At 44.4% G+C, this 56156-nt stretch overlaps 3 protein-coding genes across 4 annotated transcripts in view; 2 read left to right on the top strand and 1 right to left on the bottom strand.

The window, feature by feature from the left end:
* sec24d (SEC24 homolog D, COPII coat complex component) overlaps nt 1-4193 on the bottom strand; it is a 29660-nt gene extending 25467 nt beyond the window's left edge. The window contains exons 1-4 of the mRNA XM_061251544.1: nt 4063-4193; nt 1731-1936; nt 1145-1238; nt 593-711 (exon numbers count right to left, since the gene is read on the bottom strand). Of these exons, the coding sequence (XP_061107528.1) occupies nt 593-711; nt 1145-1238; nt 1731-1881 (364 nt within the window). The 5' untranslated portion in view covers nt 1882-1936; nt 4063-4193. The remainder of the gene's footprint in view (nt 1-592; nt 712-1144; nt 1239-1730; nt 1937-4062) is intronic.
* A 9055-nt stretch (nt 4194-13248) lies between these two features.
* On the top strand, nt 13249-26242 carry LOC133135106 (synaptopodin-2). The gene is made up of 4 exons (XM_061251885.1): nt 13249-13392; nt 14124-14275; nt 17171-17886; nt 20500-26242. Exons 1-4 carry the CDS (start codon nt 13249-13251, stop codon nt 24060-24062), a joined length of 4575 nt encoding a protein of 1524 aa, XP_061107869.1. The 3' UTR covers nt 24063-26242.
* Nucleotides 26243-36403: 10161 nt separating this feature from the next.
* Nucleotides 36404-45317, top strand: LOC133135776 (myozenin-2-like). Of its 2 annotated transcripts, XM_061253051.1 has the most exons (6): nt 36404-36497; nt 37921-38017; nt 40895-41055; nt 42004-42130; nt 44260-44443; nt 45025-45317. In XM_061253051.1, the coding sequence occupies exons 2-6, from the start codon at nt 37936-37938 to the stop codon at nt 45254-45256; spliced, it is 786 nt and encodes a 261-aa protein (XP_061109035.1). In that variant the 5' UTR covers nt 36404-36497; nt 37921-37935; the 3' UTR covers nt 45257-45317. The 2 variants fall into 2 exon arrangements, with proteins under 2 accessions (XP_061109035.1, XP_061109034.1); XM_061253050.1 differs by lacking the exon at nt 36404-36497 and having other exon boundaries at nt 37747-38017.
* Nucleotides 45318-56156: the final 10839 nt, after the last annotated feature.

Raw genomic sequence — 56156 nt, 5'->3', positions numbered from 1 at the left:
TGAGCTGGTCGGCTCCTTGCATGGCAGCCAATCGCCGTTGGTGCGTGAGTGTGTGTATGAATGGGTGAATGAGAAGCATCAATTGTACAGGGCTTTGGATAAAGGTGCTATATAAATGCCAACTATTTTTTCTCGCTAGCTCTCACTTGCTTGCTCGCTCTCTCTCTCTCTCTCTCACCCAAAGTTTCCCAATCACTTCAAGCTCACACATGTTCAGGCAGTTACAGCGTTCAGCCCACTGAACACACCCTAACTTCCTCTTTAACACCCTTCTACACCTCCGTCTTACTTTCTGCTTCAGCTGGGGGGCATTACAGCACAGCGCCATCGGACCGCGCACGCAAAGACAGACTAGGATTCTTTGAGAGTAAAAAATGCAACGTTTCATGACTTATTGTGTGGTACGTGGTGTTAAATCTGTCCATTCCTTTTTTAATTGACCCAGTCTTCCAATGTTGATTCCCTATCAAAAACCTAATGGACACAGTGAAGCTTTGTTATTTAATTTAAATTTGAAAGCAGAATCAGTCTGGGAACACCATTGGGGCAGTTGGACGGTTGATGTAAATGTAACGTAGCGTTATGAGCGCACCGTATCCGCTGATTTGCATGGCACTCATTTGATTGCCGAGCAGCTGGGCTGGAGAAGCGGGGCTGTGGTAAGGAGACAGGGGGGGCCCCGGGGGACCGGAGACCGCTGGAGGGGGGAACCTAATAAACGTAACACAGAGAGAGAGATTTTGTGGGTGAGAGGGCTAACTACGTGGATTTTCCGTCCAGAATTACAGAGAAGGTAGCAATCAATGGCATAGTTTTCCAGAATTGTTATTTAAGCTATTTTGCTCACAAGCTGATTGAGTCTTTTTTTTTTTTTTTTTGGAACAATTCATTAGCTCTGACAAATATTCAGATGAAAATGCAAATGTAAAAATTAGTCTGGTCTGTGAAATACAGTATGATTTCAAATTAAATCTATCGCTTCTGTACTGCTTCTCCTCATGCATATTTATGCAGTAGGTTTCTTATATAATTGGCAAATAATCTGGCAGGCTAGGCTTCCCTGACAGACAACAATGTGGCCATATCTTTCTCCACTGACTTAATATTACATATTAAATATGTAAAACACATCTTAGTGTCTCACCTCTGGGAGTAGCCGTTTGGCTGGCTGCTTGGCGTAAACTGACCGGGCCCTGGTGGGGCAGGAGAGGGGGCAGACACAGGTGACTTCAGTGCACCTGAAAAGAAAAAAGCAAAAAAAAAGGGGGGGAAACTGAGTGAACAATTCCAGCTACGCCCCGTGCTAACTTCCGAGCACACAATGCCTGTTTTTCCCCCTCTGTCCTTCGAGACCTCAAATAACAACAGACAGTATGTAGCACAGCACTATCAATTTCACCAACAGTGGATTTTCATTTCAAAAGACATGCACTGTAAATGCTCACTGTAGTCATTTTTTCCCCAGACTTTACCAGCCGATAACAAGACCCCCCCAAATCACAGGAAAATCCTGATGCAAGGGTCAAGGTACCCTCAGAAAATGATTAAGTACTTGTGTCTAAGTATCAGTTGGAGTCACATACACTTAATTCTGCGTGCTACCACTATCCACTGATTAAGTAAATCCAATGATTCATGTTTTGAGTGAATCAATCCAATCCACATAATAACTGAGTGAAGAACAAAAAAATAAGACCAATGAACATCATAATCATATGCCCTGTGCTTACCGGGGGGTGGGGGTGGGAAGGATTGGGACGGGGCCCCGTAGTGCCCATAATGAGGCTGCAGGGGGACCCCCCCAATGCCGGCGGGGTACCCCCCCATCCCGGGCTGGGCCTGGGAATACGGAGGTGTGGCAACATAACCCTGATGACTCATTCTGCCTTCTCTTGGTCGGATCTTCTCATTCCAGTCTGGATGGGGTTCAAACAACCTGCAGACAGGGAGGAAGGTTAACGGTGTTCAATGTTAACATAACATACTATAACAAAACATAGCACATAACGTTGCATAGTACATGACATAACATATAACATAGCATAGCACATAACAACATAATAACACAACATAATAACATACACCACTGCACGTAACATAGCATATAACACTCAGTGAGCACTTCATTGGGTATTTATTACTTATTTTTAGACTTATTGGTCTTCTGCTGCTGTAGCCTATGCACTTGGAGGTTTGACACATTGTGTGTTCAGAGATGCTCTTCTGCATACCACTGTTGTAATGTGGTTATACAGCAGTCGGCATGTATTGTGGAGCACTGTCTTTTCATCAAACCTTGCTGACCCTGTGTCAACATGGCAAACACAGTCTATTTCCTTCTGGGGGTCTGTAGAGGCACACTTATGTAAAATTCCCTACACTAGTGCTCACTATTTACCTCCAAACTAGATCAATCCAGGTCTTGATGTTCCACTATGACAATGGCTAATATTGATTTCAGATTACTTCAGTATTCCCCCAAGAAAGGCCCACCCAAGCTCCTCTGTTACATACAGACGCTGGGGCCATCAAATCTGGCCTCAAATCCAAATCCCTTTTCAAACCAGTGTTGAAGAGAGCGGAGGCTACAACAGGGTGATACGAAGAGACCGATTCTTGTAGCCAATAGCTCAGCAGTCATGTTGTCATTGGCACGTCCTGTAGTAGTGACCTCAGCTTAGGTTGGGATGCCATCCACACTCACCAATTTCACCCATCAGTCACAATGAATTATATTACTGGGATTGTGTGAGCCAGCTGAGGCTTCGCACAGTGCAGTTAAGACTGGACGTGCATACAACACATGTAACGGCTATTAAATGTGACAGTGGGCCTTTAAAAATGTTTTTTACAGGGTCTTACACTTTTCTTTTCTTTTTGCAAGCAAATTAAATGTAGGCATAATATCCCCTTTCCTTATAGTTTAAAGAATAACGAGAATACACAAAGTGGAACCTGCACTTAAATCTTTAGCCTACTACATCTCTTGTGGCGTTTTAGTTACAATTAATACAAATTGTTGTTTGTCAGGTTATTACATTTACTGATGATTGGTGTGTCTGTGAGTCCCCTTTTTGTATTCCTGAGAGTTGTACAAATGTTCACCACTTCTGTGTGTCACACTACGACTGCTAAGTAATTGTAATGTAATGTGCAATGTAATACAATTTCTAACCCAGAGTAATCACCATAATAGTTATTATAGTGTGGTAAAATAAACATCCAGCATTTAAGACACATTTTTAGTCAGACAAAACTGTCTGAAAAGCAAAGAATCAAATCAGGGTGTTTATTTTCTAGTGCTATTCAGGATATGTTGTAGCCCTATGAGTTGTCTTAAGAATGAGTCATTCGTGATCGATAATCCATGCAGTCGATACGCAAGAGGTGAGCTTAAGGAAATATTGATAATAATGCATGTTATTGTTGCTTTCTAATGGTTTAGATTAGTGATCTTGATTCAACAGATATCCATTGACCTTAACCACTTCCTTTTCTGCAAGTTTGCCGTTAAGAAGTTTGCATCCAGATGTCTCCGCACGCCGCTGGTTTAATGACTTGCGATCAATTTGACGCGATATATCATTTAAAGAAGAACTGTTGTCCGAACCCAAAATTGGTAGAATATGTAAGCTAACCGACTGTACTGTATTATTAATTTGAGGGAAACACCCTCTTACTGAGCAACTGCTATGGTTAGCTAGCTTAGATTGCCCTTCCTTACTTGCCACGTCAAAGACCGTTATGATGGCTGCAAAACGAAGCATCACGAAGGACAATTATTCAGCAGTCCGAGGCATGTGTATTTCGACTACTGTGGAACATATGGATACACATAGAACCATGAACATGCATATCGGAAAGACTATTGCATTCTATTATTGTAATGTTAATACTATAACGTTACGCTAGCTGTTAGCAAGAACGGAAATCAACCCACGTTGAAAACAAAGTTTCATAGCAGACGTATTTATCATGACAAAACTATCCTTTCTGTTCAATGAGGTAGAAGACTAACGCATCATTTTGTTGTAAGCGTCCGATGTTAATTATGTTATTTACCTGTGTGGCTGGAAGAATCGTCTGAAAGCGTTTCTATGTGAATCTCACTTGCTCTAAATGCGCATCACTGCGAAGTGCCACGTCAAACTCCAGCACTAGCGGACCGGTTAACTACGTCTACCTTTCACTTCACCGCTGCTTCTGCGCACGCGCGAAATTGTGGGAATTCCTAACACGTCAGCGTGGCGAGGCCAGCATCACACAGCCCACCCCGTCAGCGCTACAGCGTGGGTGATGCTATGGTGATGCTTCGCTGTGAAAACGTCATCGCTGATGGAAATGAATACATTTCTCAGCAAATCGATGCAGTGCGTCTAGTTTAACAACGGAAACGTAGCTACAGCGCTGAAAGGCTTGTCTGCATATTACTTATATATATTAAAATATATAATATTTTGATGATTGGTAGCACACTGCGTTATGCACTTGTGCGAGATATTTTAGCAATTTTTCTATGGTAATATTTGCCTAATTGATGCTTCAAAATGTGAAACTAAAGTAAATACGCAATCCGCAATAGCCCGAGTAATTTTTAAATCTGAGTCACATTATGTAAGATATAAAGCGAATATTAAGAATATAGCCTACTCTAGCTCCATCTTTCATAATGAAAGCGTAACTTTTTCTGGAGTTTTTATCACGAGTTTATCACTGTAACGGGAATGCACCCCAATATTAAAAACCATAACAGTGGATGACACTAAGTCAGTAGGACTACTGTAATGTTGCAGGGCTTAGCCTACTTTACGTCATCAACACTTTTTCATAAACACATTTTTAAAATTCCAACGCTCCCAAATATTTAAAAACAAAAAAGGAATCGATAAACGTAATAGGACGATGGCAACAAACAGCCGTTCCGTAGCCTAGTTTGGAAATTTCTCATCCGGCGGGTGTTACTTTCTGCAATGACGTTTGAAAACGGGCTGGACTTCAGTTTGTTAGTGCGTGATGCCAATGGTGCTGTGCAACCAGTCCGAGCTCTGGTTCACGGCGCTACAGTTTTTAGCCGCTCCAACTAGTTTGATGGGAGAGTTCTTGGCGGAGGCCCGCGGATGAGGTCCGCCAGCATGGTAACGGCGGACTACATATGCATTACACTGCGCGGCGGAGCGCCGTGGGGATTCAGCCTCCAAACGGGTGGAGGGGACCGTCAGGAGCCTCTGCGTGTCTCCCGGGTAGGATTGCACGAATGATATAACTGCAAAAGAGCAAGCAAACTGTTATTTGTATTATTATTGTTGTGTCTATTATTTGTGGTACAGTGGCAGTTGTACTAGTGGAGGCAGAAGTAGACTGGCGTTCTATTAGTCATTAATTTATTCGAGATTTTTTTTTTTTACCACATGTTCATCTACAAATTAATACATTTTATGATTGTTAAAAATAGATACTAGTCATTATTCTGATTCCGGTATGAGACTGAACGTGGCTTTTGCTGTGTGGGTGATAATTTTGACAGGCATTATAGAACAGGTAGCGTCTTATTACGGTAAGGCGGTATTGTCACCAGTAACCTGTAAGGAAAAAAGCACGAGATACTTATAGGTGAGTACAACTGCGCAATAGTCTGGACTATTATTTCACTGAATTAGAGCAGGTGATGTGGACAACTACTTTAAACAGAAATTATTCCCTTGTCATCGGTTACGTTATTTGTCCTGCCCAAACAAAATACATAAACAATGGAATGTTCTCCCGAGACCAATCCAAACATTCTCTCTTTTTTTTTTATCGGATCAGCATATCAATTACTAATAGTCTGTGATTATGATCCAACAGTGGATGCTTGCCTGTTCTGCTTGGGAAATATATTTTCCCTGATGGAGAGCGCAGACCTTATATGGTAAGGGCAGCGTGAGCTTGCGGTGGAGCGGTTCTGTTGTGCGCCTGAAAGATCTGTTATCAATCACGCTAATTTCACGAAGAACATAAACACTTCCCTCGAGACGGGGCGGCGTTATTAATGGGCATTGCGTGTTCTTCGGTGTGCTTCGCTGGGCTTGCTGTTTGCTTTACGGGTATTTCCTGTATATAGCGCAGTGCAGGGTCACTAATTCTGATCTTCAAAAAACTGCAAGTTTGCACTAAATGTATGTGTCTGCATACAGTAAAATGTTCAGCATGAAGTAGCTTACAGTAACCTTTAACTGAGTGTATTTTACTATAGTAGTGTTCATAGTATCTGTATTGGACTTTCTGTGTATCTCCGGTGATGGATCACTGCTGTTTTGCAGCATAATTTGGAACCTCAACTGACAGTCAACAGCATAAGCTATGCCAGCACAGTGAAGTGTGTGTGGGCCGTCACTGGGCCCTCGGTTGCTGTCAGGTCGTTTACCTGTTAACCTGTCGCTTGTGAGTTGGGTTAATGAGGTCGCTTCTTAGTCTGCCCTCTTTAACTGCATCTCTCTGATTGACAGGTACAGTAGGTTGCCATTTTGGGAGATATCACTCCTAATTTGAGCCAGTGACATGCCATTTTGAGCTCCCCATTATCGCTCATACTGAAGCTGTGGTTTTTTCTGTGCTTTTCCCCATCATGCTATATGGTTGGGCAGATACATTTTCAGTCTCTAATTACAATACAACAGCTTTTGTACAGACTGATGGCCACCCTGTCACCAACGATTGAGCCAGCTCTTCTTCTTTCCTCTTTAATTTCCATACCGCTTTTGTTACCTGCTGGCCTCCTGTTGTGAAGTTTAAAATACGATCTACACTCTTACACTCTAATTATTTTAGTCCTATTAATTACATGAATGCACATTATACCAGTCTGTTGAAGGTATTATTGTGCATCTGTTTGGAAAAATAAATATTGATGCTGCTACATTGTGTTGTGTTTTTTGTTTTTTTTTCCGTCAAAGTAGGATTTATGGAGCTACTTCAAGCACAGTTCGCTCAGCTGAATCATATGTTTATTAAAGGATGGATAAGTAATTTTCTTAACTGTTTCCGTTAACTTCCATAAGTAACACACTTCATATGGCTATTAGCTGTTCCCGACATAAGACCTTCATAAAGGTCCTATGTAGTGTTTATTAAAGATTTGTGCACCTGTTATGAAGGGCCATTCCTAACCGTTCACCGTCACCATGTGCATGCTTTGCATGAGCAAGATTGTCCTTTGTCCCTGTACGGCCATTGCTACAAGTCTGGGGGGCGGGAGGCCTGGAGCCTGTCCCAGCATGCAATGGGTGAGAGGCAGGAATACACCCTGGACAGGCGGCTGCCAATCCATCGCAGGACACACACACCATTCACTCACACACTCTAGCCTACAGGCAATTTAGAGTCTCCAATTAACCTAACCTGCATGTCTTTGGACTGTGGGAGGAAACCGGAGTACCCAGAGGAAACCCCCACAGACACAGGGAGAAGATGCAAGGGATACGATCCCAGGTCCTTCAGATCAGAAACCGTTTCACAAGGGAGAGAGGGGTGCATTCTGGGATGGATTCTGCTATTGGCAGGGTTCCACTGCTCTGCCCTCCAGTTCACTGCACTTAGAACTCTCAATGCTACCTGCACCATACCACTGGTCTGGTTGTGTTATCCAGAGGTACATAACTTGAAAATATTTTCCCTTCTCTTAATGTTTGAAAAAAATGCCCTAAGCCCTTAATTGAATATATTTTGATGTTTCACTTACTGGAGGATTGATTCAGATCTTAGCCTGTGAAACCACAATTTCATAGCAGGACACCACATTTATAGATGCTGTAAACATCATGTATGATTTCAGTAAGGAGGCTATCATGAAATGAAGGGAATTGGCTGAAAATCTGATTAAATAATAGCCTGAGAAAGGTCTATTGTTTAAATACGTTTTTCAGCAAATTAGGTTTTAAATGGGTTCTCACATCGATTGCTGCGAATCCGTTTAATCGAGTCTCAGACATTCAATCATCCAAAGTGAATTAAAGTCTGAATTGAATTAGTGGGAGAAGTTACCCTTGTCTGCAGAACAGTAGTAGCCTATCTTAACTTTTTTATTGAATAAATCAATAACATGTTCAGAGTATGGCTTGTGCCACTGACTGTCGAGCTCAGAGTGAACTGGGCAGTGTGTGTGTGAAATGGCCGTACAGTGAGCGTGTTTTTCAGATGTTACAAATATTTGGCTTTCCTGTAAACTACAAGCTGCCGTTGATGAAAGTTCTTGACTAGAAAGATCTTTCAGATGATCAGACCTGGGTTAAATATGTAACTGTTTTGGATTCAAATACTTTTCCGTTCTCGGTTGATCTTGCCCGGTGCAACTGAGCCAACCAAGTGGACCAGAAGGTGAGGTTTCCCCCCCTTTGAGAGAATTTTTCATAGGTTCCAATACGCCAGACCAGCTCAGTAAAGCGTAGAATAGTATTTTAATCCAAAACGATTACATATTTGACCCAGATCTGGAGATAATGGAGCACTGTTTCTCGTCATCTGGAAGATATCCCGATCACACGGTTCATGAATTGGCATTAACAAATGGAGCTGTTAATATGAATTAATGATGGAAGAATGCATTAATTAAGCATGAAATTAACTGTTCATTAGTCAGTGCATTTGTTAACAACTAACTAACATATAAATATATGATATTTATACATTAGCAAAAAATAGGATGAGCTTATAATTAGTTAACCATTAACAAATACACTGACTTTTTCATTCCAATATTGGCAATAATGAATGTAGTTCTTAACATGATGAATTAAAGATGTACAGAGATCTACAGATGAACTTCTCAATAGTAGTTAGTTAATAACAACATTAGTTCATGCCAATTCATTGAACCTTATCGTGAAGTGTTACCGACATCCTTTTTACATGTCTCTGCAATGTTGAGAGAAATAAGGAAAGCTGACAGAAAAAAAACTGGAAAGAATGTGTGATATTTTCACTTTTGACAGTGGCTTGTCACTAACTTGCGTGGGTCAGCATTTCTTTTTCGAGAGAGACAGAGACAGAAAGAGAGAGAGAGAGAGAGAGAGAGAGAGAGAAAGAGAGAGAGAGAGAGACAGAGAGAGAGAGAGAGAGCGAGAGAGAGAGACAGAGAGAGAGAGAGAGAGAGAGAGAGCGAGAGAGAGACAGAGAGAGAGAGAGAGAGAGAGAGAGAGAGAGAGACAGAGAGATGTCATTGAAATCTGCTGGAAGTGTTTCTCCACACAGGAGGCCGATTCCCTTAAAAGGAAGGTTGTTTTTTTTATTATCACTTTTGGAAGGCTTGGGTATGAAGTGAAGATTTTGAACCCATGAGTCACTGCATTTTTTAAAGGGGAAGGATCCCATTTTTTGGCAGTTCATGAAAACACGCAGGTCTGTATCGAGGCTATTTTTATTTTTGTACTGTCATGTTAATCTTCAGTGGTGCAGATGTTTAAGCACTTAAAGTGGTCCTGCTGGTGAAGGAGAAAACACTTTTATATGATGAATGATATTTGAATCGATGATAGAATGTCCACCTTTGGCCCTCCTTTGTTGAAGTATGTGCACATACATGAACTATACATTTGCAGACACAACAATTATAATGTTTCTGTTTGATCTCAGAATCCATGTACACACACACATCCACATACACACATGCACGCACACATGCACACTCATCATCAATCTACAGCTCCCTATTCCCAGGAACAGCGGGAGAAAAAATAAACTGACATAGCATTTGGATTGAGTCATGTGGGGCTTTGAACTTTGTATAATTTGGGAACATTTGCAGTAAATGGAGCTGGTTGAGAACTTTTAAATTGTTTGTAAAAAAAAAAAACGGTACTGATGGTTTGCTGAACATTCACATGGTAACCTGTAGTGGTGTCTTTAGCTTTATAAAAGTTCTCATTTCCCCTCTCAGCTGCCTCTCTGTATGCTAGCACTCTTTAGAACGGCACCCACACAGTGACTGCAGTGATTTACAGGCCTCATAACCAAATGGATGTTTGGGCGAGTAGTGCTCTTAAGACTGTCTGCACTCAACAAAAAGGCTCAACTGTTTATTCTGATTCATTTTGTTAGCACAGAGCAAGTGACGGAAACAGGCCTCATCGGTGTGTGCGTTAGTTTCAGAAAGCACTTGCTTACAATTAAACACATGCCCTTCACTTCTGCCTGCTACGTCAGTGTACATAATTAGTACAATTGATGCAAAAATCATTATTTAAAAATTGACTATATGTGCAAGCGGGCTAAAAATTGGGCTACCTGACCCCCCCTCATCCTAACCAACCACTACACCAGCTGATTTCACTCATGAGTTCCCTCCTCTCTGGTTGAAGTTGAGTTAATTAGTGAAATCAGCAGGTGTAGTGGTTGGTTGGTTGGGATGAAAACCTGCATATTCTCAGCCCTCCATGGCACTCAATTTGGCACCCCTGCTCTTGAGAAACCTGCCCTAGCAGGGAAGCTGCCTTCAGTCCTCAGTCTCTCATGAATACAGTTGTGACAGACCCGAGCACACCTTCTAAAAGCAGTTTCACTTTAAAGCGATGGTGAAGTTATTTCATCCTGACTGGTGCAGTGAAAAATAAGTTTATTGGCTAAACTCGTTTTGGCTCCATATGCTGTGCTACCTGGTCAGCCATTTTCTAGTAATAACGTTTCATGGGTGCTTTTGAAAAGGGCTTTATATTGTCTGTTCTGCTGTTTACAGTGACCTGTGTTAAACTGTGATTGTTTGATATACAGATGTATGATATACAGTATCAGCTGATATACACATATGAAAGGTATGAATGTGAGAAATTGCTGCCTTTACTTATGAAATTGTTGAGGAATGGGCAGCTGTGAAGGTTTGGTTTGAGAACATAATTACTTGCAGGTGTTGGACAACGCAACACCTTTAGGATGTTATTAGTGGGCGAGTCATTATTTGTTATTTATGCACGATGCAAATGAAAAATCACACATTTTCTGTGTGTTATTGTGCATCGCTGTCAAAAATCCAGGGCTTGAAGGATAGATGTTTCAGCGGGCCTTTGAATCATTTCCACTTTTTGCCTCATTCCAGGCATCAGTGATTGGCGGATTATTTTAATTTTAATTTAATTACAATCATCTATGAACCATCTTAATTATCACTATGATGTGAAATGGCTTGATAAACTGGTGCATTTTTGCCCATGCTCTTAATACAATTACTTTGAAAGACCCCCCTTTTTGCAATGTACTGTTTGGTTATTGGCTATACATCGCCACCTAGTGAGAAAACTGAGAAACAGAGGCTTCAGAATGAGATGACATCCAGTTCCTATATTCAAAGTACAATAGGCTCAGTTAAATAATAGATTTATGACTTTAACTTATGGTTTAACTGTTTAACTGGTACAAAATGGTAGTGCTACAGTTTATACGACATACACATACATTGAAAAACATTTGTGTTTGTGTGTGTGTATGTGTGTGTGTGTTACATCATATATATATAATTGGACATCAGCATTTGTGTACATTCCTTCTGCATAGTTAAATTATTGGCTTACCTGTATATTATTTCTATGATCACAATTATTTGTTTACATCATACTCTTATGAGATAGTCATCTGCCTACTAAAACACACAGTACAAATTAAGTTAATAAAAATGCTTAATAAACAAGATTGAAAATGAATGGGTAAAAATGTAATATAAAAGTGTATTTGATTCCAGTCAATGAGGCAATTTGAAGTGTCTTTTTCAGTGCGCTCCAGACAGCTGAGCAATAAAACGGTTTCAAATACCACGCCCTGGCAGTCTTTAAAGGACTGATAGCCCTGAGGGCTCCTATCTGTAAGTGACAGTATATTAATGGCCAAATGCTTTGCTCAGAAGGACAATAATTAACGATCCAGGTAGCTTCACGTGATGAAATGCCAAATGGAATGGAGTGCGGTGTATTATGAAGACCGTTTATTGCTGATGCGAGGTGAAAGTAACGGTGGTACTGTGATGTTATTTTATTGCAATATAGTGACAGCTAGGGGGCGGAAACGAGCAGCAGGCAGATAAAAGACTCCTCCAACAGCACACACACACAAGGTCAACATAATTTGTAGCGAATCAGGATGCACAAGAATGCTAATTACCCCTCAGGGACAGGGATAATTTTATTTCATGGATAGTTTATTTCATAGCAATGTTTAGTTTATTCCAAACAGAAATGGCTGCTAAAGACCTTTTTGTCTGTCTTTTCTGTTTATAATGCAAATTATTTTTTGTCTGAGTGAATTTGCGCCACTTCTGATCAAGGTAATGTTATTCATATGCATGTGCATTTAAATGTTATGTCTATTTAATGCAAAAACAGGTGTCAGTTTCTTGGCAAATGCATCAACCCTGGTAAAAATTATTATTATTATTTTTTAAATAATAATTTAAAAAAGCAAAGTTTTCATTTTAATTTAATTTTTTTAACCAGTTTGACACTTGAATGGACCATAAATACCACAAACAAATGTACAGCACTCCCCCACTGTTGCCGACCTGTGGGTGGCCTGGCCCAACATGCAGGTCTGGAGACTGCCACCTGTTGCAGTGCGTTCCCTTCAAGGACCTGAGATAACCCAATCTCACTGAGCAGACCTCCTCCTGAGAGAGTGCCACCAACCTGTGACAATCCCTCATCTTTGTAAATAAACAAAGAAACTCTCAGAAGGTGTTTCTGGAGAGACTACTAGGTCCATGCCTGAATAACTTAACACATGCCTAGAGGCTATGGTGCCTGGAATGTTGGTGGTTGAAGGCCCAGTGTGACCACAATAAGATAAGTGCAACGTTTGGGCCCTTGAGCATGACCCCACATTGTTAGATCCCCAGAGGGTATTGTCCCCTGCTTAGTGAAATCACCTGTAAGTCGCTTTGGATAAAATTGTTAGCTAAATAATTGTTATGTAATGCAACATGAACATAAGCACCTTCTTGATTAATCTTCTCAATTAATTCAGGAATAAAAGATACCATTTACAGTTCAAACTGTGTTTAAAATAAATTATCCCTGCCTGTATCATTTCTAATTCAATGGTGATTGAGAGAGAGACACACACAGGCACAGAGAGACAGAGAGATGGAGAGAGATGGAGAGAGAGGCACACTGGTACAGAAAGAAAGAGGCTGAGAGACACAGCAAGAGACAGAGAGATGGAGAGAGATGGAAAGAGAGACACACAGGGACAGAAAGACAGCGGCTGAGAGACACAGAGAGATGGCGAGAGAAAGAGATGAAACAGCCCTGTCACATTGTGAGTACTGTGGACACCATCCACTCCTCTGTTGTTCTGGTGTTCTTGGAGACCAAACACTGCCTCCACGGCAGGCCCAAACACCGGGCTCATACCATTCCATATACAGTGTTACCGGGCCCGGTACGGACCCCGCTGAGGGAGGGGGGCTAATGAAACGGGTCCGTGCCCAAACAGACTCAGATATTTACATTTACATTTACATTTTTGTCATTTGGCAGACGCTTTTAATCCAAAGCGACTTACAAGTGCATAGGTTCTACCATAAGTCAGAGCATCACATCCAGAAACTAGCAAAATACACAGGAAATGCTGTTCTAAACATAGTTGTCATCAGAAGTTTTTTTTTTTTTTGTTTGTTTTTTTTTTGGGGGGGGGTTAGACAAGGATAGGGATATCAGAAAGGAGGGGTAGGGGAAGTCAGGAGGGAGGACTAAGGTAGAGTTTGAAAAGGTGGGTTTTGAGTCTGCGTCGAAATAGGGGGAGGGATTCTGCTGTTCTGACAGTGGTAGGCAGGTCATTCCACCACTGAGGAACCAGAACGGAAAACAGGCGTGAACGTGCAGCTCGACCGCCAGGTGCACGTAGAGAGGGAACCGTAAGGCGACCAGAGCTGGCAGACCGGAATGGTCTAGCTGGGGAGTAGGGAGTGATCAGGGATTGTATGTAAGGTGGGGCAGTCCCCTTACCAGCCTGAAATGCCAACACTAGGGCCTTGAAACGGATGCGTCAGACACTGTCCCGTCTCTGTGGTCCCACAGGTGGATGAGACCCACACTGAGGGAGGGGGGGCTAATGAAACGGGTCTGTGCCCAAACTGACTCAGACGCCGTCCCGTCTCTGTGGTCCCGCAGGTGGATGGGGGGGGCCACGCGGCCCTGGGGGGGCTCTGTGAGGGGGACGAGGTGGTGTCCCTGAACAGGACGCCCTGTGCGGACCTCACCCTCTCAGACGCCGTGGCACTGATGGAGTCCTCCGCGGACCGCCTCTGTCTGCTCGTCAAAAGGTAACGACCACCGCCGTCTGCACTCTCAGAAACAAAGGTACAAAAAGTACCTAAGAAGGTACAAATTCCTGTCACTGGGGTGGGACCCTGTAGCTACATAAATTGTACACTGAGCCCGCACTGTATAATTAATATGTCCATTTTTAAAATTAGAAAACATACTTATTTTTACCCAAATAAGTACTGTAATAAGTACATTACTGATCTTTCAGTGTACATTTGTGAAATTTGATCCTTGAAGAAAAGTCACTTTATTTCTGAGAGTGTATATACTGTATATGCAGCATGTGTGTATTACATTTTTGAAATTAATATTATTATTATTATTATTATTATTATTATTATTATTATTATTTGCATTTTAGAGTACAACCTTGGATCTCCACAGCAGTTAGTGCACAGTACATGACACACAGAGTTTGGCCGGGAGACCTTGTATAAGTATTGCATATGTGACTATGCAAATACATAGCCATATGCTAATTGGCTATTTGACTTTGTCCTCTAGTGAATGCAGAGGTCAGGGGTCAGGTGGTTGATTTTTTTTGCACTTCCACCCTGTTCCACCCCTTAGAAGGTGCTATATTAGACGTATTAGCCAAGTATGCGTGGTTTCAAATGACTGATAAATGTATTTGATTAAAATCGTGTTACACTATTTCTTATAATTATGTATAAAGAATATAATTTTCACAAACAAAGGAAAATTGGCTGTAAACACCATAGTTTAGCATATTGTTCATGCAATTTTACAGGGAAAAACATAAAACTAGAATGAGGCTTCTCCTAGAAGGCTCTGAACTCAGTCTTGTCGCACAGGGACTGTGGCCTGCAGTTAGATTTGCATTTAAATAACATGGTTTACGACCTGGTATTATTGTCTTGGGCAAGTGCAGTGGATTGTGGGTAATATGTAGAGCGATGGTTGGTTTACAGTTGAGCTGACCTTTGCTCGCCCTGACATGTGTCTACAGAGCAGCTGCAGACCTGTGTCCTTTGCTGTGAAGTGGCTGCAGATCCAAACTCTTTATTTTGCTTCTCACATTATTTATTCCTCTGCTTCTGGAAGAAAATGTGTTTAATATATATATATATAATTCTTTTTTTGGGGGGGGGGGGAATCCCATTATTATATTTACAGGATAAAATTATACAGTATGTGCTGATATGTCACAACTTTGCACTTTGGGATTTTCTATGAAAAACAGGCTACTGAGTTCAAAATGTATTGTAATTTGCAAATTCACATTTGTTTTTTTTGTTTTTTTCTAACATATGGAGCAATGACCTTGCTCTGTAGGCAATGGTGTTGTTACTGAATGTGTTAATGGACTGAACACTCCACTGCACACCATCAGAGGGAACTGAACAAGCCCTGTCCTGCATTCTGAATGTCTACTCTGTTTAGATAACGCAGGGTGTACTGATGGTGCGTCTACTGCCAGCCAGTTCCCGGTTGCAGGGGCTGAGACTGTTGTACCGCAGGTGTAAACATTTCCATTTCTGCTATCCCTCCAGCTCTGTTCAGAAGGCAGGTTTACTTTTTACTGCCAGCACTCGACACTCACGCTGCTCATAAATACTTTTCTCAAACGCTCGCCGTGTGCCAGCTAGGGTCTCCTTGTCAAGGATAAGTATGCCCTCCCCATCCCCCTCCCCGTTACTGCCTGTTGCCCCCCACCCCCACCGCCTGGCCCCACCCACTGTCTGAGCTGCCACCTCAGGACTGTCACCTAGCTGTGGCTAATTTCATTAGCGTGAACGTTGACTGATTCAGTGTTGGTCATTAAAACCCATGCCCTGGGCCAGCCAGAGTTTTTAATTGCCACTGTTGCCCAAGGCTAGCTCTTGTGGGGGGTCTAGGCGAGAGTTTTCTGTGAAGTGTGGTCTGACGATTGTTTGTGAAATGCGGTACCCAAATACATTTTGATTGATTGGCGTCTCCTGAACAAATATATATAGCACCTGCAGTTGTCAGGTTTGGGCAGGACTGACTGGCTGACTGTCTTCTGTTTTTTGTGCTTCCTGATTAAAATAAATAAAAATAAATAAAAAATAATTACCCCCTCTGGTGGCGCCCCTTCAAAATATACGTTTGTCCTGCGGTCTTGCCCGCTGTATTAGCAACACAATTGTTACAATGCTCAGGCATGTTATCATATCGTTGTTATTAAGTATTATATACTATTAATGATCATTTTTAAAGGGTGAGCTTCCTCTTGTCAAAAGCCCTGAGAATTCTTTTTAATGTCGAGCTAATTAGCCAGCTAACCCCATCATCTTTTTAAATTTCACATTCATGCACACTCCAACATATTGTTTGAGACGTTTCGCTATTAATCAGAGAGATTCAAAATGATACAAATGCGCTCGCCGCTCAACAGGTGAAGTTAAACACAAAATCGGTTTAGTGCCTTTTAATTCGTGCGCGAACTGTTAACAGCACCGGCAGTTGGTGTTGCTAGGAAACGGACAACGTTTGTGTCTCGGGACGCCCTCAGAAGGAGAAACCGTTAGCCGAGATGCTACCGCGTTTAGCTAGAATTCTCCAGAATTCACAAACCTCTTAAGTTTTCAGAAGCATAAGGAAATGAATGGGACTCAGTTAGCATATACTTTAAATAGTAAATACCATAGGCTTTTCTTCGAAAGCATATTTTATGTTTTGTTCATGTTACATTATATGTTTGTATATAAATGACTGAGGGCTACTTCACTCTTATTAAACACCAAGCAGCTCCAACTAGTAAATCAGGCAATCCAATTAGCACCACAACTTTTTACAAGTTTTGCTTTATAGTAACAGTTGTACACTGGGAGTGTTATTTCCGTATTTGAATCCCTGGAGTGTGAAATAACATTGAGGGTTTATTCCTGTTCTCTGTCCTGTGGCAGGTACCAGGCCTCCGATCCTCTGGACCCAGATGGAGACCAGCATAGTTTTGGGGCACAGCAGGACCCTGTCGAAGGGGGGGTAGAGAGCACCACACTCCGGATCTGGCCACGGAGGGAGCTGTACATCTCTGAGTCCCAGGACGAGGCCTACTACGGAGAGTCGGAGAGTGACCCCGAGACCTCGGGAAAAGCCCCACCAGCCCCTGGCAGCAGAACTGGGGCTCCCTGCCCTGGGGCCACCCAGGGGTCCTTAACCACAGGGGGATTGGTGGAGCTGCAGCTGCCCCTCGCCGACCACACCCTGGGTGAGCGAGATGACGGTGGCACCACGAAGGTGGGCGTCCGGACAGGGACGTCGGTCACGGTGACAACGGAGATCAGCAGTAAAGTGGCCCCCGGAGACCCCGAAACCAGGATCTACAGGGCTCCTACTGCCAGCAGTGAGCCCCTGCACATCCCCATCCAGGGCAGGGAGCCCCTGGGGCAGCGGGGGGAGGTGGTGATCACCCTGCAGGGCTTTGGGAGGGGCCGGCAGGGGGAGGAGGAGGTGGGGGAGGAGGTCAGGGCGAGGGGGTGTGTTGATCGCGAGGCAACACCTCCCGCTCAAGTCTCCTTCTCAGTCTCTTCCTCTGAGGAGGCCCAGACTGGCGACCAGTGGGAATCAGAGTCCGAGGGAGACCCCAACGAGCCCAACAAGCACCGGGCAAGACACGCCAGTGAGTACCGCGCCCCTCCACCCGCCAAAATCCCCCCCCCCTCCCTCTCCCATCCCAAACCCAGTCTGGGACCATCCTGAGGCACCCCCAGTTTTTGTCTGGGTCTGGAGCTTCTGTGCTGGCTCCTAAAAGCTAAGGGACACAGCACTGGATGCTCTGTCTCTCAATTCTAGAGAGAACGTGGGTGGGTGTACATATACAGTATGTGTGTGCCTTGTACCACTCACAGGGACACCCACGGTAGCAAAGGCATTTTTCTTCCTCTCGTGGAGGGGTGGAGATGGTAGGAAGGTGTCCGTAGTGTAATTGCGGCTGTGATTTAACAGCCTATCGCGGTGGTTTCCGGAATGTAAGTGGTTACTTGTTAATGAGGAAAACGGGAGGCGTGTGAAGGTCTAATTAGCCCACGGTTGGTTGGTCGGTCGGTGGATGTCAGTGCCCGCTCCCCAGTGTGTAGGTTTTGGCAGGAGCGGGCGTGTGCAGAGTTGCAGCCCGATTGCTTCGTTGTAAAGGGATAATAATAAAACCGGAGTGCGCTGATGATGCCTGCAGAAGTGTGTTTGACGGACACCAGCATGTGTGTGTGGCTGGCCGTTACCCGATCCTTTAAAACTGCAAGTCTTCACTGCGCTGAAAAGTGAACTGCCCTCATCTCCTGCCGGAGACACCCCAAGGTTAGTTGGAATAAAAAACAGAACTGTTAGAATTACTTTTACTGCTGTTTTTTTATTGTCGTGTTCTTGTCATGGAGGTGTAGAAAAGGTCAGGTCTTTGTGAGAGGAGTTACATGTAGTGTGAATGAGCTGGGTTTCATACAGCTAAAGGGAGTTTAAGATTAGACCCTGTGGAGCTACAGATAAGGGCTTGTTCTGTTAGCATGTGGCGATCCGGTTTTAACCTATTCTGACTTCCAAGGCTATTTTTATATTTTTGTGCCTTTGCCATTTACACTGTTTTAATGGCCATTTTGTGGTTATGCTCTGAAAATTTGTAATTACTTTTTTCAGCAATTTCAGCAAAAAGTTTTTATCATACATTAATGCAAGTGAATACTGTGTTTTGGTTAAAGAATGGAGTAATTACTTTGAAGCTGACACTTCTCAAGTTTTTTCAGAGCATTCAGAGAGGTTAATAAGGATGCTTTCTCTATAATGTCATCTGTTAAAGTCTTGATTAATGAAATGTATCTTTGCATCTGAGCGACCATGGAGGGAGACATTTAGAAGTGGTTTATCGGGATGAGAATATCTCTTAATTATGAAATTTTCTTTATGTTTAATTTCTGCTTGGGCACTGAAGGACATTTAAATTGTTGTTCTGTGTAATGTGTGCTGTGCTGGGCATGGCCGACTTGCTGTCAGGTCTGGGTTTGATTTATGGGCATTGAATGTAATCGCCAAATTAACTGGAGATACTACAGCCATGTTCCTTCGTGATACATTGGCATAAGCACTAAGGATGGAGTTTGACGACATTTTAATAAACATATGAAGATATGTTGAATGCTATAATCCATTATATTAAGTGTATTTTTTTTTTGTAGAATATAGGTTTGCTAGTTTGGAATGTACAATCAAGCTTTTTGAAATTTGTTTACATATTTTAAATATGAAACCTGTCAGTGTATTACTAGCTTTTTTATTTCAGCTGTTCCCAAAGAAAGGCAAAAATTATGAATTATAATTGTACTGAAATCCAAAGCATTCAGAGCAGGATTTTGTGACATACATGTATTACTATAAAGCCAACAATGGAACAACCATAGAATAGATTGATATTCTATTAATTGAATCCAGAACAATTTCTGAAATGGTTTGTATGAGTCTCGGGTTCTCTGTACTATTAATAAACATAACTTCATGTCTAGTTAAAGAGGTTAGCCACAAGGAGAAACACACACATACACTCTCTCTATCTCTCTCTCTCCCTCCCTCTCCCTCTCTCTCATCCTGGACTATCATTAGGCACTATTTGGAATTATTCCTGGAAAGAATAGTATCCTAATGGATAGCAACATAACATAGTGCTATCAATGCAAGGTCAAACTCAACAAAACTGTCATTATTTTTGACAAAGTGATTTGAGTTTAGCCAGGGCTATTATATTACATATCTGGACCTCCAACAAGCATTTGTCAAAGTATCAAATGAGATGCTCACAGTTCTCATTTGAAATCACAATGAGAGGAATTACAAGAGTCAGATTCAGAGTGGTATGAAATTAGCTGCAACTACAAAGACCAACTGGAGGAAGGATCATATTTAAGCAAGGTGCTGTGGGAAGTCCCCCAAGGATCAGTGCTGGAAAATCTGCATTATTATCTTATTTGCATAAACGATCTTGATTAGCATATTAGTAGCAAAATGGTCACATTTGCAGACAGGTTGAGCAGAACCTCAAAGTGCATAGAAACCTGCCAAGTGACCGGTATCAGGAAGTAGTTTGAACACGTGCAGTTATTGGAGTGTGGAAAAGCTTGATCGAATCAAGTCCAGGCATGATGCAGTGCTGTAATCTATAGACAATTGACAACTCGATGAGCTGATCAACCTGTTCTTGTCATTTTGTATTCTGATAATTTTTCTTTCTTGTGCTCTTATGTATCCCCCCTAGGGCTCAGGCGCAGTGAGAGCCAATCAGAGAAGCAGGTGAAGGAGGCTAAATCTAAATGTAAGCGCATTGCTCTGCTGCTGACCGCGGCCCCAAACCCCAACAACAAGGGGGTGTTGATGTTCAAGAAGCGCCGGCAGAGGGCCAAGAAGTACACGCTCGTGAGCTACGGGACCGGGGAGACCGAACCCGAGGATTCGGACGAGGAAGACGAGGCCCAGGCAGTCCAGTTCACTCTCCTGGACGCTAGCGAGTCGGAACTTGACGACAACTTCCTGGCGAATGCCCAAGGCCACGGCCACATCTTGACCTTGGACTGGGACACCGGGCTGCTCGAGATCGAGAAGAAGCTTGACGGCGGAGAGGACATGGAGTGTTTGCCGGAGACCAAGGGCAAAGGGGCGCTGATGTTCGCCAAGAGGCGGCAGAGGGTCGACGAGATCACGGCCGCGCACGAGGAGATGCGGAAGCAGGGCATACCTGTGGAAGCCGCGCCTAAAGAGATATCCTACCAGGTAGAGGAACACACCTATGTGCAGTCTCCGGGAGGCCAGGTCTACATGGACGTGAACGTTCAGCAGCAACAGCAACGTTATGAGCAACAGCAACAATACCAACAACAGCAACAATATGAGCAGCAGCAACAATATGAGCAGCAGCAACACTACCAACAGCAGCAGCAATATCAGCAGCAGCAGTACCAGCAACAGCAACATTACGAGCAACAGCACTACCAGCAACAGCAACAGTATGAGCAACAGCAACAATACCAACAACAGCAACATTATGAGCAGCAGCAACATTATGAGCAGCAGCAACAATATCAGCAACAGCCACACTACCAGCAACAACAACACTACCAGCAACAGCAGCAACAGTACTCTCACAGTATGAATGGTGTCGTTAGCCACCAAGTAGAGGCACAAAGAGCTGCAGCCCATAATATAACCGCTAAGCCCTTCAGTGGGGTCCAGAACAGAGTACCTGCCCCCTTTCTGCCTTCACAAGAACACCCGGAGGCCTGGACACCCACAAGCTCTGGGGAGCAGATAGCCTCACGGGACGAGCGTATAGCCGTACCAGCGATCAAAACCGGCATCCTCCAGGAGACCCGAAAGAGGAACCAGTCCAAGCCCATGTTCACTTTCAAAGAAGCCCCCAAGGTTTCTCCCAACCCCGAGCTGCTGAACCTTCTCAACAAACACGAGAAGAAGCCTGGGTTTGAGTCAGAGGAGGACTACCTCAGCCTGGGCGCTGAGGCCTGTAACTTCCTGCAGGCTGGCAAGAAGAAGGTCCCCCCGCCTGTTGCTCCGAAGCCCGCCATCAATCCAGCTTCACCGCCTTGGTCCCCTCAACCGGAGTACCCCGGCCAGGTACCCTCCCAAGCTGGGCTCTATGCTCCTGCCGGACCCCCTCCCACTGAAGCTCCTCATCCTACCTTTCAGGCCCCTCAGAAGTCTCCACCGCAACACGTTACCGTAAGTTCCTGGAGCCCACCGGAACCTCAAGCCCTGCAGCCTGATGCTCAGGGTCTCTCCCAAAATCATGAGCCCCTCCACCAGTCTGTGGCCACCTGGGCCCCAGCCCAGAGCAAGTCACAACCACAGGCCCCTGTTACAGCCTGGGCCCCAGCCCAGAGTGAGTCTCAGCCACAAGCCCCTGTTACTACCTGGGCCCCAGCTCAGAGTGAGTCAGAACCACAACCTGCCGTGACTGCTTGGGCCCCAGCCCAGAGTGAGTCAGAACCACAGGCTCCTGTTACAGCCTGGGCCCCAGCTCAGGGTGAGTCAGAGCCACAGGCCCCTGTTACTGCCTGGGCCCCAGCCCAGAGCGAGTCAGAACCACAGGCCCCTGTTACCGCCTGGGCCCCAGCTCAGAGTGAGTCAGAGCCACAGGCCCCTGTCACTACCTGGGCCCCAGCTCAGAGCGAGTCAGAGCCACAACCTGTTGTGACTGCCTGGGCCCCAGCTCAGAGCCAGTCAGAACCACAGGCCCCTGTCACTACCTGGGCCCCAGCTCAGAGCGAGTCAGAGCCACAACCTGCCGTGACTGCCTGGGCCCCAGCTCACAGTGAGTCAGAACCACAGGCCCCTGTTACAGCCTGGGCCCCAGCTCAGAGCGAGTCAGAGCCACAGGCCCCTGTTACTGCCTGGGCCCCAGCTCAGAGCGAGTCACAGCCATCCTGGGTTTCAGCACCCCAGCCACAACCCCAGCCACAACCACCTCCCCGGCAACAACCCCAGCCACCTCCACGGCAACAGCCCCAACCACCTCCCCGGCAACAACCCCAACCACCGCCCCGGCAACCCAAGGCCCAAGTACAGGCCTATCCTCCCCCCCAGTCGCCCGGCGATGCCCAGATGCCACCCCCCTGGCCTCAAACACCCCCCGGTTTTGCGCAGCAGGAGGGCGAACCCCGCTGGCCTTCCCCACCCCAGGCCCAGCCCCAGTCACCCGCCACCGCCTGGGCCCCCCAGCCCAGCCTAGCCCACAATCACGTAGCGGCTCCGCAGGCCCCCAAATCACAGAATCACCCGCCTCCCCAGCAAAGGATAAACTCCTACACACACGTGTCCAAGGCCCTGTCCGATTCGCCGGGCGGCCCCGGCCCGGCTTTCGGCATGCCCGCCTTGAAGGGCAAAGGGGCGGAGCTGTTCGCCAAGAGGCAGTCCCGTATGGAGAAGTATGTGGTGGACTCCGCTAGCGTGGAGGCTAAAGTTAAAGCTCAGTCCCCCACCGCTTCCCTGCCCGGCTCCTGGAAGTATTCCTCCAATATCCGAGCTCCCCCGCCCCTTTCTTACAATCCCATCCAGTCTCCCTCTTATCCCCCCGGGGCGGCCAAACCGGGGGCCCCCTCTGGCCCGCCCCCCAAGCCTAAGGCCAAGGGCAAGGGCAAGCCGATCAAACCCATGCATGCCCTGGATGTCATGAAATATCAGCCCTACCAGATGAACTCGTCCCTCTTCACTTACGGGGCAGCTGTGGAAGCCAACCCCCCCGCCTCTGCCCCCGCCCCCGCCCCCGCCCCAGCACCTGTCAGCAAAAAGCAACCAATCAAATTTGAGAAAGCTGCCGCAGTCCAGCCTTCTGGACCAATGGGTGCTCATTATCCCGTCTCACCGCAGCAGCAGCCTCACCAGCCTCAGCATCCATCTTATGGCACCCCTCCCGGTTTGCAAGATGGCTACCAAATGGCTGCTAATTCCTACCAACAACCTGCTGTCCCTGTCTATCCGCCAGGTCCTAGTCCTCCATACCAACAAGCTCCGAGCCCCCCTTACCAACCAGGCCCTAACCTGGCCTACCAACCAGGCCCAAACCCTGGCTACCAGCCAGGCCCTAACCCTGCCTACCAGCAAGCCCCTAGTCCTCCCTATCAAGCAGCACCTTCAGTAGGCTACGCTCCAGCTCCCAGTTCCTACGTGGTTCCCAAGTTCCCTGTGGCCTCCAGGGCTGAGCCGGTAGCCACAGGAGGGGTTATTGCTGCTCCAAAGCCCAAGTTCTCTGCCAAAAAGTCTGCAGGTCAGGTGTGGAAGCCAGCAGCCGTGGAGTCCTCAGAGCTGTAGAGCGCACACAGTAGACACTCTGCTTGACATAACAGCTGTAGGTTGGCTGTGTGGTCATTTGAGGTTGTCCTCCTCTGAAACCATTTATCTGGCATGCTGAGAAAAAGAAAAAAGAAAAAAAGATACTCATAATGATTAAGCGGAATGCTAACAGGGTTAAAACCAAGACTTACAGTTTCCTCAACCTTCAGTTTCTTGTTCAGTAAATTGCAAGGGTAGTTTAATTTGAGATATTATTGCTATAAATCACATGAGTACAATATAAATTCAACACTAGTCACAGAGCATTTCTTAATATCTGAATTATGTATAGTTTTTGGAAAGCTTCATGTTAGCTTCATGTAGTTATGTGTCCAGCCAACAACCTTTATCTGTGTTGCTTTTCATGTTAGCATTCACATTTTCTTTGGAACATACATTTTTCTTTCTTCAGTGTCAGTATTTAGATTAGTATAATGGGCAGCTGGAAATTTACAGTATCATACATTAAGTTAAAGACAAAACAGATTTTTGTTCATTTTTATATCAAATAGAAAAGCCTCGGTATCTCCTTATTATTTGGTGATATAATTGGAAAAGACAAGAAACTGTTTTTGATGCGCATTTTTAAGACTACGTAAAAAAAATGTGCAATGTGTTGACTGCACACATATTCATAAATGCCAGCATTTACAAAGAAAGAGAGACGGAAAAGGAGAGACTAAAGCATTATGATTAATGTTTAAGAAAGATATTTTGATTTGAAAAAAAGGAAAGATAAAGTAGACTGAAAGTGGTGAAAGCGTTGAATAAATCGAAACACAGAGTGCTTCTTCCTTAACTTCAAGTCACGGATTGAAGCAAGTGTTTAAAGAAAATACTGGGGCACATTTATTTGAAGGTTTTAGCATATTTGAAAGGGTTTGCACACACAAACACCACTATGCTGACTGACTGAATCAGCTGAAGGATTGGTTTGCTGGAGCTAGCATCCTCTGTGCTAAAACTTTAATTTAAATATGACCTGTGTACAGTGGTAGCTGAAACCAACTGAAAATGATTTTTAAAAAGAAAAATCATTTAACTTTCTTGGTTTTAAATGTAATTTTGCTCTCTGAATCCACACTGTGTGAGACTTTCAAAAGTGACATACATTTTGTATAGTTAAAAATATACAGTTAAGTATATTATGTTTGCAAGAAAGAATATCCTCTTGAAGTCTGAAAAGTATGAATTCAATGGCAAGTTGTGTGCGGTAGGAAACAAAGTCATATGTAAATAGTGAGTCAAAGGCAAAACACAGCACAACAGTACGAGAGAGAAAGACGTGTTTAATTAATGTTACTGTAATGATCTGTCTTTGGCTTTGTCTATGTGAGGAGTACACTCCTCAGCTTTAGGTTAAAAATTATATCTGTACGTAAGTAGCACAAACATATTATCTCGATCTTCTGAAGGCAGAGAGAATGTATGCAAGAATCTGAGGTCTTAGCAATGTTCTTTTGCTAAGCTTGCAATTTAATAAGATTGAAAAGGAAAACAATATTTTCTTAAGTGTAATTCATGTTAGGGTTATGAGTGGAGGAGGTGGAACATACAGAGATGAATACACTCCTCTTGACGGATGTGGATCTTGTAAAATATTCTTCAGTATCTTCCACTGACCCTGCTTGAGCAGCGTGCTTTTCTTTTTGCTGGCTGCGATGTTGTTGGAGACCCTAAATTAAACTGCACCGCGAGATGGACTGTTCCTCTGTTTGGAGTGGAGGTGGTCCTCGCAGGACAGGGGTTTGTGTTCCGGTTTGTTCTGGTATGTGTCACAGCTGGTATCACTGCAGTTCTTTTTCTGTTTTATTTTTGTATAAGTCTCGCCCGTGCTTTCCTTTCACTGTTTTGTTTTTCCCCCACTTCTGTGTCAGTTTCACAAATTTCAACCTGCTTTGTTAAAAAGACAACAGAGTTATCCAGTACAAAAAGGCTTTGCTGAGTCTAAATCGGCCCTTTCGATAAAAAAATGAGAATAAAAATGACTCAAAAAATGTTGATCCATATTGTGGTATAGAAGAAATGGTTCTGTGAAGCCTTGGAGACTTTCTGCTAAATCTGTTGTCTTCTTCCTCCTGTTATTTTTATGTTTATCTTCCTGTGATGAACTTTCTGTATGCTTCACCTCTATTGCATTAAAAATGGGCTCTCATTCATTTTGTTTTGGTTTTTCTTTGGCTGTCTGTTTTGCATGCATTCTGGAGGAGTTCCCTTTCTTTAAGTTTATGTTTTTGGGCGATATCCTCACCCTCACACGCATTCATTTCGTTCAGCGCCCACGTACATCACAGTTTTATCCCTGGCTTCACTCTCACCAATTTCTTTCTTCCATTGACATTATTATCCATTTTAAGAACAGAGTTGTGTCCTATTCGCATTCACCAACCACATCAACACTCGAATTACTTCCAGCTGAGTATTATATAATAATAGAAATAGGGAATAACTACATGAAAATATTGTTGCGATATCAGTGCATTGATTGTATTTGGGATAATATGCTCAGACCTCAGTGAGGCTGCCAGATGGCAGTGAGTCTGGAGGGCTTGGTCTCCAGGCCCCAGAAGGAGCAGGGGGTGCAGGGGGAATGGGGAATCGTTTCTGAAGGTGGTACATGATGTCAGAGTCCCATGGTGTGCACCTGTGGTATGGTATAGCAGGAAACCAAACACACTACACTTCTCTCTCTGTCTCTCTCTCTCTCTCTTTTACTCTCTAATCTCAGTGAATATTATGAACATTCATATGTATCTTGTTTAAAAGAAGTTTAGACAGTATGGAGCCCACTTGGTACATATTAAGTCCCCCTGGTGTGTGCGTGCGTGCATGCGTGTGTGTATGCGCGCGCAACTTAATATGCAACTATGGCATTCAAGAAAATTGAATCTCTCCATTTCCTTGTGGATCTTGTGACTAATGATCATCAGCATGATTCATCTGCTATTTTTAATCTCAATCAGCAACAAAATACACGCCTGGACCGTTTCTCTCCTCCCGGAGGGCAGATGGCAACAGTGGCCAACCAATCCCGTATCACGGCCGCGTGGCCAAACAGAACCTCGGCGGTCAGTCGAATGCCCTTGTGATGTCATCGACTCGGATAGAATGCGTTGATGTCATGCTGACTCATTGGGGCTGGGGTCAGAACATCCAAGTTTGATGTCATCTGGCTTCAACCCCCTGCCTTAACACATCATCGCCAGTAGCCACCTCTCTATTTTAAGATCCCCAGGGATTAAAACGTGTAAATTGTAGATAATCTGGCCTGTGACACTGGCGTGCCATGTGTGGTCATGCGAGTCAAACATCTGTCTCAGAAGTACCTCATCGCGCCTGCCCTCTTCCTGGTGTCAGATCTTTATTCTCAACATGACCTCAGGCTTGAGAGCGGCCTGGGATGTCCCATGGTGCATTGCACAATAGCCATTCAGAAGAGTGATAAAATTACATCCAGTCACATTGCAGTCAATCAAAATATTTGGTAACAGCCTGTTAATTACCTAGTACTTACTGGGTAAGTACTTGTGTAATTATTTTGAAACGACTTTGATTTCAGTGGTAAATACTATGAAACAAAGTCAGTAAGCACTATGTGAATACTTTAAGTCCAAGGTCATTAACGGGAGTGCAAAATAGAGCGTTACCAAATATTTTGTAGTAATTTGTCATTGACCGTTTCATTAGCGATTTACTTTAGCATTATGTCACATTACACTGGAATCATTTAGCGGATACTCTTATCCACAGTGATCTACAGAATCAGAGAACATCGGTGTTATTCTCGGGAATATAACGGTATCACCAAGAGGGGAGAGAAGGCCCATTTAAGTCTTTAAATATGAAAAATAAGTGAGAAATACGAAATTTCAAACACGCTGTAATTACGGCTCGTGCCAGGGCTTCGCGTGTTGCACAAGGTTTTCTTCTGAAGTAGCCATAACACTTGTCCACCAGATGGTGGCAGCAAACGCCTCCTGTTTGACTTCTTGCAGTCCGGTTATGACCCGCTGTAGCAGACCGACAGATAAATCCTGCTCCACCGCTCTCTTAAACGTACTTCCAATCCAGGCTTGTAAAAAAAGATATAGCTGCTTGTGCCTTTGGGCAGATTTGTGCACTTGAAAGGGTTGCCTGTGATCCTGCAAAGCCAAAACCATTCCCTTTAACCGTCTGAAGATATAACAATCACAATATTCCCCCCAAAAATTAAACATCTTTTCAAAGGGTTAAGGCTATGCTGGAGAATACTCATTGGCTGGAGTGAATCATTGACCTCGGAATAATACGATTCTAGCCGCCGCAATTTTTATTCATTTTGAAATATTGAGCGTTTCACGTCCTAACACAGCAAAACTGAAATACAGGGCAGTTCTTCACAGATCAGAATGACAGACACCAGAAAAGTACTCTGAATGTGCAATGTCAAAATCCCATTAAATTTCCCTATAAACAACATATTTATGACAATAATGTCAGTTAGAACCCCATAATTCTAGGTTCATAATGGTTCCAACGGAGTACAGAATACAGTGCAGATACACTCTCAGAAATAAAGGTGAGAAAAATGCCTGAAAAGCTATAAATGCTGTACATAAAATGATACCCATAGCCAGCAATATATAATCAATTTGTACCTTCTTTGTATGGAATACTTAATTCTCATTTGTAGCCAGGGAGAACATTGCGGTACTTTCAGGGCACATTTGGGAAATGTGATCCTGGAAGAACAGTAATGCACCACCGCTGTCACAGTATGTCTGAGAGAGTGCGGTAAGTGGCGGAGTGGTACATGTCCAGATGAGAAGAGGTGCTGCTGGAGATAATCGCGTGCGATGCTTGTGTTTTCAGGGTCTGGGCAGGGGGTACATCCAGTCCCTGTCCCGGCGGTCCGAGCTGGCGGTGCGCGTGTCCGCCGCGGGGCCGCAGCCCTTCGGGGGGCAGAGGCAGGTGTCCTGGCTGGAGAAGGGGTACAAGCCCCCCACGCCCTGGGAGGCGGCCTGCAGGAGCCCGTTCGGCCTGGTGGACGAGGCCTTCTCCCTCCGGAACCTGCAGCAGTCCATCGCCTACACCGTCAAGTCTGCCGCCCAGCGCAAGGCCCTCCCGGAGCCCCCCGAGGACTGGAAGGCCCGCGTGTCCTACCAGCCCCCGCCCCGGGCCGCGCCCTCCGCCCGCCTCTTCCCCCCGCCGCCCGCCTTCATGTCCCCCACCAAGAGCACGGCCTCCGCCCCGCCGGCCCCCGACCCCCGCCTGCCCCCCCTGCGGCTGCGCCTGCCCCAGAGGTCAGCCACCGAGACCAACGTGCGACACACCGGGGCCGGCCCTGTGGGCTACGCCACGCTGCCCCGCTACAGACGGCCCCACAACCAGGGGTCCTGGGGGTGGTAGGGCCACACAAACTACCACTGGGCTTCTGCTTTTTATTCTCAGCCCAGCCCAATGTGAAGGGGCTGCACTCAAACCCCAAAGGGGATTGGCTTCGGTTGAGAACATTGAGACAGTTGAGAAGGGTTTTGATAGGGGCACAAAACAACAGTATATCAGCCATTTTGATTGGTTGAAAAGGTATAAGGTGGAGAGCGTCATATGGCACTCTAGGGATTGAAAGGGGCAATGGCTAAACGTGAAATATGGAGCACTGTTTCTGAATATATAAAAAAATCATAATAATCGAGATAATTTAGCATTTACCTTGTTGTGGCTGCGCGTGTATAAGTTTATTTTGCGGAGTTGATTATAAAGACTGTAAAATGCTCATTAACCGGTGAGATACAGCCATACTGGGGGGCGGGGAAGCCACAAGGTGAGGGAATTCCTTAAGGTACAGGAAGTACAGTAATACTGTAAATTGAAGTGAAATTACTTTGAGGCCTTTGAGGAAGCTGTTGGAACGGCAGTTAATTTGTGGCAAAGCACAAATATTTGTCACCAATTTTCAATTCCAGTCCCACTGTCAGAACATTTTGTGTGAGCTGGGTTTTCAATGGAAAATTCCACAGACTTTAATGGAAGATTTCACAGAATTTGACACTTGATTTTTTCCCTTCACATTATGGGCTATTTGCTATTACTTGTTTTTTAAATATCCTCATCTTGGTCCATATTTTGCCTCCTGCCACAGAATTATGCTGGAGTATGTATGTGTTTTTAATGTGTGTGTGTTTGTGTGTTGCTGAAGATATGACAGGAATATGACAGACAGCCAAATCTAATTTTAATCAAAGTTTATATTTGCTGTCACTGAATGATGGTAATATGATAAGGAATTGGATTTTGATTATGCATGTGACAGAGATGTAGAATCACTGTGAGGTTGTGGGAACTATAAGGACACAAAGGACCATTGGCCAGGTATAGAGGGACACAGATGAAGTCACTGATGTCAAATGGAGTAAAAAGATTGATGTAAACGGATCATTCCCTGGGTTAGGGCCCAACACATTTTCTTTCATTAAAGCAGACAAAGATGATGATCGAGAAAAGACGAGCGTCATTTGAAGGGTGGCGTTTCATCGAAGTCGACCGTAACTAGCTGTGATTTTCAGTTATTCCAGTTTTACAATAAACCGCGCACCACCGCCTCTTTATACATTTGGAAGAAATCAAATGCATAAACAAGGGCTGACAAGGAGCCTAACCAACTCTAGCAGAAGAAGAGAGACAGCCGGTCATAACGTGTCAGTGTTCCTTTTTGTCAAAGCCAGAGTGCATGCTGGGAAACATCAGGTCATGACCTCGTATCTCTTTGAGGGCAATCATTCACGCACTCTAGCTACTATAGAAACAAACTACGGACAGGGAGCAGGACATTTTAAAATTATGTTCAAGTCCTGTCAGGATTGCGTTATTCGCTCTCCTGACTGTGAATATGAGCTAGCTTCAGAATCGTATTTGCAATTGTAATAGCCTTACCATTCATATATGAATTTAACGAATATGAAAATAGCGGGGGTCCCATTATCTAGGAGTCTGTATTCATGACTTACTGCTTTCGAAGTTGGACGATAGACTGATAGAGGAAGTTACCTTTCGAGCTGCGAACTACAGCGTGGCAGGAACATAGCCTTCCATTGCCTGACTTTGTTTTTTCTAACAATGAGCCAGACACCTGTTGAAATGGACCGTGGTTATGTAAGTCTAACAGCACAATGGGCCAATTGGAGTAATCTCAGCAGGGATTTGAAACGGGAACACAGACGTCCGTACCGCTGAAGTTTGGCGGTGTCTTATCTGGGAGATTAACACTGCAGGGTCAGTGAGTGGCAAAATGGATAATTCAAGAGACGAGGAAACAATAATTTTTAAATTATAAGATCAAACACTAAGGTCATTACTGTTGACAGAGAGAGAGAGGCCGATAACAGTTTTAACCGTGTGATTTAAATTCATATATTTTATTTCTGTATTTAGCATGCCAAAAAATAAAACTACGTGTTGAAACGTTGATACTTTTTTGGAGTGATGTAACCATTTGCAAAGTACATGTGGTCTTAAATATATTTGCACATGTTTGATTACAGTTAAACAAAGGTTTTGATTAACCTACATTGTGATGCTCGTATACCTACCAATATTGTGTGTATGTGTGTGTGTGTGTGTGTGTGTGTGTGTGTGTTTGTGTGAGTGTAGACAAATTATATTTTCACTTTAGCCTTTTGTTTATCACAGTTTTTACTCCACATCTCTAAGGATTGTAACATATCTGATGGTTTATACAGTAAAAACCCATTTAAAACACTTACTGGTCAGTCCTGGTTTTGGTGCAAAGCCAACATCGCTGCATGTCCTGCTTAAGAAAGCACATGAACTGGTGGGTTCCTGGCTGAAGGAAAATTGTGTGTTTGTATTAGAACTTTTTGAGGAAGGAATAATTTCACATTTCAAAATGGCTCCCGGTCAAGTTTATTTAAGGAGCTATGAATTTGAAACAACATTTGTCCGCTGTCTATAAGGAATGTTTTCCTTAAACATTGTTATGCCCTACACAACTGCACAGGCACCAAATTATGCGGCACTATTTCGTATTGTTTATATTTTAATAACTGTACTGTCAACATGAAATACGGTTACACTCATGTATACTGTATTTCAAGGTTCATATAAATAAATGGTAAATAAAAATAAAGTAATATAATAAAGTAGCTGACGACTACATTAGTAAAAATGGCATTGATTTCGGCAGCCATGGCGTGGCCCTGTTCTGGGCTGGGCCAGTTTACATGGGCCACTGAAGGAATGACATCACCCCTTACAATTTATAGGAGACACAAGAAATATAATATTCTGAAATGAATCTCTCTCTCTCTCTCTCTCTCTCTCTCTCTCTCAGTCTATATATCTGTCTGTCTCTCAGTGAAATCACAGTCTTAAGGCAGGGGATATATGATATAGATAGTATGTTATGTATATATAATATGTTTTGGTAAGTATTTACTAGACAGAGCACATTGCAAAGTGCTTAGGCTCGTATTAGTTATAGAAATGTGCATGTGCATTCGCAGCTGGAGTATATCTGCACAGTGCCAAGAATAGGACTGTATCGTCCCTGCTATTGAGTCACCCTTAATGAGCCTGATTTAAAAAGTTATATCTCTCTCTCTCTCTCTCTCTCTCTCTCTCTCTCTCTCTCTCTCTCTCTCTCTTTCTCTCTCTCTCTTGAACCCCCCCCCCCCACACACACACACACACACTCTTTGCAACAGGGCAGTTGGCAAGTAAAATCAAATCAAATCAAATTTTTATTAAGACAAACTGGCTTTGAAGGAGGATGTACACCAAGTTATCACTTTTTATTAGACTAATTATTTAGACTTATTATTAAGTCTTCTACAGCTGTAGCCTATCCACTTAGAGTTATGATGTGTTGTGTGAATACCACTGTTGTAATGTGTGGCTATTTGCGTTACTGTCACCTTCCTGTCAGCTTTGACCAGTCTGACCCTTCTCCTCTGACCTCTCAAATCAAATCTGCCCGCAGAACTGCTGCTGACTGGATGTTTTTTGTTTTTCACACCATTCTCTGCAAACTCTAGAGACTGTTGTGAGTGGAAGTGAAAATCCCGGGAGATCAGTCGTTTCTGAGATACTCAAACCACCCTGTCTGGCACCAACAATCATTCCATGGTCAAAGAACTTAGATCACATTTCTTCCTCATTTTGACATTTGGTCTGAAAAGGGCGGCCTGTAGCGTATTGGTTAAGGTACAGGACAGGCACACGCATGGTCGGTGGTTCTAATCCCGGTGTAGCCAGAATAAGATCCGCACAGCCGTTGGGCCCTTGAGTAAGGCCCTTAACCCTGCATTGCTCCAGGGGAGGATTGTTTCCTGCTTAGTCTAATCAACTGTACGTCGCTCTGGATAAGAGCGTCTGCCAAATGCCAATAATGTCATCTAAAAAAAGCAACTGAATATCTGAAAAATCGATTAATTCATGAGTAATTCAGCCAATAAAATGCTGTTACATCTGCATAACCATCAGCTCAAAATAACAGCTGCCAGCAGGAACACTAAACAATGTGAAACATACACATGGACTTTGACATGCATTAGTTTGTGTTAATTGTGTTAGGTTATTGAGCTTATGTTACACAATGACACGCTCCCCACATAGTTATGGTCGATACATCAGTCAGTCGATAAACAGACCTTTATTGTCCCCCAGGGGAAATGTGCTTGTATGCACGTAAAAACAGAGGCACTCAAAAATATACAAGCTGCAAGACCAAGGACCACACACATAGGACAGAATAAATAACAACATGAAATATATGTATGTAAACATATATACACTATATGAATATACTATTATCATCGCAACATGTGAAATAAAGTCCAGTGAATAATATATGTGTATAAATACATACATAAATAAATGGAAGATAGATATAAATATACAGTTGGTAAGGTAAGTGCTCCAGTGACTCTACAGTAAAAAATAATAACCGATATTCTATTGAGATGAAAATATTCACATAGTATATTTAGTATAATTTAGTTTTTAAGTACAGGGTTGAGAACTGGAGCTGATCAAGGTATGTTCACCTTGTGATAATGCATCATAAGTATGAGGTATGAATCAAAAATTATACTATAAAAATTAAATGGCATTACGGTTATGAATACTGTAATTATTTTAAATACATCCTGCAAACGTATTTAATCAGGATATCTATAAACCCAAGCGTGCTACATACTTCCCTTTCACCGAACACTTTGGCTGTGTTCAAAACCGCATAAGAAAGGCATGCTACTCATACTACTCAATGAAAATCAGCCCAAAATTTTGTATGAGTAGTATGAGTAGTATGCTAGTATGCTAGTATGCAGTGTGGAACTCTGCCGTTGTCTTTTCTGCTCCCTCAGCAGACAGGCACAGAGTGTAACCGTGGTCTCGTTACCAAGGAGACCGTTACATAAGTCCAGAGGGGCGGGGCTGTGTTGTGGAGACTGGTGGCGGTCGATAACAAAGCGGCGCTCCTGTGATACTGCCGGTGTGCAGTCAGGGCGCCGTGCCAAGGTGTCATAACATACCGGCGAGGGCTTACGCACACGCACTGCCAGTCCTGCCTCAGACTGTGGTGGGGGTTTGGGGAGGGCTTATGCACACGCACTGCCAGTCCTGCCTCAGACTGTGGTGGGGGTTTGGGGAGGGCTTATGCACACGCACTGCCAGTCCTGCCTCAGACTGTGGTGGGGGTTTGGGGAGGGCTTATGCACACGCACTGCCAGTCCTGCCTCAGACTGTGGTGGGGGTTTGGGGAGGGCTCATGCACACGCACTGCCAGTCCTGCCTCAGACTGTGGTGGGGGTTTGGGGAGGGCTCATGCACACGCACTGCCAGTCCTGCCTCAGACTGTGGTGGGGGTTTGGGGAGGGCTCATGCACACGCACTGCCAGTCCTGCCTCAGACTGTGGTGGGGGTTTGGGGAGGGCTCATGCACACGCACTGCCAGTCCTGCCTCAGACTGTGGTGGGGGTTTGGGGAGGGCACACGCACACGCACTGCCGGTCCGAAAAATATAACATTACAATACGAAAAATTATACATTAAAATATAGAATATGAAAACGCCTTGCATGGTAATTTTTTGCTTCCTCCATTCCTTCAATGCAATTAATTGTATTCCCTCCTTGTATAATGCGATCTGTTTTTGAAATGGCCAAAAGCTCAGCCCTCCTTTTAACTTTCTATATGTGATCGATAAAAACGTTATATTGATTTGAATCATGGGTGCTGTTGTCCCATATGTCAGCAGCGCTGCACACAGACGGTTCCCAGTCAGGGATGAACAGAAACATTTCCCTGAGTCGACTCTTCACCACACGGAGAAAGAGGGAGAGAGAAAGAGAGAGTGGATAGGCTCAAAGTGGATAGGCCACAGCAGCGTAACTAGTGTCAGTTAACTACTGTATTCTAGTGAGGGACCAAATTGTATAATAACAAGGATAGGAGGATAACAAGCCATAAGGAGAGAAACATACCATCAAACCATGAAAATATAATCTAAAACCATGAAAATACCATGACATGAGGTAATAAAAAAAAAGCTTGGAAATCGTTTTTAATTATTATTATTTTTTAAATATAATTCTAAGTCAGTATTCTAGAACTTTCCATTGCTTTCAGTCGCCAGTAGTGATTCATCATGAGCTACATCAGCATGATAATGCTCCTGAAATAAACTTGACCGGAGTGTGTTTGCATTCCATCAGGGACACCCAGTACTTCAAACACATTTGAAATATGTATTTGTATGTAATATTGATTTAATGTCTTTTTTTTTTGGAACTGTATATCTCTTTGTCTTCTGGAAAGCAAAATCTCCACCGGTCTGAGTGTAGTTCATAGATATGTTGATATTTTGGGAGGTATTTTGTCATCTGTGCAGCAGGGATCATTAAATCATGTTCCTCGAGGTTTGATAACTGCTGGTTTTCTGCCCTCCCTTTACCTGGGAGTCAGGTGTGAAGACAGACTGGCCAATCAGTAGCACTAAATTGTTCAGTTAATTCCCCGGGAGGAAAGAAAACCCGGGCTGGAGTTGGATTCCAGGGCCAGATTGGATTTGGCGGCAGTGTTGATTTGCGGGGGGTGTTTATTCCGGGAGCGTGGGTGGAGGGTGGAGGGTTCGGTTCCTGTGAAGGCCGTGTCCCGCGCCTCTTGCCCCATGCGCACAGCCTGTGGGAGGGGCAGGTGTGTGGTTTTGGGGGTGGGTGTGGGGTCTATGTTTAGCCAGCTGATGTAAGCTGCATACCAGTGACGGCAGAAGCATCAATTGCCCCCCTGGCTTGCCTCAGTACTCGGGAACTTGACGACCGGGGCAGATTAAACTACCCCAGGGTGACCCCACAGCTTCCTTTGATTCCTGTACCTGAGGACACAGGTAGAACCCGGAGAGAGAACCCTGTCACAGGTATGGAACCCGCCCGCCCAGGTGTTTCAGACCCACAGGTACAGCGTACTGATCTCAGCCTATCAGCTCTCTCCATACAAAGAGGTGCTCTGTGCTGCAGGCAGATCTACCTCTCCCCCTGACAACTGATATAGATTAAAATTCAGCTGTAACTCGTGATATCCAGATGTTAATTGATTGTGTTTTATTAATGGTCATGATATGCTAGTTGATTAAGCATTGTCTAGGTAAGTGCTCCATTACAAATAGTTTTGTAAGTACTGTATCAGTTTATGCATTTAAATTGTCACATTTCTCTTTGAGCTGTTCTAAAGGGGACCTGATTTAGCCATTGCTAAAGAACTTAAAACGTTTAAACATTTATTGTGTTGTTAATTTATCTCATTGTGGATTCGAATGTGAGCTGCATGGAGTTATTTAAATTTTTGGTGCAACGCTCTCCAATTTGCTGTGTAGCATTCGGGGCTTGACGTTTGGGTCAGGTTATTAATATAGAATGAATAAACCTCCTGACCCTGTGAGAATGTCTGGGATTCACATATTAATAATGTAAAATAACTTAAATATAAATCTGTCGTGTATCGTTGGAAGATAATTTAATTTCTGTTCTGCTTGATTCCCAGTTATCTGGGAAATACAGTCTAATACGTCTAATAATGAAGTTATTGCTGGCTGGAAGAGTGGCCTGATAAGAGGACATCTCTCATTTCCTCACGTTTCCCACAGTGAGCATCTATCTCAGTAGATTCCTCTTTTTCATCATCATCATCTTCCTCCTCCTCTCCCACACTGGAGAGTTCTTCATTTTTCCTGTATCCTCAAGTAGATCAGTCACCTCTAGCCTCCTTATACATCATTACCCAGGGATTATAGATCATCAGTATTTAATTAAATAACCCAAGAACTCTCATTACACGAATAGTCATACATATTAATGGTTTAGTATTAATGATCTGTACTATACTTTAATTCTATATGATAATAAGACCTCCTGTCGACAGGATGTGCAGGAAATGATCATTAAACTTGGGGGACAATGATGGTCTCCTTGTGGAAGGTGGAGGTAATATATGGAGTCTGTGGACAGAGCTTTTTTTTTGCAAGGATGAGGCAGTGAATCTCGAGGGACGGCATTCTGCGGAGTTCTGCGGTCCGGTTGAAAGGGTCCGGAAAGGGCTGACAGTGTGAGAAGTGTCAGAGAGCTCCGCTCCGGCTCTCACCCCAAGGTTATTTAAAGGGAAGTGCTAACTTTGCCCTTTCCGCAAATCCAATAAATTGTGCCTGCTGAACTCGGACGTTTTTTTTTCCGTGTGCGGGTGCGCTTAGCGCTCCGACCGCCCAAGCGGAACCGCTTCCCGCGTGTCCGCGTGTCCCTCCGCGGACGGAACGAGGCGCGTGATCCTGTCCCCCTGGCTGGTTTCAGATCCCCGGGGTCACGATGTCACTGCACTCCACCATGACGATGAGCGAGAGGAAGCTGCAGGCAGCGGCCATTTGCAGAGAGGTCCTGGGAGCCAGGGGTATGATGGGATTGAGCTTGCACCTTACACGTACACACACACACACGTACACACACACACTCAAACACACTCACACACTCAAACACACTCACACACTCATACACACACACACACACGCACTCAAACATGTACACACACACACACTCAAACACACTCACACACTCATACACACACACACACTCACACACTCATACACACACATACACACACACACACACTCACACACACATACACACACACACACACTCAAACACATACACACACACACATACACACACACTCAAACACATACATACACACATACACACTCAAGCACATACATACACACACACACTCAAACACATACATACACACATACACACACTCAAGCACATACATACACAAACACATAGATACACACACACACACACACACACTCGAACACACACTCAAGCACATACACACACACACTCAAGTGCATACACACACACACACACAAACACATACAGATACACACACACTCAAACGCAAACACACATACACACACTCAAACACGTACACGCACACTCAAACACACACACACATGCACATACACACACACACTCAAGTGCATACACACACACACACAAACACATACACACACACACACTCAAGAGCATACACACAAACACATAGATACACACACACACACACACTCGAACACACACAGATACACACATACATACACACACATACCCACACATTACATTTCAGGCATTTAGCAGACATACAACAAAGAGCAAATGTGCATACTCATAACCAGGGATAAATGCGCTGAATGACCCAAGAGGGAAGTACAGTTTCAAGTGCTAACAGTACAACAAAGAACAGTACAACACACGCAATCACACATGCATATGCACACACACATATACACATACATACACACATGCACACACATTCACATGTACACACACACACACACACACTTGCACACATACACAGACTGCCACTCCCCATAAATGCGTCAATGGATGTTTTACTACCCAAGGTAACTAATCCATTTGTAGTTGTCCTTTTTTAAAATCTATTTCTGGTTGGAGGAACAACTGTGTGAATGACTGCAGTGGCGTGAAGCGCTTTAACAGCTGAGGAACATTCATCAGGATAACCTTTCGGTCTGATTGAACTTTCTCTCCATAAGTAGCGCCGCCATTTTGAATGTTCGGCCTATGGATGGAGAAACAGTAATATGAGAGTCTTGGATTAAATAAGCTATAGTATTCACAAGGAAACTTTAAATTTAACTTCTATTTTTGTATTCATCAGCGCTCACATTCGTGCAATTCAATTAATGACTGACAACACAAACATGCTTGGCAGGTAAAATTAGGGAAAAAAATTAGCTGAATTAGGGCTGTAGGTTTGCACATAATGTACATAAAGTGTAATGTGTTATGTAAATAACAACTCTTCCTCATATCATGTGCATTAATGCAGTTTAATGCTTATGGTTGGGTGAGTAATTGGAATAAACTAAGGCAGCGTTAATTGGCTGGAATGAAAACCTGCATGCTGTACACACGGCCCTCCGTGGCAGCGGGTTTGTGATTGTGCTTACACAGTGAGCCGTCGCTGTGCGGGTCTGTGACTGTGTTTACATTGTGAGGCCTCGCTGTGTGGGTTTGTGACTGTGTTTACATTGCGAGGCGTCGCTGTGCGGGTTTGTGACTGTGTTTACATTGTGAGGCGTCGCTGTGTGGGTTTGTGACTGTGTTTACACTGTGACTGTGGCTGTGCGGGTTTGTGACTGTGTTTACATTGTGAGGCGTCGCTGTGTGGGTTTGTGACTGTGTTTACACTGTGAGGCGTCGCTGTGTGGGTTTGTGACTGTGTTTACACTGTGAGGCGTCGCTGTGCGGGTTTGTGACTGTGTTTACACTGTGAGGCGTCGCTGTGCGGGTTTGTGACTGTGTTTACACTGTGAGGCGTCGCTGTGCGGGTTTGTGACTGTGTTTACATTGTGAGACGTCGCTGTGTGGGTTTGTGACTGTGTTTACACTGTGAGGCGTCGCTGTGAGGGTTTGTGACTGTGTTTACACTGTGAGGCGTCGCTGTGCGGGTCTGTGACTGTGTTTACATTGTGAGGCGTCGCTGTGCGGGTCTGTGACTGTGTTTAAACTGTGACTGTGGCTGTGCGGGTTTGTGACTGTGTTTACATTGTGAGGCGTCGCTGTGCGGGTTTGTGACTGTGTTTACATTGTGAGGCGTCGCTGTGTGGGTTTGTGACTGTGTTTACACTGTGAGGCGTCGCTGTGCAGGTTTGTGACTGTGTTTACACTGTGAGGCGTCGGTGTGCGGGGTTGTGACTGTGTTTAAACTGTGACTGTGGCTGTGCGGGTTTGTGACTGTGTTTACATTGCGAGGCGTCGCTGTGTGGGGTTGTGACTGTGTTTACACTGTGAGGCGTCGCTGTGCGGGTTTGTGACTGTGTTTACACTGTGAGGCGTCGCTGTGTGGGGTTGTGACTGTGTTTAAACTGTGACTGTGGCTGTGCGGGTTTGTGACTGTGTTTACATTGCGAGGCGTCGCTGTGTGGGGTTGTGACTGTGTTTACACTGTGAGGCGTCGCTGTGCGGGTTTGTGACTGTGTTTACATTGTGAGACGTCGCTGTGCGGGTCTGTGACTGTGTTTACACTGTGAGGCGTCGCTGTGCGGGTTTGTGACTGTGTTTACACTGTGAGGCGTCGCTGTGTGGGGTTTGTGACTGTGTTTACACTGTGAGGCGTCGCTGTGTGGGTTTGTGACTGTGTTTACACTGTGACTGTGGCTGTGTGGGTTTGTGACTGTGTTTACATTGTGAGGCGTCGCTGTGCGGGTTTGTGACCGTGTTTACATTGCGAGCCGTCGCTCCACAGAGATGGACCTGGGGCGGAAGATGAACACCCCCAAGGACATCATGCTGGAGGAGCTCTCCCTGTGCTCCAACAGGGGCTCCCGGCTCTTCAGAAAGCGCCAGATCCGCTCCGAGAAGTACACCTTCGAGAAGGCCAACAACGAGGCCAACGAACAGACGAACGTACGTAGCGAGAGAGTCCGCCGTGCAGTTTTCATCAATTAATTACTATATTCATTAATATATTTAAGCCCTAAAGGCCTGTCTACTCCAAGAGCGATACTGTAATAACTATAACTACTGTAGATACTATATATATATACATACTATAAACTATAATGATGACTATAAATACATCATTTAAAAAACTGTGACAGAGTCCACTCCACAACAACATAACAACCACAGTGATGAACGATATCGTTGGGATCACTTTCAGTGATTTTTTTTCCAGCTGCATGAATCATAATACACTGACAGCCAATCAAAGCCCATCCAAGTTTACAGGGCGTCACGTTAACGATGGCAGACTTTCCGTGTCACCAGTCGTGACTGTGACATCAGCAGGAGAATGTTCCGCGGAGAACGTCATAATCCTGTGTCTGTGGAGCTTTCACCTGAAAGGGTTAACTGTGGGATATCCGCAGTGGCAGGGCAGCGTTAGCCTGGGGTGGGAGGGAGAGTGAGTACGCGCTGGTGGCGCTCAGGAGCGGCGCACACGCGTGTGCTGACTGTCCTTCCACTGTCCTCCTGCAGTCCGAGTGCCCCGGGCTCCAGATCACTCTGTTCTGCTGCCATCAGTGGCTACAGATGGCCCTGAGCCCAGGGGACGACCTCACACTCCAGCCCCTGCAGTGTGTGTGTGTGTGTGTGTGTGTGTGTGTGTGTGTGTGTGTGTGTGTGTGTGCAAGCAGGCAAATACAGGCTAATTAAATTCCCAGTGACAAAATGTTTTCATATTGTAGTCTGAATCTGATTACATAACATAACATTACATTACATAATGACATTACCAGGCCATTTAGCCCAACAGAGCTATTGTCCCACCACTAAAAGTTACCATTACTCGAATAATTTTCAGGGCTATGATGAAATCAGCTAATGGTTGCAAACGGCTGTCACTCTCCCTAGAATGGCGCCGTTCCCAGTGCTGAGGCGACAGCGGAGAATGGTGACTGTCCGGATGGGGATCAGCAACCAGGAACGCCCCCGAACACGCCCGACGCAAAGACGCTGGACCCGGAGAGCCTCGCCCCAGGTTTGTGCGGACAGTACTCCCGGCATCGCGTTTGAGAATCCCAGTCAGCAGAAAGGCGAAGGGGACGTTGACAGCCGCGTTTATTAATGAGGTGTGACTCATGAGGGAAATACTCGTCACTTTTACGGCTCGAGCGCTTCTGTCGATTGATTGTCGCTGGGAACGCAGTCGCCAGGCACGTAAGAGTCCGAAATTGTGAAGAAAGAAATAACCGGCAGGCCAGAGTTTCCGTTATTGTTCGTTCAGCCCGGCTTCCGCCAGAACTGGCTGCAGCATTCCACAGCGCAGAGCGAATTTGGTTTCCCCCTAGCCGGGACATCCTGCACTGCGCTAAAAAGGCAGAGGAATGCCGTGACTATAGTCTCTCAGGATAGCGTGGTGGGCACTGTTGTTGTTATGTATAACTCTGTGGCATTCCGACGGGATGTGAGCCAGGCACTTCCTACGCCCGCTGGCCGGATCGTATTTGAGATATCGTCTGCGAGAGAGATCGCAGCACAGCTCTCCTTTAAACTGATACCAATAGCTATCTGTGGCCAGCATTGCCAGCGCCTCTTACACACATAAGAACCTTCTTACAGTTTCATATCTCACTGTCCCCCACATATGTTTGTCAGAGAGATGAATTTAACACCACAGCAAAAACATCATTCAATATTCTTTTTCATTCTACTCCAACAAACAGTAGGCTAACTCAACGTTATTTTCGCACAATTTCACACGTTTTTGGGTTGCCTTGTGCTCATATTGTAGCTATGTTCATCTCGGAGAAAATGCGAATGTAAACCATTTCTCAATGCGCTGCTCCATAGCTGAGCTTCCCATTAATCTCCCGAGAGGCGCCCGTGTCTCGACTCGAGTGTGAATTCACCGACATCTATCGCGTCGGTGACCTGGCCTCGCGACAGCGCCGTCACTTTGCGGAGAATCCACTCTCGGTCTCGTGCTGTAAATCCCCGCGCTGCTCGGAGCCTGTGCAGTCATAACACATTCCTATTGGCTGTGGGCTATGTGCAGCGTCTGAGCGAGCAAGCACAGGAAGTGTGCGTCTGGTGAAAGGCTCGACCGGCCGGTATCTCGTGCATTTTTGTGCAGAAGACACAAATCTGAACCCCGGGGGGTGTTTTTTTTTTTTTTTTTTCTTACCGTTTCTATGGGAGCAGGATTAATTCAGGAAGGAGCTTGTCTTCTGTACAGGGGGTCAGACATGCTGTAAGAGCCCTGTTACATAAATACACACACACACACACACACACACACACACGCAGACACGCATGCACACACACACACACAGCTGATCCAATGACTGTTTCCATGTTTCATTGGTTTCTCTTATTTCCTGTATGTGCAGTAAGATTTGAACTGTGCTGGATTAAAGGCCAGGGTTATATTTCTGTGTAGGGAAACACTCTCTTCCTCTTCCCTGACTGTTTATCCCCAAATGGCTCTTCTGTCCTGTACTGGCTCTGCCCTTCCATGTGCTGTTTCAGTCCTCACAGCTGGTTCTGACCCGGCCAGGTAATGTGTGGTATTCACCTGAGGGATGCTTCTCAACTGACCCAGCACAGACTGAGGGATTCTGCGGTCTGGGCTAATTAATCTCTTTCTCCCTCCCTCCCTCCTTCACACTCTCTCTCTTTTGCCCCCTCTTTCTCCCTCTCTCCCCCCTCTGTCCCTCTCTCCCTCACTCGTTCACCCTCTCTCGCTCCTTCCCTCTCTCTCACTCTCTCTCTCCCTTTCTCACTCCTCTCTCGTTCACTCTCTCGCTCCCTCCCCCCCTCTATCTCTCTGTTTCTGACACACACACTCTCTCTCCCACACTCGTTCTTTCCCTCTCCCTCCCTCTCTCTTTCCCTCACCCCTTCCTTCTTCCCTAAAGAGCAAGATTCGTATGCACAAAAAAAATAAAAAAAAATAAAAAAAACTATCCCCCGCTGCAAATGTTTAATTTCATTTCAGTTACCTGGGATTTCATTGCGCTGTGGGTTCACCGCCACAAAACTGCCCAGAGGAACAATGAGAGGCCTCTCAATATGTGCTGAATGAGCGCTGAATGACCTCACCGGCCTGGCGAACGCAGCGTGGGCGGGAATGTCTGACATTTAGCGGTTTAATGGCGTTTCTCCCAGGTTACGGAGGCCCCTTGCAGGACGTTCCCCCGGAGAAGTTTAACAGCACCGCCGTTCCCCGGTCGTACCACTCCCCGTGGGACCAGGCCCTCGTTAACGACCCCTCCCTGGCCGAGGTGCTGAGTCCCAAAACGCCCAGCCCCGAGCCCAAGCCAGAGGTCCCAGAGTACAAGAGCTTCAACAGGTCAGTGTGGCAGTTAGTACGGTGGCCCTGGAGCCCAAAACACACAAAAGTCAATTGCAGGTTAGACTACTTGGGGGAGCAATAGCAATGTTGTAGTCACAAAACAACGTTGTCATGTCGTCTTTTTGTTTGCAGTTGTGTTTGTCGCTTCTGCGCCTGCAAACACAAGCAGCCATAATGACAGCTTTTACGCACCAGGTCCTGTCAGACCTGTATAATGGCAGTGTGCACACTTACCGAACCAGGCTGAAATAGACATACACTCTCAGAAATAAAGGTACAAAAAGTGCTTGTTGCTGGGGCAGTACCCTATAGGTAGATTAAATTATACCCCTAGCCAGCAATAGATAATTAATTTGTACCTTTGTTGCTTGGAAAACATACTCATTTAAGAGAACATTACTGTACTTTCAGGGAACATTTGGGAAATTTGATCCTTGAAGTACAAGAATGTCACCTCCACTGACACTTTACATTCTGAGAGTGTAGTTTAGTAATGATAGCTGACGAGTTTCACCGTAGATTGCACACAGACGTCAGAGCGCATCGATGAGAACAGGTTCACCGTTTCCCGTTCTCAGGGTCGCCACTCCGTTCGGCGCGTACGAGCCCCCTCAACTGAGCGTGCTCAAGACCCTGGAGCTGGACCCGCCCCCCTCCGACTCCCCCGCCCCCGCGGAGGCCCAGGAGACCACGGCGACGAGGCCCACCTTCAACAGGACGGCCCTAGGCTGGGTGGGCGACGGCGCCCCCCTCGTCCTGCCGGTCATAGACCTGGAGGGCGTGGCGCTCCCCGAGTCGGATGACCTTTGACCTTCTGTTTGGGGCGCGGGGCGAGGCCTCGGGGGGGACGGGCGGAGCGCGCGGAACACGGGCGTGAGCGTTCCGTCCCCGCCGGCTCTGTTTCCGTCCAGAACGAGAACGGCCCCTGGAGGTGAAACATTTTTTGGGGAGGGGGGGGGGGAAGCTAGTTTTCCGATTTTATACTGGGAAAGGAAAGGAATCAGGAAGTCAACACCGGCTGGTGAACGGTTATTGGATGATTGTCAAAACTCCTTTCAACTTGTGACGAAAAAGAATTTATGATGATATTACCAGCGTTTAACAACACATGCTAATGATTTGAAGACATAACGTGCCTGTTTGCGAAATGTGAAACAATATATAGCTATACAATATATTGTAATTTTTTATGTTGAATAATGTCTAAAACATAATGCAAAATATTGTCATTATTTGGTCTCAGTTGCATAGATCTTAATATATCTAACAGAATGTACTATCTGTAAAATTAACAATATATTACTGCACATTGGAAAATACTGCTCATTTATAACGCATATTTTTCAATATATCTAAGTATATTTTGTTCCATAAGGGGTGATTTGTTCTGAGCATTATTGATTATTATGTATCATACAAACACACACAGCAGGTCCTGTAAATATAAATACATACCGTAAGTGTCTGATAGCTTCTGACTTCTGTGATTAGCATATTAGAGTATTGTGTTTTGAGATTTCAGGGTTAAAAAGGCACATTTAAAAAGTAAAAAGAAATGGCTTAAATGTTGAAAAGGAACTTGTCTGTGCATTTCAGGCGCTGTGTGTGTATCTCCGACATGAGGTCGCTTCAGTGTTTGTACTGGGCTGAGCGTGAGAGGAGCGTGTACAGTACGTGTGTGGAAATTAGAATACACGCTAATTGCTAAGAGTAAATGACACGGCTCGATTTAAATCACGCTTCGCTCGTTCACACGCAGAGCGGCGCGGATATCCACGATGCCGGTCTTAATGAAACAGCGCTGAAAGCTTTCTGCAATTCATCAAAGTGCCTGATGTGAATGTACAGCGCCGCTGTTGCTAATAAATGCTCTTCTGTCCAACCCACGTGCAGGCTTACGTAATCTTTACCGGAAACATAACATAACATAACATAACATAATGAGGAGGCCATGCAGCCCAGCAATGCTCGCCTTCTCCTGCCACTAAAGTGTACCTACTGCTTAGTTTGCCTAAAAGCTAAATAGCATCGCGCACCGTATCAAGCCTGGTCTTGAAAACCCCCTGAGTTTCTGCCTCCACTACATGTCCTGGCAAGCTATTCCACACACTGGCCACTCTCTGTGAGAAAAAATACTTCCTAATATCTGTTACTCACGCCCATACCAGCCCTTTCCGGATAAGACACCCCTCTCTAGACTGCACTGTAGGCGAACGAGGACCCTCATAGGGGTGAAAGCCTATTCTTGCCACGATGTATTCTCGTGTTATTAATTGCTTGTTGTTTTTCTGCAACATCTTTCCTCCTTGGTGCCAATGTCTGAGTATTTCTTGGCGTTAGTGATGGCCAAACACTCATCAGGAGTGGAAAGAACTTGTGATGGTCAAAAACGGAAAAACCGATGCTTTTTTCCGTTAAACTTAACGCGAGCTGGAACTTGTAACACTGTAAAGTCAAAGGTGGTCGTGCTGAATCCCGCCCCGGCGTCTCGCCCATGGCCCCGGCGACACGACGGACGTGCCGCGCGAGGGCGCGTTCGACCGTTCTCCTCCGTCTCTGACGTGCGACGCGGCCCCACCGCAGGAAAGCCGAACCTCGTCCGTGCGCGCCCCGGGTTCGGTTTACGCCACAAGGCCCTGCACGCCACCCGGGCACCCGATACGCCAGCGCCCGGCCGACACCGCCGAAATTAACCGCCTGCCGGGATGGCTTACGGGCAGATTTGCGCTGACGCGGAAAAAAAAAGAGTGGTTTGGCACATGCCAATGAGATCACCGCCGAGGCATGTTTTTCACCCTGGATATGTTTATGTTTGAGCATGTGTTGGGTAACAGAGCGTAAAATGGTGTCAGTAACATACTGTATGTACCATGTCAGTTTACTGGGCGACTGCCTCGTCTGGAAGAGGAACATATACAGCAATATAGTGAAATAAAATATATTATCAATATCAGACCATATATTGTGACACAATAAATGGGAGAAATATAAAACACACATTGCTCCTTTCAGATGCTGTTACATACTGTATATTTTTTATATGGTATATACAGTACACACTGCTGGGAAATATATTTCTCATTACATGTATTTATAAAGCATTGAAGAAGTTTTTGTTGTTGGCCAGGGACATGCCACTTATTTAATTTAATTAATTTATTGACTGTTCGTAATCCGTTGCAGGGGTCAAGTTTTGTAACCCCTTGGAGATCATCAGCCTCTCTCTCTCTCTCTCTCTCTCTCTCTCTCTCTCTCTCTTCCCTTTCCTAAAACTCCTCTGCCACCAGGACTCAAACTTTCCACAGTGTCCCCGCGACCGGCCCCCAGTCGTCACGGTTATTGTTTTCATCTCACACTTGATCGAGGGTGTGTCTGCTCAACTCTCTCTGACCCCCCGTTCCTCTGCGCTTTCTGAGAGCAGAGAGGAAATTCTTCGGTCTGTATTGACGCCTTGTATCGCTACCTGCTTCCCCCTCTTGGGAAAGTGCTCTTCGCCAAGATATCTCGCTAATAAAACAGCGCGAATGAAGCTCAATGGCTTAGATAAGTGCCCTGCTCATCCATCATTACAGCTGAACCCTGCAGGCCAGGATGCGATTGTTCTGTATAAACTCAGGACCCATGACAATACTCTTTGTGGAAACAGAGGGTTGTAGATACATTTCTCGCCATTGGTTTTAACAGAGTTAAATATTGCCACATCTCATGTCAAATCATAATTTCTAGATTTTCCAAATATAAGTGTTAGCTCAAAGTCTTGATAATATATTTTATGTCAGTACATTTTCAGTATATTTCATTTGTGAGGAATATTTCTCTGCCTGTCTCTTGGGGTCAGTGGGGGGGGCGGGGGGTGACGGGGTGATGGGGTTTGGAGGGTCAGATGCAATTGGTGACCCATCTAAATGAGTCTCACCCCCCCCCCCAGGAAGATCCATTTCACTGGGTCCCCCAACCTGCCCCAGCTGTCCACCAGCCCTGCCCCAAAAACAGGGCAACACCGTGTCGTAAAACCCGTCCCTGGATAGCTCGCCCTGTGACACGTCCTGCAATAGCTGACCTTTACTGAGACCCCCTGAGAGACAGAAACTACACGCAACATGTTGTTCCATCACTTCATTCATGTCATTAAGCAATAGCGCACACAGAAAGTTACGGTATGTCATGTTATAACTACAATAAATAAACCCATTATTAATGATCCCCCCCCCCCCCCTAACACATTGGGTGTGGGTTACTCGTGCCTGAATGATACTATCCTTGCCTGCCAGTTCAGTTACAAATTAACTTTTCAGAGAAATGTTTCTTACCACGTACCAGAAATTCACTAATACTGTAAATTGGGTAAATGCGCCCAAAGAAGACCAAGGATCAACCTTATGGAAAAACAGATAAGCGGCCAAATTCTTTTTGTGGCTGAATTGAAATGGAAAAAGGCTTTCTGAGAAACCTTGGCATGCCATCATTGGAAACAATGCACCATCCTGGCCAGGTCTTTCTGACACAATAGTGTAAGTGTGAGTGAAACAGCCTGACTAAGAAACCATAATCACTTCTATTACATACAGTCAGCAAAGACTGGGAAACAAATGCCTCTATTATCAAGGAAGACTTCAGCGATGGTAATGCATGTGCTGTGTGGTACATAATATGGAAAGGTAATGAAAAATGTATGAAAAGACTGTTTAGCATATTTGTATTATGACTGGTTTCTTGCCTGTGGTTTATTATTTTGCATAATGCATGTACATATTATAATTGCACTACTTCAACCACAAATAATATAAAATCGTATCCAAGGTGTCACCAGCAAGAGTGGTAAAAAAAAATCACACCTGGAGCATACCTCCACCTGCTCATACTTAACATGTGCATACTTTCTTGGAAAAGTAGGCAGACAAAATTCTAACCAATTAGCACCGGATCCAAAACTTCCTCTCAAGAAATAGACTGAAGCACGCTCTTTTCCCAAATGAGGAAGCACTGGAGGAAGATAATCTTCCACTCAAAATGAGACTGGAAGATGAGAGTGTTTCCTGTTCAGACACTACCAAAACAAGTGAATCACCCTCGGTGAAAATAGCTTTCGGGCCACAAATACAGAAAATAAACCTGACTCAGTTACATGTGTCGCAGTCCAGACCTGGCAAGTGACCTGAGTTAATGTTAAAAAAAAAGTGAGTGAACTGCTAGAAAATAGTGATGTCATAGTAATGTCATAATGAGAGCGATACAAACGTTCTCTCTAACGAGCGCACACATATGAGACATGAGACATACACTGTGACCACAGGTTTGTACTTTATTTTACAGAAACTATTGTCTGCTCTGTCTTCATAGTTTTTACTGGGCCTGGCTTACACAGATTCATTACATATATTTCCTCCTTCTTTGTGAAATGAACTGTGACATTCCCTTATTTTACTTATTTTAATTCAAAAAAAATATGTAGAGTTTATTTTTACCCAATACAAACAGTGTTTTATGAGTTTTCATTTTGATTATTGCTTTAATTAATTAATTAACTTGCTTGTGAAAAATTTATTCCAGATTCAATGCAGTTCACAGAATCCAAGGTGAAACTAATTTCTGTGTTTGACAAGACTGCAGAAATATTACATAACTGAAAAGGTAGTTGTCATGCACATGTAATCACTGTAGACTCAATTGGTTTGGACCATTAACAAAATGTACCGTGTACATAATTCCTGAACAGTCTAATTGTTCAGCAGTAGTACACTAACAAAGGTTGGCCAATTCTGCATCCTATTTAGTGCAATCTGATTGTTTGCTTGTGTTTCACGATGATTGTAATTAACAGATTATAAATCTCAGATAATTATAACGCTTGTAACTTCATACAGTGGGTGTTGCCTACTCGGTCTCCATGACAGCGAGTTGTGAGTAATTAGCCTCTTACGCAACTGAAAGCGCTTACATTTTTCGCACCTCGTAATGGGAAATTCGATCTCGGAAGGCTGCTAATAAGACCCAGTGAGATCATGCCTCAGAGTCGTTCAGACGTTTTTCATTTTCCTGGAGGTTTGGAAGGCAGCGGGTCTGTGACAGGCGAGGCAATGCCCGATCTTGGTATTTGTTAATCTCACTTTCATGATCGATGGGAATGCTGATGTAAAATATGCCTTGTTGGCTCCAGACGAACAGGAATAGCTAGTTCATACGACCTGAAAAAAAAAGGGGGGGGGGGGGGGGGTTGTTGTCATGGTTACATGGAAGGGGCAGAGGGCATTGTGTCTTGCTTCACAGGTAACAGGTGAATTGACCCCCCCCCCCCCCCCCTCTTAGTATGAGAAATAAAAGTAAAGATTCAAAATAAAAATTAAGTGAAAGTGAAATACAAAAATGAACAAAAAACTTTTTTCAATGTATGTGGTGTGATTTCCAAAAATACACACTCAATATTGTGTCAAGATGAACAGGATTATTCCCCAAAGTTAATTACCATGGACGATCAGAAAGGAGCAAAAGAATGAATCACCTACCTGTTTGCTTGGGTCATGAACTAATGCACTGCATTGTGGATACTCATACCAGTGTACTGTCCAATGTTTGCATAACATAATATTACAATGTTTCACCATATGTAGAATCTGGGTTTTTTTTTTGTATGTCCTCAGTGAAAGACATTTTGAACAGGCTTAGCCAAAGCTTGGGTTGCTCACAAAACGTATGGATTTGTACTGTATGAATCAGAATTAAAAGTCTTTCAATCAATATCCAAAACAAAGTAATGCTGAAAACCGTGACTCCTGAACAGGTGTGAATTGGATTGATGGTTTGGTGTTGTCATTCAAACAATGGCAAGGGTCTTTCCATTCCGAATGTGGGTTCCGAATGTGGGTGTTAATTATAGCTGTCTGTACAAACCTGCTCAATACAAAGCAATACAGAAAAATCAATATTTGAATATAGGGCGGTCCCTCGGAACATCAATGTTATCTGCACCTGACCTTCTGATCATATGATCTAAAAAAACACAAAGAATGCAACCTTGAATCTGCCCTTGGTATGACTTCATCAATGCCACTTGTATTAGACCAGTGAATTATTGGATCGCTAAACAACGTATTTCACAAAACCCCAGGCCATTAATCTGTTTTTCTGTCTATCTGCCTGGAAATCCAGAGGAACTAATATGATCATAAATTAAATTGCAGTTCAATGACACCTTTAACATTGTAACTGAATGTATAATATGAAATTATAGTTCTGAAGGTAGCATTACAATGTCCTTATGCATGCCCACAGCCTTATTATGGATTCGGAATTCATCTTTGGCTGTGGAGGTAATATCATACACCTGATCACACTGCAGGCTGAGATGGAGGGATTCCATGCATACTGTGTTACTGAGAACAAGGTGATCTTGATCTTCTGCAGAAATGTTAACTCAGCTGTGCAAACAGCCCGAAGTGCTTCCATCTGCACGTCCCTCTCCCAAGAACCCATCCTGCTCTCTGTTACAGGCAAAGTCTTACAGTGGAACTGCATTTACATGTACAATATTTACATGTACAGGGCATGTCCTCACACGCGTGCATGTCATTTGCGAACATTGCCCTTCTGAAATGGCCACGAGGAGAATTGAAGGGAAGAGGAAGTTGGGGTCTTGTTGTTTTCTTCAGATCTGGCACTACAATATTTTAACATGACATGACATGACATGACATAGCATATAAGATATCAACATAACATAACATAACATAACACAACACAATATAACAACATAATATGACATGACATGACATAATCATGAGAACAGGCCATTCAGCCCCGGCAATGTTCGCCTTTTCCTCCCATTAAATTTCACATCGTTTGTTCTCATTCTCTGTTTTCACAGTCCTGTTGGTTGCAGCAGTGCGTGCGTTACTGACTGAGTTCATATTTCTAGAAAGCATTTGCATTCATTCTGAAATATAAATTAGTTTTGTTTTAAAATGTAACATTGTATAACTCCTTGAAGCCTTTGATATTTGGTGATCTCATTCTATTTACTGTAGGAGGTTAGCTTTAATGATTCCACCAAAACAAATGTCCAAAACTTACCGCTCCAAGACTGCCCGCACATTATTCACTTAATTCCTGTTGCCATTTCCTCTTTCACATTAGCGGTCTCTGGATTTATATACAGCATTGTTTTTTAATATGAACTGTGGCCCTCATTTCCTTGACATATTCATTAGACAGTCATAGTCTGGCCACAGCTAATAATAGAATAAATATAGACTGAACATCCAGACGCGTTGGTGAGAGTATTTCCGTCTTTCAGCAGTTTTCCATTTGAGGGGGGAAACGCAGAATGAAAATAGCTCACTCGGGCGGCCTAATCAAGGTCACTCATTAATTGAGATCAAACATACGTGAGATAATTCCTGCACATCTGGGAGTGGCCAGTGCTGTCGGGAATTTTAAAAGCATGAAATGGAAAATGAACTGGATTACTGCTGATGCCATGTGATCCCTGGCAGACACACGGTGTTTATGCTCAGATGTAGCTGTCAGTGAAATATTGTCTTGGCTCTTCGTATATTCAACCCGATTTCAACCTTACCTTACAAATTCCAACCTTAAATTTGTGTGTTTTGTCAAATATGTCTAACAGTGAGTAATGTGCTCATAGAGAGCTTTTATTTGCAATTGCTGTTTGTCTAATCATTTGCAACAGTGGTGGATGACATTGGCTCAGGCGGTAAGAGCAGTCGTCTGACAGTCGGAGGGTTGCTGGTTCGATCCCGCCCTGGGTGTGTCGAAGTGTCCCTGAGCAAGACACCTAGGCCCTAAATGCTCCTGATGAGCTGGTTGGTGCCTTGCATGGCAGCAAATCTCCATTGGTGTATGTGAATGGGTGAATGAGAAGCATCAGTGGTAAAGTGCTTTGCATAAAGGCGCTATATAAATGATACCATTCCCCATTTGGATGAAGCCACAGCTCCTGACTTGAGAGCAAGGTGAGAAGTCCAGGCCAGTGACAGAAAGCCTTGGGGAGCTAAAACAAAGGCTCTCACTTTGGCGTGGGCTGGCCTGCTCAATTAATCTTTAATTAAGGCTCTCCTTTAAAAAGGACACAAATTCAATGGGTCAGCAGTTTGCTGTTGCTCTTAATGCTCTCCTTGGTTAACAAAGTGAATAGAAAAAATACCCTGGAAATTGATAGTTGGATTAATTAATGGAATCAGTCCACTGGGTACTTGGGTCATTAACAAACAGCGTGAAACAAAAATACAAAGTACTGTACGTTTGGGAATATGAGAAGACCTTTTGTACAGTCAAATTTTATAAAGTGAATATTGCTTCATTTGCTCGAGTTTGCCTGATTTTGCTCCAAAACCAACGAATCCACACCAGATGTGTCAGAAGGAATGCGTGCTTTCCAGATTTATAATACGCAGAATGGTTTCAAGAATTAAATAAAAACTTCAGAGAATCCTGCCAATTCAGACAAAATAAAAAGGCATAAATTCCAAGCTGTCTTTCCAATGGCATTCCCATCTGGAGCCAGGTCTGAAAACTCTCTTTTCGATGGGCGGGTCAGTTCCAGACCGAATCTGGCTGTCTGGGCTCTTTTCAATCATAAAACGTCAGTCCTTTCCTACCTTCTGAGACCACAGCAAATGTAATAAAACAGGGACATTATCTCCATACAGGTACAAACCAGTGAGGAACTCCACCAATCACAGAGTTTGCTGATGACAAACGTTGCCTGTGTGTAATTAGTGGATCCTTTCTGGCCGCACTTCCTGTCTTCTTGTGGATTAACAGGAAGCAGTATTATAACAGTTTTATTAGTTGCTGCCAACATGCTCCATTGGTTGTAGACTTCCGTTCTGTCAGGTTCCTGACGAGCTGGTCGGGGCCTCGCATGGCAGCTTTTCACCGTTATTGTGTGCATGTGTAAATGGGTTTATGAGAGGCATTCATTGTAAAGTGCTTTGTGTAGCCCTAGTTGCTGGAAAAAACGCTATGTAAATTTACCATTTCTCTTTTCTATCAGTAAGGTGATTTAATGGCTGTCATATCTCTATTTTATTGTCTCTATACCAGTAACCCAGACACTACCTTGCAAATGGGCATGTGGAACAGTAGACCTACTATATACAGAATGTCACTCAACATCATAGGTAATATAAGAGCAACTATTTAGTGGGCTGGCTTTAGTTTTTGTCTGTCTTTCTGACCCAGAAGCACCTGCAGGAGAGACCGGCCTCAGCTGCTGAGGACTGGAAAAACTGTCTCTAAATGGAAAACATTCATCAATGCCCTACACCCGCTTAAAGATGCAAAAGGCCTCAGTCTGTCAAAGTAAAGTTTATTTAATGACTTGGCACGTTTTCGTCCTTACTACTGATGAACCAAGCTTGCCCAAGAGCATGCAAAAAGCGAGGTGAATTAAGCAGCGGGAGCAGAAATTGAGACTGCCTTCCGCAAACATTCAAATGTAGTACAGCTCAAGAGGTGCTGTACATCGGGAGGTGACTGCTGGTACTGGTCGAGTGGATCAGCTGTGTAGATGAACGGTTTTTGAGGTCACTTACTGTGTGCTGTCCAGTTGTGGCTCTACAGCGGGAGATCAGAGGATGTGAAAGACTCTTATCAGCTCATCCTCTCCCACCAGACCGCCTGTGTCAACACTGGAAAGCAAGGAGCGAGGCAACGCCCAAACCGTGTGTGTGTGTGTGTGTGTGTGTGTGCGCGCATGTTTGTGTGTGCGTGCCTGCCTGCCTGCATGTGTGAGTGTGTGCGTACGTGCATGTGTGAAAGTATGTGTGTTTATATGTGGGCATATGTGTGTGTGTGTGCGTGAGTGAGTGAGTGTATGCGTGTTTATATGTGTGCATATGTGTGTGTGTATGTGTGTGTGTGCATGAGTGAGTGAGTGTGTGCACGTGTATATGTGTGCATATGTGTGTGTGTGTGCATGAGTGTGTGTGCTTTTGTGAGTGTGTGTGTTTGTGTGAGAGAGTGTGTGAGTGTGTAAGTGTGTATGTATGAGTGTGTGTTCCTTTCTGCATGTGTGTGTATGTGTGCATGTGTATATGTGTGCATATATGTGTGTGTGTGTGCGTGCATGAGTGTGTGTGCATTTGTGAGTGTGTGTGTTTGTGTGAGAGAGTATGTGAGTGTGTGTGTGTGTGTGAGTGTGTGTGTGAGAGTGTGTGAGTGTGTAAGTGTGTACTTGTGTATGTGTGAGTGTGTGTGCATTTATGCCCGTGTGTGTTTGTGTGTATGTCACTCCAGGAAGCAAAGAAAAAGAATTCCAGCTCTCTGTGAAATAAAAGACTCTCTGATACAAATCAAAATGTTCTTGTTTATCCTTTCTCACTGGCCAGAGGCACATTCCCGTCCACCAGGAGACACAAAATATCCTGTTATTGTCAACCGGAGCTTTCACCATGAGTCTGCTCCGCTGAATCTCACTGCTTTGATGCTAAAGCTGCAGACAGTTCTCCTGTGAACCTCTGCAGGGTTGTCTTTAGCAAGGACAAAGACCACAGAATATATGACCTGGTTACTGACCATTCATTGCTGGCCTAGGCCAAATACCTTTCTTCACTTTACTGAGCTTGTATTGGTATATTGGAACCAATGAAATACTCTGTCCAACCCCTACCTATTGGTCCTCTTGTTTGTCTCAATTTCACCAGGCAAGAGCAAACGGAATTTGAATCCAAAACATTTACGTATTTGTCCC

The sequence above is a fragment of the Conger conger genome, chromosome 8 (genome assembly GCF_963514075.1).
Source record: "Conger conger chromosome 8, fConCon1.1, whole genome shotgun sequence".
Taxonomy (NCBI): Eukaryota; Metazoa; Chordata; class Actinopteri; order Anguilliformes; family Congridae; genus Conger; species Conger conger.
The sequence above is the reverse complement of the archived record's forward strand: the minus strand, read 5'-3'. Positions and strand labels throughout refer to the sequence as shown.

Bases quoted from the DNA above. Each gene is read 5' to 3' on its own strand.
- LOC133135106 (XM_061251885.1), top strand. From the start codon at position 13,249: ATGAAACAGCCCTGTCACATTGTGAGTACTGTGGACACCATCCACTCC. The intron at 13,393-14,123 runs GTACGGACCCCG...GTGGTCCCGCAG, and splicing joins ATACAGTGTTACCGGGCCCG to GTGGATGGGGGGGGCCACGC. The intron at 17,887-20,499 runs GTGAGTACCGCG...TATCCCCCCTAG, and splicing joins GCACCGGGCAAGACACGCCA to GGCTCAGGCGCAGTGAGAGC.
- LOC133135776 (XM_061253051.1), top strand. From the start codon at position 37,936: ATGTCACTGCACTCCACCATGACGATGAGCGAGAGGAAGCTGCAGGCA. The intron at 38,018-40,894 runs GTATGATGGGAT...GTCGCTCCACAG, and splicing joins AGAGGTCCTGGGAGCCAGGG to AGATGGACCTGGGGCGGAAG. The intron at 41,056-42,003 runs GTACGTAGCGAG...CACTCTCCCTAG, and splicing joins AGGCCAACGAACAGACGAAC to AATGGCGCCGTTCCCAGTGC.